This window comes from Pan troglodytes, chromosome 13 (genome assembly GCF_028858775.2).
Source record: "Pan troglodytes isolate AG18354 chromosome 13, NHGRI_mPanTro3-v2.0_pri, whole genome shotgun sequence".
Classification (NCBI taxonomy): Eukaryota; Metazoa; Chordata; class Mammalia; order Primates; family Hominidae; genus Pan; species Pan troglodytes.
This window is the reverse complement of record NC_072411.2, coordinates 114,100-186,188: the sequence shown is the minus strand read 5'-3', so window position 1 is coordinate 186,188 and position 72,089 is coordinate 114,100.

The window sequence follows — 72,089 nt, the reverse complement described above, 5'->3', positions numbered from 1 at the left end:
TGTAGATATTTCCATGTTTATACAGATAGCGGTGTAGATATTTCCATGTTTATACAGATAGCGGTGTAGATATTTCCATGTTTATACAGAAGGCGGTGTAGATATTTCCAAGTTTATAAAGATAGCGGTGTAGTTATTTCCATGTTTATACAGATAGCGGTGTACATATTTCCATGTTTCTTCAGATGGCTGTGTAGATATTTCCATGTGTATACAGATGGCAGTGTAGATATTTCCATGTTTATACAGATGGAGGTGTAGATATTTCCAAGTTTATACAGATGACTGTGTAGATATCTTCATGTTTTTACAGAGGGCGGTGTAGATATTTCCATGTTTATACAGATAACGGTGTCGCTATTTCTATGTTTATACAGATAGCAGTGTAGCTATTCCCATGTTTATAGAGATAGCTGGGTAGATATTTCCATGTTTATACAGATAGCGGTGTAGATATTTCCATGTTTATACAGATAGCGGTGTAGATATTTCCATGTTTATACAGAAGGCGGTGTAGATATTTCCAAGTTTATAAAGATAGCGGTGTAGTTATTTCCATGTTTATACAGATAGCGGTGTACATAATTCCATGTTTCTTCAGATGGCTGTGTAGATATTTCCATGTGTATACAGATTGCAGTGTAGATATTTCCATGTTTATACAGATGGAGGTGTAGATATTTCCAAGTTTATACAGATGACTGTGTAGATATCTTCATGTTTTTACAGAGGGCGGTGTAGATATTTCCATGTTTGTACAGATAACGGTGTCGCTATTTCTATGTTTATACAGTTAGCAGGGTAGCTATTTCCATGTTTATAGAGATAGCTGTGTAGATATTTCCATGTTTATACAGATTGCGGTGTAGATATTTCCATGTTTATACAGATAGCATTGTACATATTTCCATGTTTATACAGATAGCGGTGTAGATATTTCCATGTTTACAGAGATAGCGGTGTAGATATTTCCATCTTTGCACAGATTGCGCTGTAGACATTTCGATCTTTACACAGATAGCTGTGTAGATATTTGCAAGTTTACAAAGATATCTGTGTAGATTTCCATGTTTACACAGATAGCGTTGTAGATATTTCCATGTTTATACAGATAGCGGTGTAGATATTTCCATGTTTATACAGATATCGGTGTAGATATTTCCATGTTTATACTGATAGCGGTGGAGACATTTACATATTTATACAGATAGCGATGTAGATATTTCCATGTTTATAGAGATGGCGGTGTAGATATTTCCATGTTTATAGAGAATGCAATGTAGATATTTCTATGTTTATAGAGATAGTGGTGTAGATATTTCCATGTGTATAGAGATAGCGGTGTATGTATTTCCATGTGTATAGAGATGGCGGTGTAGGTATTTCCATGTTTATAGAGATAGTGGTGAGGATATTTCCGTATTTATACAGATAGCGTTGTAGGTATTTCCAGGTTTATAGTGATAGTGGTGAGGATATTTCCGTATTTATACTGATAGCGTTGTAGATATTTCCATATTTATACAGATAGCCGTTTTGGTATTTCCATGTTTATACAGATAGCGGTGTAGATATTTCCATGTTTATACAGATAGCGGTGTAGATATTTCCATGTTTACACAGATAGGTGTGTAGATATTTCCATGTTTACACAGATAGCGTTGTAGATATTTCCATCTTTATACAGATAGCGGTGTAGATATTTCAATGTTTATACAAATAACGGTGTTGGTATTTCCATGTTTATACAGATAGCGGTGTAGATATTTCCATGTTTATACAGAAGGCGGTGTAGATATTTCCCAGTTTATAAAGATAGCGGTGTAGTTATTTCCATGTTTATACAGATAGCGGTGTACATATTTCCATGTTTCTTCAGATGGCTGTGTAGATATTTCCATGTGTATACAGATGGCAGTGTAGATATTTCCATGTTTATACAGATGGAGGTGTAGATATTTCCAAGTTTATACAGATGACTGTGTAGATATCTTCATGTGTTTACAGAGGGCGGTGTAGATATTTCCATGTTTATACAGATAACGGTGTCGCTATTTCTATGTTTATACAGATAGCAGGGTAGCTATTTCCATGTTTATAGAGATAGCTGTGTAGATATTTCCATGTTTATACAGATTGCAGTGTAGATATTTCCATGTTTATACAGATAGCGTTGTACATATTTCCATGTTTATACAGATAGCGGTGTAGATATTTCAATGTTTATACTGATAGCGGTGGAACTATTTCCATGTTAATACAGATAGCGATGTAGATATTTCCATGTTTATAGTGATGGCGGTGTAGATATTTCCATGTTTATAGGGATTGCAGTGTAGATATTTTCATATTTATAGAGATAGCGTTGTACGTATTTCCATGTTTATAGAGATAGCGGAGTAGATATTTCCGTGGTTACACAGATGGCTGGGTAGGTATTTCCACGGGTATACAGATGGCACTGTAGGTATTTCCATGTTTATAGATATGGTGGTGTAGATATTTCCATGTTTATACAGATGACTCTGTAGATATTTGCATGTTTATACAGATGGTGGTGTAGATATTTCCATGTTTATAGAGATAACAGTGTAGATATTTCCATGTTTATAACGATAGCGAAGTAGATATTTCCATGTTGATACAGATAGCGGTGTAGATATTTCCATGTTTATGCAGATATCGGTGTAGATATTTCCATGTTTATACTGATAGCGGTGGAGATATTTCAACATTTATGCAGATAGCGATGTAGATATTTCCATGTTTATAGAGATGGCGGTGTAGATATTTTCATGTTTATAGAGATTGCATTGTAGATATTTCTATGTTTATAGAGATAGTGGTGTAGATATTTCCATGTGTATAGAGATGGCGGTGTAGGTATTTCCATGTGTATAGATATGGCGGTGTAGGTATTTCCATGTTTATAGAGATAGTGGTGAGGATATTTCCGTATTTATACAGATGGCGTTGTAGGTATTTCCAGGTTTATAGTGATAGTGGTGAGGATATTTCCGTATTTATACAGATAGCGTTGTAGATATTTCCATGTTTATACAGATAGCCGTTTTGGTACTTCCATGTTTATACAGATAGCGGTGTAGATATTTCCATGTTTATACAGATAGCGGTGTAGATATTTCCATGTTTACACAGATAGGTGTGTAGATATTTCCATGTTTACACAGATAGCGTTGTAGATATTTCCATCTTTATACAGATAGCGGTGTAGATATTTCAATGTTTATACAGATAACGGTGTTGGTATTTCCATGTTTATACAGATAGCGGTGTAGATATTTCCATGTTTATACAGATAGCGGTGTAGATATTTCCATGTTTATACAGAAGGCGGTGTAGATATTTCCAAGTTTACAAAGATAGCGGTGTAGTTATTTCCATGTTTATACAGATAGCGGTGTATATATTTCCATGTTTCTTCAGATGGCTGTGTAGATATTTCCATGTGTATACAGATGGCAGTGTAGATATTTCCATGTTTATACAGATAGAGGTGTAGATATTTCCAAGTTTATACAGATGACTGTGTAGATATCTTCATGTTTTTACAGAGGGCGGTGTAGATATTTCCATGTTTATACAGATAACGGTGTCGCTATTTCTATGTTTATACAGATAGCAGTGTAGCTATTCCCATGTTTATAGAGATAGCTGTGTAGATATTTCCATGTTTATACAGATAGCGGTGTAGATATTTCCATGTTTATACAGATAGCGGTGTAGATATTTCCATGTTTATACAGAAGGTGGTGTAGATATTTCCAAGTTTATAAAGATAGCGGTGTAGTTATTTCCATGTTTATACAGATAGCGGTGTACATATTTCCATGTTTCTTCAGATGGCTGTGTAGATATTTCCATGTGTATACAGATGGCAGTGTAGATATTTCCATGTTTATACAGATGGAGGTGTAGATATTTCCAAGTTTATACAGATGACTGTGTAGATATCTTCATGTTTTTACAGAGGGCAGTGTAGATATTTCCATGTTTATACAGATAACGGTGTCGCTATTTCTATGTTTATACAGATAGCAGTGTAGCTATTCCCATGTTTATAGAGATAGCTGTGTAGATATTTCCATGTTTATACAGATAGCGGTGTAGATATTTCCATGTTTATACAGATAGCGGTGCAGATATTTCCATGTTTATACAGAAGGCGGTGTAGATATTTCCAAGTTTATAAAGATAGCGGTGTAGTTATTTCCATGTTTATACAGATAGCGGTGTATATATTTCCATGTTTCTTCAGATGGCTGTGTAGATATTTCCATGTGTATACAGATGGCAGTGTAGATATTTCCATGTTTATACAGATGGAGGTGTAGATATTTCCAAGTTTATACAGATGACTGTGTAGATATCTTCATGTTTTTACAGAGGGCGCTGTAGATATTTCCATGTTTATACAGATAACGGTGTCGCTATTTCTATGTTTATACAGATAGCAGGGTAGCTATTTCCATGTTTATAGAGATAGCTGTGTAGATATTTCCATGTTTATACAGATTGCGGTGTAGATATTTCCATGTTTATGCAGATAGCGTTGTACATATTTCCATGTTTATACAGATAGCAGTGTAGATATTTCAATGTTTATACTGATAGCGGTGGAGCTATTTCCATGTTAATACAGATAGCGATGTAGATATTTCCATGTTTATAGTGATGGCGGTGTAGATATTTCCATGTTTATAGGGATTGCAGTGTAGATATTTTCATATTTATAGAGATAGCGTTGTACGTATTTCCATGTTTATAGAGATAGTGGAGTAGATATTTCCGTGGTTACACAGATGGCTGGGTAGGTATTTCCACGGGTATACAGATGGCACTGTAGGTATTTCCATGTTTATAGATATGGTGGTGTAGATATTTCCATGTTTATACAGATGACTCTGTAGATATTTGCATGTTTATACAGATGGTGGTGTAGATATTTCCATGTTTATAGAGATAACAGTGTAGATATTTCCATGTTTATAAAGATAGCGAAGTAGATATTTCCATGTTGATACAGATAGCGGTGTAGATATTTCCATGTTTACAGAGATAGCGGTGTAGATATTTCCATCTTTGCACAGATTGCGCTGTAGACATTTCGATCTTTACACAGATAGCTGTGTAGATATTTGCAAGTTTACACAGATATCTGTGTAGATACTTCCATGTTTACACAGATAGCGTTGTAGATATTTCCATGTTTATACAGATAGCGGTGTAGATCTTTCCATGTTTATGCAGATATCGGTGTAGATATTTCCATGTTTATACTGATAGCGGTGGAGATATTTCCATATTTATACAGATAGCGATGTAGATATTTCCATGTTTATAGAGATGGCGGTGTAGATATTTCCATGCTTATAGAGATTGCAATGTAGATATTTCTATGTTTATTGAGATAGTGGTGTAGATATTTCCATGTGTATAGAGATGGCGGTGTAGGTATTTCCATGTGTATAGATATGGCGGTGTAGGTATTTCCATGTTTATAGAGATAGTGGTGAGGATATTTCCGTATTTATACAGATGGCGTTGTAGGTATTTCCAGGTTTATAGTGATAGTGGTGAGGATATTTCCGTATTTATACAGATAGCGTTGTAGATATTTCCATGTTTATACAGATAGCCGTTTTGGTACTTCCATGTTTATACAGATAGCGGTGTAGATATTTCCATGTTTATACAGATAGCGGTGTAGATATTTCCATGTTTACACAGATAGGTGTGTAGATATTTCCATGTTTACACAGATAGCGTTGTAGATATTTCCATCTTTATACAGATAGCGGTGTAGATATTTCAATGTTTATACAGATAACGGTGTTGGTATTTCCATGTTTATACAGATAGCGGTGTAGATATTTCCATGTTTATACAGATAGCGGTGTAGATATTTCCATGTTTATACAGAAGGCGGTGTAGATATTTCCAAGTTTACAAAGATAGCGGTGTAGTTATTTCCATGTTTATACAGATAGCGGTGTACATATTTCCATGTTTCTTCAGATGGCTGTGTAGATATTTCCATGTGTATACAGATGGCAGTGTAGATATTTCCATGTTTATACAGATGGAGGTGTAGATATTTCCAAGTTTATACAGATGACTGTGTAGATATCTTCATGTTTTTACAGAGGGCGGTGTAGATATTTCCATGTTTATACAGATAACGGTGTCGCTATTTCTATGTTTATACAGATAGCAGTGTAGCTATTCCCATGTTTATAGAGATAGCTGTGTAGATATTTCCATGTTTATACAGATAGCGGTGTAGATATTTCCATGTTTATACAGATAGCGGTGTAGATATTTCCATGTTTATACAGAAGGCGGTGTAGATATTTCCAAGTTTATAAAGATAGCGGTGTAGTTATTTCCATGTTTATACAGATAGCGGTGTACATATTTCCATGTTTCTTCAGATGGCTGTGTAGATATTTCCATGTGTTTACAGATGGCAGTGTAGATATTTCCATGTTTATACAGATGGAGGTGTAGATATTTCCAAGTTTATACAGATGACTGTGTAGATATCTTCATGTTTTTACAGAGGGCAGTGTAGATATTTCCATGTTTATACAGATAACGGTGTCGCTATTTCTATGTTTATACAGATAGCAGTGTAGCTATTCCCATGTTTATAGAGATAGCTGTGTAGATATTTCCATGTTTATACAGATAGCGGTGTAGATATTTCCATGTTTATACAGATAGCGGTGCAGATATTTCCATGTTTATACAGAAGGCGGTGTAGATATTTCCAAGTTTATAAAGATAGCGGTGTAGTTATTTCCAGGTTTATACAGATAGCGGTGTACATATTTCCATGTTTCTTCAGATGGCTGTGTAGATATTTCCATGTGTATACAGATGGCAGTGTAGATATTTCCATGTTTATACAGATGGAGGTGTAGATATTTCCAAGTTTATACAGATGACTGTGTAGATATCTTCATGTTTTTACAGAGGGCGCTGTAGATATTTCCATGTTTATACAGATAACGGTGTCGCTATTTCTATGTTTATACAGATAGCAGGGTAGCTATTTCCATGTTTATAGAGATAGCTGTGTAGATATTTCCATGTTTATACAGATTGCGGTGTAGATATTTCCATGTTTATACAGATAGCGTTGTACATATTTCCATGTTTATACAGATAGCGGTGTAGATATTTCAGTGTTTATACTGATAGCGGTGGAGCTATTTCCATTTTAATACAGATAGCGATGTAGATATTTCCATGTTTATAGTGATGGCGGTGTAGATATTTCCATGTTTATAGAGATTGCAGTGTAGATATTTCCATATTTATAGAGATAGCGTTGTACGTATTTCCATGTTTATAGAGATAGCGGAGTAGATATTTCCGTGGTTACACAGATGGCTGGGTAGGTATTTCCACGGGTATACAGATGGCACTGTAGATATTTCCATGTTTATAGATATGGTGGTGTAGATATTTCCATGTTTATACAGATGACTCTGTAGATATTTGCATGTTTATACAGATGGTGGTGTAGATATTTCCATGTTTATAGAGATAACAGTGTAGATATTTCCATGTTTATAAAGATAGCGAAGTAGATATTTCCATGTTGATACAGATAGCGGTGTAGATATTTCCATGTTTACAGAGATATCGGTGTAGATATTTCCATCATTGCACAGATTGTGCTGTAGACATTTCGATCTTTACACAGATAGCTGTGTAGATATTTGCAAGTTTACACAGATATCTGTGTAGATACTTCCATGTTTACACAGATAGCGTTGTAGATATTTCCATGTTTATACAGATAGCGGTGTAGATATTTCCATGTTTATACAGATATCGGTGTAGATATTTCCATGTTTATACTGATAGCGGTGGAGATATTTCCATATTTATACAGATAGCGATGTAGATATTTCCATGTTTATAGAGATGGCGGTGTAGATATTTCCATGTTTATAGAGATGGCAATGTAGATATTTCTATGTTTATAGAGATAGTGGTGTAGATATTTCCATGTGTATAGAGATGGCGGTGTAGGTATTTCCATGTGTATAGAGATGGCGGTGTAGGTATTTCCATGTTTATAGAGATAGTGGTGAGGATATTTCCGTATTTATACAGATAGCGTTGTAGGTATTTCCAGGTTTATAGTGATAGTGGTGAGGATATTTCCGTATTTATACTGATAGCGTTGTAGATATTTCCATATTTATACAGATAGCCGTTTTGGTATTTCCATGTTTATACAGATAGCGGTGTAGATATTTCCATGTTTATACAGATAGCGGTGTAGATATTTCCATGTTTACACAGATAGGTGTGTAGATATTTCCATGTTTACACAGATAGCGTTGTAGATATTTCCATCTTTATACAGATAGCAGTGTAGATATTTCAATGTTTATACAAATAACGGTGTTGGTATTTCCATGTTTATACAGATAGCGGTGTAGATATTTCCATGTTTATACAGAAGGCGGTGTAGATATTTCCAAGTTTATAAAGATAGCGGTGTAGTTATTTCCATGTTTATACAGATAGCGGTGTACATATTTCCATGTTTCTTCAGATGGCTGTGTAGATATTTCCATGTGTATACAGATGGCAGTGTAGATATTTCCATGTTTATACAGATGGAGGTGTAGATATTTCCAAGTTTATACAGAAGACTGTGTAGATATCTTCATGTTTTTACAGAGGGCGGTGTAGATATTTCCATGTTTATACAGATAACGGTGTCGCTATTTCTATGTTTATACAGATAGCAGTGTAGCTATTCCCATGTTTATAGAGATAGCTGTGTAGATATTTCCATGTTTATACAGATAGCGGTGTAGATATTTCCATGTTTATACAGATAGCGGTGTAGATATTTCCATGTTTATACAGAAGGCGGTGTAGATATTTCCAAGTTTATAAAGATAGCGGTGTAGTTATTTCCATGTTTATACAGATAGCGGTGTACATAATTCCATGTTTCTTCAGATGGCTGTGTAGATATTTCCATGTGTATACAGATTGCAGTGTAGATATTTCCATGTTTATACAGATGGAGGTGTAGATATTTCCAAGTTTATACAGATGACTGTGTAGATATCTTCATGTTTTTACAGAGGGCGGTGTAGATATTTCCATGTTTGTACAGATAACGGTGTCGCTATTTCTATGTTTATACAGATAGCAGGGTAGCTATTTCCATGTTTATAGAGATAGCTGTGTAGATATTTCCATGTTTATACAGATTGCGGTGTAGATATTTCCATGTTTATACAGATAGCGTTGTACATATTTCCATGTTTATACAGATAGCGGTGTAGATATTTCAGTGTTTATACTGATAGCGGTGGAGCTATTTCCATGTTAATACAGATAGCGATGTAGATATTTCCATGTCTATAGTGATGGCGGTGTAGATATTTCCATGTTTATAGAGATTGCAGTGTACATATTTCCATATTTATAGAGATAGCGTTGTACGTATTTCCATGTTTATAGAGATAGCGGAGTAGATATTTCCGTTGTTACACAGATGGCTGGGTAGGCATTTCCACGGCTATACAGATGGCACTGTAGATATTTCCATGTTTATAGATATGGTGGTGTAGATATTTCCATGTTTATACAGATGACTCTGTAGATATTTGCATGTTTATACAGATGGTGGTGTAGATATTTCCATGTTTATAGAGATAACAGTGTAGATATTTCCATGTTTATAAAGATAGCGAAGTAGATATTTCCATGTTGATACAGATAGCGGTGTAGATATTTCCATGTTTACAGAGATAGCGGTGTAGATATTTCCATCATTGCACAGATTGCGCTGTAGACATTTCGATCTTTACACAGATAGCTGTGTAGATATTTGCAAGTTTACACAGATATCTGTGTAGATACTTCCATGTTTACACAGATAGCGTTGTAGATATTTCCATGTTTATACAGATAGCGGTGTAGATATTTCCATGTTTATACAGATATCGGTGTAGATATTTCCATGTTTATACTGATAGCGGTGGAGATATTTCCATATTTATACAGATAGCGATGTAGATATTTCCATGTTTATAGAGATGGCGGTGTAGATATTTCCATGTTTATAGAGATTGCAATGTAGATATTTCTATGTTTATAGAGATAGTGGTGTAGATATTTCCATGTGTATAGAGATGGCGGTGTAGGTATTTCCATGTGTATAGATATGGCGGTGTAGGTATTTCCATGTTTATAGAGATAGTGGTGAGGATATTTCCGTATTTATACAGATAGCGTTGTAGGTATTTCCAGGTTTATAGTGATAGTGGTGAGGATATTTCCGTATTTATACTGATAGCGTTGTAGATATTTCCATATTTATACAGATAGCCGTTTTGGTATTTCCATGTTTATACAGATAGCGGTGTAGATATTTCCATGTTTATACAGATAGCGGTGTAGATATTTCCATGTTTACACAGATAGGTGTGTAGATATTTCCATGTTTACACAGATAGCGTTGTAGATATTTCCATCTTTATACAGATAGCAGTGTAGATATTTCAATGTTTATACAAATAACAGTGTTGGTATTTCCATGTTTATACAGATAGCGGTGTAGATATTTCCATGTTTATACAGAAGGCGGTGTAGATATTTCCAAGTTTATAAAGATAGCGGTGTAGTTATTTCCATGGTTATACAGATAGCGGTGTACATATTTCCATGATTCTTCAGATGGCTGTGTAGATATTTCCATGTGTATACAGATGGCAGTGTAGATATTTCCATGTTTATACAGATGGAGGTGTAGATATTTCCAAGTTTATACAGATGACTGTGTAGATATCTTCATGTGTTTACAGAGGGCGGTGTAGATATTTCCATGTTTATACAGATAACGGTGCCGCTATTTCTATGTTTATACAGATAGCAGTGTAGCTAATCCCATGTTTATAGAGATAGCTGTGTAGATATTTCCATGTTTATACAGATAGCGGTGTAGATATTTCCATGTTTATACAGATAGCGGTGTAGATATTTCCATGTTTATACAGAAGGCGGTGTAGATATTTCCAAGTTTATAAAGATAGCGGTGTAGTTATTTCCATGTTTATACAGATAGCGGTGTACATATTTCCATGTTTCTTCAGATGGCTGTGTAGATATTTCCATGTGTATACAGATGGCAGTGTAGATATTTCCATGTTTATACAGATGGAGGTGTAGATATTTCCAAGTTTATACAGATGACTGTGTAGATATCTTCATGTTTTTACAGAGGGCGGTGTAGATATTTCCATGTTTATAGAGATAACGGTGTCGCTATTTCTATGTTTATACAGATAGCAGTGTAGCTATTCCCATGTTTATAGAGATAGCTGTGTAGATATTTCCATGTTTATACAGATAGCGTTGTACATATTTCCATGTTTATACAGATAGCGGTGTAGATATTTCCATGTTTATACAGAAGGCGGTGTAGATATTTCCAAGTTTATAAAGATAGCGGTGTAGTTATTTCCATGTTTATACAGATAGCGGTGTACATAATTCCATGTTTCTTCAGATGGCTGTGTAGATATTTCCATGTGTATACAGATTGCAGTGTAGATATTTCCATGTTTATACAGATGGAGGTGTAGATATTTCCAAGTTTATACAGATGACTGTGTAGATATCTTCATGTTTTTACAGAGGGCGGTGTAGATATTTCCATGTTTGTACAGATAACGGTGTCGCTATTTCTATGTTTATACAGATAGCAGGGTAGCTATTTCCATGTTTATAGAGATAGCTGTGTAGATATTTCCATGTTTATACAGATTGCGGTGTAGATATTTCCATGTTTATACAGATAGCGTTGTACATATTTCCATGTTTATACAGATAGCGGTGTAGATATTTCAGTGTTTATACTGATAGCGGTGGAGCTATTTCCATGTTAATACAGATAGCGATGTAGATATTTCCATGTTTATAGTGATGGCGGTGTAGATATTTCCATGTTTATAGAGATTGCAGTGTAGATATTTCCATATTTATAGAGATAGCGTTGTACGTATTTCCATGTTTATAGAGATAGCGGAGTAGATATTTCCGTGGTTACACAGATGGCTGGGTAGGTATTTCCACGGGTATACAGACGGCACTGTAGATATTTCCAAGTTTATAGATATGGTGGTGTAGATATTTCCATGTTTATACAGATGACTCTGTAGATATTTGCATGTTTATACAGATGGTGGTGTAGATATTTCCATGTTTATAGAGATAACAGTGTAGATATTTCCATGTTTATAAAGATAGCGAAGTAGATATTTCCATGTTGATACAGATAGCGGTGTAGATATTTCCATGTTTACAGAGATAGCGGTGTAGATATTTCCATCATTGCACAGATTGCGCTGTAGACATTTCGATCTTTACACAGATAGCTGTGTAGATATTTGCAAGTTCACACAGATATCTGTGTAGATACTTCCATGTTTACACAGATAGCGTTGTAGATATTTCCATGTTTATACAGATAGCGGTGTAGATATTTCCACGTTTATACAGACATCGGTGTAGATATTTCCATGTTTATACTGATAGCGGTGGAGATATTTCCATATTTATACAGATAGCGATGTAGATATTTCCATGTTTATAGAGATGGCGGTGTAGATATTGCCATGTTTATAGAGATTGCAATGTAGATATTTCTATGTTTATAGAGATAGTGGTGTAGATATTTCCATGTGTATAGAGATGGCGGTGTAGGTATTTCCATGTGTATAGAGATGGCGGTGTAGGTATTTCCATGTTTATAGAGATAGTGGTGAGGATATTTCCGTATTTATACAGATAGCGTTGTAGGTATTTCCAGGTTTATAGTGATAGTGGTGAGGATATTTCCGTATTTATACTGATAGCGTTGTAGATATTTCCATATTTATACAGATAGCCGTTTTGGTATTTCCATGTTTATACAGATAGCGGTGTAGATATTTCCATGTTTATACAGATAGCGGTGTAGATATTTCCATGTTTACACAGATAGGTGTGTAGATATTTCCATGTTTACACAGATAGCGTTGTAGATATTTCCATCTTTATACAGATAGCAGTGTAGATATTTCAATGTTTATACAAATAACGGTGTTGGTATTTCCATGTTTATACAGATAGCGGTGTAGATATTTCCATGTTTATACAGAAGGCGGTGTAGATATTTCCAAGTTTATAAAGATAGCGGTGTAGTTATTTCCATGGTTATACAGATAGCGGTGTACATATTTCCATGATTCTTCAGATGGCTGTGTAGATATTTCCATGTGTATACAGATGGCAGTGTAGATATTTCCATGTTTATACAGATGGAGGTGTAGATATTTCCAAGTTTATACAGATGACTGTGTAGATATCTTCATGTGTTTACAGAGGGCGGTGTAGATATTTCCATGTTTATACAGATAACGGTGCCGCTATTTCTATGTTTATACAGATAGCAGTGTAGCTAATCCCATGTTTATAGAGATAGCTGTGTAGATATTTCCATGTTTATACAGATAGCGGTGTAGATATTTCCATGTTTATACAGATAGCGGTGTAGATATTTCCATGTTTATACAGAAGGCGGTGTAGATATTTCCAAGTTTATAAAGATAGCGGTGTAGTTATTTCCATGTTTATACAGATAGCGGTGTACATATTTCCATGTTTCTTCAGATGGCTGTGTAGATATTTCCATGTGTATACAGATGGCAGTGTAGATATTTCCATGTTTATACAGATGGAGGTGTAGATATTTCCAAGTTTATACAGATGACTGTGTAGATATCTTCATGTTTTTACAGAGGGCGGTGTAGATATTTCCATGTTTATAGAGATAACGGTGTCGCTATTTCTGTGTTTATACAGATAGCAGTGTAGCTATTCCCATGTTTATAGAGATAGCTGTGTAGATATTTCCATGTTTATACAGATAGCGTTGTACATATTTCCATGTTTATACAGATAGCGGTGTAGATATTTCCATGTTTATACAGAAGGCGGTGTAGATATTTCCAAGTTTATAAAGATAGCGGTGTAGTTATTTCCATGTTTATACAGATAGCGGTGTACATAATTCCATGTTTCTTCAGATGGCTGTGTAGATATTTCCATGTGTATACAGATTGCAGTGTAGATATTTCCATGTTTATACAGATGGAGGTGTAGATATTTCCAAGTTTATACAGATGACTGTGTAGATATCTTCATGTTTTTACAGAGGGCGGTGTAGATATTTCCATGTTTGTACAGATAACGGTGTCGCTATTTCTATGTTTATACAGATAGCAGGGTAGCTATTTCCATGTTTATAGAGATAGCTGTGTAGATATTTCCATGTTTATACAGATTGCGGTGTAGATATTTCCATGTTTATACAGATAGCGTTGTACATATTTCCATGTTTATACAGATAGCGGTGTAGATATTTCAGTGTTTATACTGATAGCGGTGGAGCTATTTCCATGTTAATACAGATAGCGATGTAGATATTTCCATGTTTATAGTGATGGCGGTGTAGATATTTCCATGTTTATAGAGATTGCAGTGTACATATTTCCATATTTATAGAGATAGCGTTGTACGTATTTCCATGTTTATAGAGATAGCGGAGTAGATATTTCCGTGGTTACACAGATGGCTGGGTAGGTATTTCCACGGGTATACAGATGGCACTGTAGATATTTCCAAGTTTATAGATATGGTGGTGTAGATATTTCCATGTTTATACAGATGACTCTGTAGATATTTGCATGTTTATACAGATGGTGGTGTAGATATTTCCATGTTTATAGAGATAACAGTGTAGATATTTCCATGTTTATAAAGATAGCGAAGTAGATATTTCCATGTTGATACAGATAGCGGTGTAGATATTTCCATGTTTACAGAGATAGCGGTGTAGATATTTCCATCATTACACAGATTGCGCTGTAGACATTTCGATCTTTACACAGATAGCTGTGTAGATATTTGCAAGTTCACACAGATATCTGTGTAGATACTTCCATGTTTACACAGATAGCGTTGTAGATATTTCCATGTTTATACAGATAGCGGTGTAGATATTTCCACGTTTATACAGACATCGGTGTAGATATTTCCATGTTTATACTGATAGCGGTGGAGATATTTCCATATTTATACAGATAGCGATGTAGATATTTCCATGTTTATAGAGATGGCGGTGTAGATATTGCCATGTTTATAGAGATTGCAATGTAGATATTTCTATGTTTATAGAGATAGTGGTGTAGATATTTCCATGTGTATAGAGATGGCGGTGTAGGTATTTCCATGTGTATAGAGATGGCGGTGTAGGTATTTCCATGTTTATAGAGATAGTGGTGAGGATATTTCCGTATTTATACAGATAGCTTTGTAGGTATTTCCAGGTTTATAGTGATAGTGGTGAGGATATTTCCGTATTTATACTGATAGCGTTGTAGATATTTCCATATTTATACAGACAGCCGTTTTGGTATTTCCATGTTTATACAGATAGCGGTGTAGATATTTCCATGTTTATACAGATAGCGGTGTAGATATTTCCATGTTTACACAGATAGGTGTGTAGATATTTCCATGTTTACACAGATAGCGTTGTAGATATTTCCATCTTTATACAGATAGCAGTGTAGATATTTCAATGTTTATACAAATAACGGTGTTGGTATTTCCATGTTTATACAGATAGCGGTGTAGATATTTCCATGTTTATACAGAAGGCGGTGTAGATATTTCCAAGTTTATAAAGATAGCGGTGTAGTTATTTCCATGGTTATACAGATAGCGGTGTACATATTTCCATGATTCTTCAGATGGCTGTGTAGATATTTCCATGTGTATACAGATGGCAGTGTAGATATTTCCATGTTTATACAGATGGAGGTGTAGATATTTCCAAGTTTATACAGATGACTGTGTAGATATCTTCATGTGTTTACAGAGGGCGGTGTAGATATTTCCATGTTTATACAGATAACGGTGCCGCTATTTCTATGTTTATACAGATAGCAGTGTAGCTAATTCCATGTTTATAGAGATAGCTGTGTAGATATTTCCATGTTTATACAGATAACGGTGTAGATATTTCCATGTTTATACAGATAGCGTTGTACATATTTCCATGTTTATACAGATTGCGGTGTAGATATTTCAGTGTTTATACTGATAGCGGTGGAGCTATTTCCATGTTAATACAGATAGCGATGTAGATATTTCCATGTTTATAGTGATGGCGGTGTAGATATTTCCATGTTTATAGAGATTGAAGCGTAGATATTTCCATATTTATAGAGATAGCGTTGTACGTATTTCCATGTTTAGAGAGATAGCGGAGTAGATATTTCCGTGGTTACACAGATGGCTGGGTAGGTATTTCCACGGGTATACAGATGGCACTGTAGATATTTCCATGTTTATAGATATGGTGGTGTAGATATTTCCATGTTTATACAGATGACTCTGTAGATATTTGCATGTTTATACAGATGGTGGTGTAGATATTTCCATGTTTATAGAGATAACAGTGTAGATATTTCCATGTTTATAAAGATAGCGAAGTAGATATTTCCATGTTGATACAGATAGCGGTGTAGATATTTCCATGTTTACAGAGATAGCGGTGTAGATATTTCCATCTTTGAACAGATTGCGCTGTAGACATTTCGATCTTTACACAGATAGCTGTGTAGATATTTGCAAGTTTACACAGATATCTGTGTAGATACTTCCATGTTTACACAGATAGCGTTGTAGATATTTCCATGTTTATACAGATAGCGGTGTAGATATTTCCATGTTTATACAGATATCGGTGTAGATATTTCCATGTTTATACTGATAGCGGTGGAGATATTTCCATATTTATACAAATAGCGATGTAGATATTTCCATGTTTATAGAGATGGCGGTGTAGATATTTCCATGTTTATAGAGATTGCAATGTAGATATTTCTATGTTTATAGACATAGTGGTGTACATATTTCCATGTGTACAGAGATGGCGGTGTAGGTATTTCCATGTGTATAGATATGGCGGTGTAGGTATTTCCATGTTTATAGAGATAGTGGTGAGGATATTTCCCTATTTATACAGATAGCGTTGTAGGTATTTCCAGGTTTATAGTGATAGTGGTGAGGATATTTCCGTATTTATACAGATAGCGTTGTAGATATTTCCATGTTTATACAGATAGCCGTTTTGGTATTTCCATGTTTATAAAGATAGCGGTGTTGATATTTCCATGTTTATAGAGATAACAGTGTAGATATTTCCATGTTTATAAAGATAGCGAAGTAGATATTTCCATGTTGATACAGATAGCGATGTAGATATTTCCATGTTTACAGAGATATCGGTGTAGATATTTCCATCTTTGCACAGATTGCGCTGTAGAAATTTCGATCTTTACACAGATAGCTGTGTAGATATTTGCAAGTTTACACAGATATCTGTGTAGATACTTCCATGTTTACACAGATAGCGTTGTAGATATTTCCATGTTTATACAGATAGCGGTGTAGATATTTCCATGTTTATACAGATATCGGTGTAGATATTTCCATGTTTATACTGATAGCGGTGGAGATATTTCCATATTTATACAGATAGCGATGTAGATATTTCCATGTTTATAGAGATGGCGGTGTAGATATTTCCATGTTTATAGAGATTGCAATGTAGATATTTCTATGTTTATAGAGATAGTGGTGTAGATATTTCCATGTGTATAGAGATGGCGGTGTAGGTATTTCCATGTGTATAGATATGGCGGTGTAGGTATTTCCATGTTTATAGAGATAGTGGTGAGGATATTTCCGTAGTTATACAGATAGCGTTGTAGGTATTTCCAGGTTTATAGTGATAGTGGTGAGGATATTTCCGTATTTATACAGATAGCGTTGTAGATATTTCCATGTTTATACAGATAGCCGTTTTGGTATTTCCATGTTTATACAGATAGCGGTGTAGATATTTCCATGTTTATACAGATAGCGGTGTAGATATTTCCATGTTTACACAGATATGTCTGTAGATATTTCCATGTTTACACAGATAGCGTTGTAGATATTTCCATCTTTATACAGATAGCGGTGTAGATATTTCAATGTTTATACAGATAACGGTGTTGGTATTTCCATGTTTATACAGATAGCGGTGCAGATATTTCCATGTTTATACAGAAGGCGGTGTAGATATTTCCAATTTTATAAAGATAGCGGTGTAGTTATTTCCATGTTTATACAGATAGCGGTGTACATATTTCCATGTTTCTTCAGATGGCTGTGTAGATATTTCCATGTGTATACAGATGGCAGTGTAGATATTTCAATGTTTATACAGATGGAGGTGTAGATATTTCCAAGTTTATACAGATGACTGTGTAGATATCTTGATGTTTTTACAGAGGGCGGTGTAGTTATTTCCATGTTTATACAGATAACGGTGTCGCTATTTCTATGTTTATACAGATAGCAGTGTAGCTATTTCCATGTTTATAGAGATAGCTGTGTAGATATTTCCATGTTTATACAGATAGCGGTGTAGATATTTCCATGTTTATACAGATAGCGTTGTACATATTTCCATGTTTATACAGATAGCGGTGTAGATATTTCAGTGTTTATACTGATAGCGGTGGAGCTATTTCCATGTTAATACAGATAGCGATGTAGATATTTCCATGTTTATAGTGATGGCGGTGTAGATATTTCCATGTTTATAGAGATTGCAGCATAGATATTTCCATATTTATAGAGATAGCGTTGTACGTATTTCCATGTTTATAGAGATAGCGGAGTAGATATTTCCGTGGTTACACAGATGGCTGGGTAGGTATTTCCACGGGTATACAGATGGCACTGTAGATATTTCCATGTTTATAGATATGGTGGTGTAGATGTTTCCATGTTTATACAGATGACTCTGTAGATATTTGCATGTTTATACAGATGGTGGTGTAGATATTTCCATGTTTATAGAGATAACAGTGTAGATATTTCCATGTTTATAAAGATAGCGAAGTAGATATTTCCATGTTGATACAGATAGCGGTGTAGATATTTCCATGTTTACAGAGATAGCGGTGTAGATATTTCCATCTTTGCACAGATTGCGCTGTAGACATTTCGATCTTTACACAGATAGCTGTGTAGATATTTGCAAGTTTACACAGATATCTGTGTAGATACTTCCATGTTTACACAGATAGCATTGTAGTTATTTCCATGTTTATACAGATAGCGGTGTAGATAGTTCCATGTTTATACAGATATCGGTGTAGATATTTCCATGTTTATACTGATAGCGGTGGAGATATTTCCATATTTATACAGATAGCGATGTAGATATTTCCATGTTTATAGAGATGGCGGTGTAGATATTTCCATGTTTATAGAGATTGCAATGTAGATATTTCTATGTTTATAGAGATAGTGGTGTGGATATTTCCATGTGTATAGAGATGGCGGTGTAGGTATTTCCATGTGTATAGATATGGCGGTGTAGGTATTTCCATGTTTATAGAGATAGTGGTGAGGATATTTCCGTAGTTATACAGATAGCGTTGTAGGTATTTCCAGGTTTATAATGATAGTGGTGAGGATATTTCCGTATTTATACAGATAGCGGTGTAGATATTTCCATGTTTATACAGATAGCGGTGTAGATATTTCCATGTTTACACAGATAGGTGTGTAGATATTTCCATGTTTACACAGATAGGTGTGTAGATATTTCCATGTTTACACAGATAGCGTTGTAGATATTTCCATCTTTATACAGATAGCGGTGTAGATATTTCAATGTTTATACAGATAACGGTGTTGGTATTTCCATGTTCATACAGATAGCGGTGTAGATATTTCCATGTTTATAAAGAAGGCGGTGTAGATATTTCCAAGTTTATAAAGATAGCGGTGTAGTTATTTCCATGTTTATACAGATAGCGGTGTACATATTTCCATGTTTCTACAGATGGCTGTGTAGATATTTCCATGTGTATACAGATGGCAGTGTAGATATTTCCATGTTTATACAGATGGAGGTGTAGATATTTCCAAGTTTATACAGATGACTGTGTAGATATCTTCATGTTTTTACAGAGGGCGGTGTAGATATTTCCATGTGTATACAGATAACGGTGTCGCTATTTCTATGTTTATACAGATAGCAGTGTAGCTATTTCCATGTTTATAGAGATAGCTGTGTAGATATTTCCATGTTTATACAGATAGCGGTGTAGATATTTCCATGTTTATACAGATAGCGTTGTACATATTTCCATGTTTATACAGATAGCGGTGTAGATATTTCAGTGTTTATACTGATAACGGTGGAGCTATTTCCATGTTCATACAGATAGCGATGTAGATATTTCCATGTTTATAGTGATGGCGGTGTAGATATTTCCATGTTTGTAGAGATTGCAGTGTAGATATTTCCATATTTATAGAGATAGCGTTGTACGTATTTCCATGTTTATAGAGATAGCGGAGTAGATATTTCCGTGGTTACACAGATGGCTGGTTAGGTATTTCCACGGGTATACAGATGGCACTGTAGATATTTCCATGTTTATAGATATGCTGGTGTAGATATTTCCATGTTTATACAGATGACTCTGTAGATATTTGCATGTTTATACAGATGGTGGTGTAGATATTTCCATGTTCATCGAGATAACAGTGTAGATATTTCCATGTTTATAAAGATAGCGAAGTAGATATTTCCATGTTGATACAGATAGCGGTGTAGATATTTCCATGTTTACAGAGATAGCGGTGTAGATATTTCCATCTTTGCACAGATTGCGCTGTAGACATTTCGATCTTTACCCAGATAGCTGTGTAGATATTTGCAAGTTTACACAGATATCTGTGTAGATACTTCCATGTTTACACAGATAGCGTTGTAGATATTTCCATGTTTATACAGATAGCGGTGTAGATATTTCCATGTTTATACAGATATCGGTGTAGTTATTTCCATGTTTATACTGATAGCAGTGGAGATATTTCCATATTTATACAGATAGTGATGTAGATATTTCCATGTTTATAGAGATGGCGGTGTAGATATTTCCATGTTTATAGAGATTGCAATGTAGATATTTCTATGTTTATAGAGATAGTGGTGTAGATATTTCCATGTGTATAGAGATGGCGGTGTAGGTATTTCCATGTGTATAGATATGGCGGTGTAGGTATTTCCATGTTTATAGAGATAGTGGTGAGGGTATTTCCGTAGTTATACGGATAGCGTTGTAGGTATTTCCAGGTTTATAGTGATAGTGGTGAGGATATTTCCGTATTTATACAGATAGCGTTGTAGATATTTTCATGTTTATACTAATAGACGTTTTGGTATTTCCATGTTTATACAGATAGCGTTGTAGATATTTCCATGTTTATACAGATAGCGGTGTAGATATTTCCATGTTTACACAGATAGGTGTGTAGATATTTCCATGTTTACACAGATAGCGTTGTAGATATTTCCATCTTTATACAGATAGCGGTGTAGATATTTCCATGTTTATACAGATAACGGTGTTGGTATTTCCATGTTCATACAGATAGCGGTGTAGATATTTCCATGTTTATACAGAAGGCGGTGTAGATATTTCCAAGTTTATAAAGATAGCGGTGTAGTTATTTCCATGTTTATACAGATAGCGGTGTACATATTTCCATGTTTCTTCAGATGGCTGTGTAGATATTTCCATGTGTATACAGATGGCAGTGTAGATATTTCCATGTTTATACAGATGGAGGTGTAGATATTTCCAAGTTTATACAGATGACTGTGTAGATATCTTCATGTTTTTACAGAGGGCGGTGTAGATATTTCCATGTTTATACAGATAACGGTGTCGCTATTTCTATGTTTATACAGATAGCAGGGTAGCTATTTCCATGTTTATAGAGATAGCTGTGTAGATATTTCCATGTTTATACAGATTGCGGTGTAGATATTTCCATGTTTATACAGATAGCGTTGTACATATTTCCATGTTTATACAGATAGCGGTGTAGATATTTCAGTGTTTATACTGATAGCGGTGGAGCTATTTCCATGTTAATACAGATAGCGATGTAGATATTTCCATGTTTATAGTGATGGCGGTGTAGATATTTCCATGTTTATAGAGATTGCAGTGTAGATATTTCCATATTTATAGAGATAGCGTTGTACGTATTTCCATGTTTATAGAGATAGCGGAGTAGATATTTCCGTGGTTACACAGATGGCTGGGTAGGTATTTCCACGGGTATACAGATGGCACTGTAGATATTTCCATGTTTATAGATATGGTGGTGTAGGTATTTCCATGTTTATAAAGATGACTCTGTAGATATTTGCATGTTTATACAGATGGTGGTGTAGATATTTCCATGTTTATAGAGATAACAGTGTAGATATTTCCACATTTATAAGATAGCGAAGTAGATATTTCCATGTTGATACAGATAGCGGTGTAGATATTTCCATGTTTACAGAGATAGCGGTGTAGATATTTCCTTCTTTGCACAGATTGCGCTGTAGACATTTCGATCTTTACACAGATAGCTGTGTAGATATTTGCAAGTTTACACAGATATCTGTGTAGATACTTCCATGTTTACACAGATAGCGTTGTAGATATTTCCATGTTTATACAGATAGCGCTGTAGATATTTCCATGTTTATAGAGATATCGGTGTAGATATTTCCATGTTTATACTGATAGCGGTGGAGATATTTCCATATTTATACAGATAGCGATGTAGATATTTCCATGTTTATAGAGATGGCGGTGTAGATATTTCCATGTTTATAGAGATTGCAATGTAGATATTTCTATGTTTATAGAGATAGTGGTGTAGATATTTCCATGTGTATAGAGATGGTGGTGTAGGTATTTCCATGTGTATAGATATGGCGGTGTAGGTATTTCCATGTTTATAGAGATAGTGGTGAGGATATTTCCGTATTTATACAGATAGCGTTGTAGGTATTTCCAGGTTTATAGTGATAGTGGGGAGGATATTTCCGTATTTATACTGATAGCGTTGTAGATATTTCCATGTTTATACAGATAGCCGTTTTGGTATTTCCATTTTATACAGATAGCGGTGTAGATATTTCCATGTTTATACAGATAGCGGTGTGGATATTTCCATGTTTACACAGATAGGTGTGTAGATATTTCCATGTTTACACAGATAGCGTTGTTGATATTTCCATCTTTATACAGATAGCGGTGTAGATATTTCAATGTTTATACAGATAACGGTGTTGGTATTTCCATGTTTATACAGATAGCGGTGTAGATATTTCCATGTTTATACAGAAGGCGGTGTAGATATTTCCAAGTTTATAAAGATAGCGGTGTAGTTATTTCCATGTTCATACAGATAGCGGTGTACATATTTCCATGTTTCTTCAGATGGCTGTGTAGATATTTCCATGTGTATACAGATGGCAGTGTAGATATTTCCATGTTTATACAGATGGAGGTGTAGATATTTCCAAGTTTATACAGATGACTGTGTAGATATCTTCATGTTTTTACAGAGGGCGGTGTAGATATTTCCATGTTTATACAGATAACGGTGTCGCTATTTCTATGTTTATACAGATAGCAGTGTAGCTATTCCCATGTTTATTGAGATAGCTGTGTAGATATTTCCATGTTTATACAGATAGCGGTGTAGATACTTCCATGTTTATACAGATAGCGGTGTAGATATTTCCATGTTTATACAGAAGGCGGTGTAGATATTTCCAAGTTTATAAAGATAGCGGTGTAGTTATTTCCATGTTTTACAGATAGCGGTGTACATAATTCCATGTTTCTTCAGATGGCTGTGTAGATATTTCCATGTGTATACAGATGGCAGTGTAGATATTTCCATGTTTATACAGATGGAGGTGTAGATATTTCCAAGTTTATACAGATGACTGTGTAGATATCTTCATGTTTTTACAGAGGGCGGTGTAGATATTTCCATGTTTATACAGATAACGGTGTCGCTATTTCTATGTTTATACAGATAGCAGGGTAGCTATTTCCATGTTTATAGAGATAGCTGTGTAGATATTTCCATGTTTATACAGATTGCGGTGTAGATATTTCCATGTTTATACAGATAGCGTTGTACATATTTCCATGTTTATACAGATAGCGGTGTAGATATTTCAGTGTTTATACTGATAGCGGTGGAGCTATTTCCATGTTAATACAGCTAGCGATGTAGATATTTCCATGTTTATAGTGATGGCGGTGTAGATATTTCCATGTTTATAGAGATTGCAGTGTAGATATTTCCATATTTATAGAGATAGCGTTGTACGTATTTCCATGTTTATAGAGATAGCGGAGTAGATATTTCCGTGGTTACACAGATGGCTGGGTAGGTATTTCCACGGGTATACAGATGGCACTGTAGATATTTCCATGTTTATAGATATGGTGGTGTAGATATTTCCATGTTTATACAGATGACTCTGTAGATATTTGCATGTTTATACACATGGTGGTGTAGATATTTCCATGTTTATAGAGATAACAGTGTAGATATTTCCATGTTTATAAAGATAGCGAAGTAGATATTTCCATGTTGATACAGATAGCGGTGTAGATATTTCCATGTTTACAGAGATAGCGGTGTAGATATTTCCATCTTTGCACAGATTGCGCTGTAGACATTTCGATCTTTACACAGATAGCTGTGTAGATATTTGCAAGTTTACAAAGATATCTGTGTAGATTTCCATGTTTACACAGATAGCATTGTAGATATTTCCATGTTTATACAGATAGCGGTGTAGATATTTCCATGTTTATACAGATATCGGTGTAGATATTTCCATGTTTATACTGATAGCGGTGGAGACATTTCCATATTTATACAGATAGAGATGTAGATATTTCCATGTTTATAGAGATGGCGGTGTAGATATTTCCATGTTTATAGAGATTGCAATGTAGATATTTCTATGTTTATAGAGATAGTGGTGTAGATATTTCCACGTGTATAGAGATGGCGGTGTATGTATTTCCATGTGTATAGAGATGGCGGTGTAGGTATTTCCATGTTTATAGAGATAGTGGTGAGGATATTTCCGTATTTATACAGATAGCGTTGTAGGTATTTCCAGGTTTATAGTGATAGTGGGGAGGATATTTCCGTATTTATACTGATAACGTTGTAGATATTTCCATATTTATACAGATAGCCGTTTTGGTATTTCCATGTTAATACAGATAGCGGTGTAGATATTTCCATGTTTATACAGATAGCGGTGTAGATATTTCCATGTTTACACAGATAGGTGTGTAGATATTTCCATGTTTACACAGATAGCGTTGTAGATATTTCCATCTTTATACAGATAGCGGTGTAGATATTTCAATGTTTATACAAATAACGGTGTTGGTATTTCCATGTTTATACAGATAGCGGTGTAGATATTTCCATGTTTATACAGAAGGCGGTGTAGATATTTCCAAGTTTATAAAGATAGCGGTGTAGTTATTTCCATGTTTATACAGATAGCGGTGTACATATTTCCATGTTTCTTCAGATGGCTGTGTAGATATTTCCATGTGTATACAGATGGCAGTGTAGATATTTCCATGTTTATACAGATGGAGGTGTAGATATTTCCAAGTTTATACAGATGACTGTGTAGATATCTTCATGTGTTTACAGAGGGCGGTGTAGATATTTCCATGTTTATACAGATAACGGTGTCGCTATTTCTATGTTTATACAGATAGCAGTGTAGCTATTCCCATGTTTATAGAGATAGCTGTGTAGATATTTCCATGTTTATACAGATAGCGGTGTAGATACTTCCATGTTTATACAGATAGCGGTGTAGATATTTCCATGTTTATACAGAAGGCGGTGTAGATATTTCCAAGTTTATAAAGATAGCGGTGTAGTTATTTCCATGTTTTACAGATAGCGGTGTACATAATTCCATGTTTCTTCAGATGGCTGTGTAGATATTTCCATGTGTATACAGATGGCAGTGTAGATATTTCCATGTTTATACAGATGGAGGTGTAGATATTTCCAAGTTTATACAGATGACTGTGTAGATATCTTCATGTTTTTACAGAGGGCGGTGTAGATATTTCCATGTTTATACAGATAACGGTGTCGCTATTTCTATGTTTATACAGATAGCAGTGTAGCTATTTCCATGTTTATAGAGATAGCTGTGTAGATATTTCCATGTTTATACAGATAGCGGTGTAGATATTTCCATGTTTATACAGATAGCGTTGTACATATTTCCATGTTTATACAGATAGCGGTGTAGATATTTCAGTGTTTATACTGATAGCGGTGGAGCTATTTCCATGTTAATACAGATAGCGATGTAGATATTTCCATGTTTATAGTGATGGCGGTGTAGATATTTCCATGTTTATAGAGATTGCAGCATAGATATTTCCATATTTATAGAGATAGCGTTGTACGTATTTCCATGTTTATAGAGATAGCGGAGTAGATATTTCCGTGGTTACACAGATGGCTGGGTAGGTATTTCCACGGGTATACAGATGGCACTGTAGATATTTCCATGTTTATAGATATGGTGGTGTAGATGTTTCCATGTTTATACAGATGACTCTGTAGATATTTGCATGTTTATACAGATGGTGGTGTAGATATTTCCATGTTTATAGAGATAACAGTGTAGATATTTCCATGTTTATAAAGATAGCGAAGTAGATATTTCCATGTTGATACAGATAGCGGTGTAGATATTTCCATGTTTACAGAGATAGCGGTGTAGATATTTCCATCTTTGCACAGATTGCGCTGTAGACATTTCGATCTTTACACAGATAGCTGTGTAGATATTTGCAAGTTTACACAGATATCTGTGTAGATACTTCCATGTTTACACAGATAGCATTGTAGTTATTTCCATGTTTATACAGATAGCGGTGTAGATAGTTCCATGTTTATACAGATATCGGTGTAGATATTTCCATGTTTATACTGATAGCGGTGGAGATATTTCCATATTTATACAGATAGCGATGTAGATATTTCCATGTTTATAGAGATGGCGGTGTAGATATTTCCATGTTTATAGAGATTGCAATGTAGATATTTCTATGTTTATAGAGATAGTGGTGTGGATATTTCCATGTGTATAGAGATGGCGGTGTAGGTATTTCCATGTGTATAGATATGGCGGTGTAGGTATTTCCATGTTTATAGAGATAGTGGTGAGGATATTTCCGTAGTTATACAGATAGCGTTGTAGGTATTTCCAGGTTTATAATGATAGTGGTGAGGATATTTCCGTATTTATACAGATAGCGGTGTAGATATTTCCATGTTTATACAGATAGCGGTGTAGATATTTCCATGTTTACACAGATAGGTGTGTAGATATTTCCATGTTTACACAGATAGGTGTGTAGATATTTCCATGTTTACACAGATAGCGTTGTAGATATTTCCATCTTTATACAGATAGCGGTGTAGATATTTCAATGTTTATACAGATAACGGTGTTGGTATTTCCATGTTCATACAGATAGCGGTGTAGATATTTCCATGTTTATAAAGAAGGCGGTGTAGATATTTCCAAGTTTATAAAGATAGCGGTGTAGTTATTTCCATGTTTATACAGATAGCGGTGTACATATTTCCATGTTTCTACAGATGGCTGTGTAGATATTTCCATGTGTATACAGATGGCAGTGTAGATATTTCCATGTTTATACAGATGGAGGTGTAGATATTTCCAAGTTTATACAGATGACTGTGTAGATATCTTCATGTTTTTACAGAGGGCGGTGTAGATATTTCCATGTGTATACAGATAACGGTGTCGCTATTTCTATGTTTATACAGATAGCAGTGTAGCTATTTCCATGTTTATAGAGATAGCTGTGTAGATATTTCCATGTTTATACAGATAGCGGTGTAGATATTTCCATGTTTATACAGATAGCGTTGTACATATTTCCATGTTTATACAGATAGCGGTGTAGATATTTCAGTGTTTATACTGATAACGGTGGAGCTATTTCCATGTTCATACAGATAGCGATGTAGATATTTCCATGTTTATAGTGATGGCGGTGTAGATATTTCCATGTTTGTAGAGATTGCAGTGTAGATATTTCCATATTTATAGAGATAGCGTTGTACGTATTTCCATGTTTATAGAGATAGCGGAGTAGATATTTCCGTGGTTACACAGATGGCTGGTTAGGTATTTCCACGGGTATACAGATGGCACTGTAGATATTTCCATGTTTATAGATATGCTGGTGTAGATATTTCCATGTTTATACAGATGACTCTGTAGATATTTGCATGTTTATACAGATGGTGGTGTAGATATTTCCATGTTCATCGAGATAACAGTGTAGATATTTCCATGTTTATAAAGATAGCGAAGTAGATATTTCCATGTTGATACAGATAGCGGTGTAGATATTTCCATGTTTACAGAGATAGCGGTGTAGATATTTCCATCTTTGCACAGATTGCGCTGTAGACATTTCGATCTTTACCCAGATAGCTGTGTAGATATTTGCAAGTTTACACAGATATCTGTGTAGATACTTCCATGTTTACACAGATAGCGTTGTAGATATTTCCATGTTTATACAGATAGCGGTGTAGATATTTCCATGTTTATACAGATATCGGTGTAGTTATTTCCATGTTTATACTGATAGCAGTGGAGATATTTCCATATTTATACAGATAGTGATGTAGATATTTCCATGTTTATAGAGATGGCGGTGTAGATATTTCCATGTTTATAGAGATTGCAATGTAGATATTTCTATGTTTATAGAGATAGTGGTGTAGATATTTCCATGTGTATAGAGATGGCGGTGTAGGTATTTCCATGTGTATAGATATGGCGGTGTAGGTATTTCCATGTTTATAGAGATAGTGGTGAGGGTATTTCCGTAGTTATACGGATAGCGTTGTAGGTATTTCCAGGTTTATAGTGATAGTGGTGAGGATATTTCCGTATTTATACAGATAGCGTTGTAGATATTTTCATGTTTATACTAATAGACGTTTTGGTATTTCCATGTTTATACAGATAGCGTTGTAGATATTTCCATGTTTATACAGATAGCGGTGTAGATATTTCCATGTTTACACAGATAGGTGTGTAGATATTTCCATGTTTACACAGATAGCGTTGTAGATATTTCCATCTTTATACAGATAGCGGTGTAGATATTTCCATGTTTATACAGATAACGGTGTTGGTATTTCCATGTTCATACAGATAGCGGTGTAGATATTTCCATGTTTATACAGAAGGCGGTGTAGATATTTCCAAGTTTATAAAGATAGCGGTGTAGTTATTTCCATGTTTATACAGATAGCGGTGTACATATTTCCATGTTTCTTCAGATGGCTGTGTAGATATTTCCATGTGTATACAGATGGCAGTGTAGATATTTCCATGTTTATACAGATGGAGGTGTAGATATTTCCAAGTTTATACAGATGACTGTGTAGATATCTTCATGTTTTTACAGAGGGCGGTGTAGATATTTCCATGTTTATACAGATAACGGTGTCGCTATTTCTATGTTTATACAGATAGCAGGGTAGCTATTTCCATGTTTATAGAGATAGCTGTGTAGATATTTCCATGTTTATACAGATTGCGGTGTAGATATTTCCATGTTTATACAGATAGCGTTGTACATATTTCCATGTTTATACAGATAGCGGTGTAGATATTTCAGTGTTTATACTGATAGCGGTGGAGCTATTTCCATGTTAATACAGATAGCGATGTAGATATTTCCATGTTTATAGTGATGGCGGTGTAGATATTTCCATGTTTATAGAGATTGCAGTGTAGATATTTCCATATTTATAGAGATAGCGTTGTACGTATTTCCATGTTTATAGAGATAGCGGAGTAGATATTTCCGTGGTTACACAGATGGCTGGGTAGGTATTTCCACGGGTATACAGATGGCACTGTAGATATTTCCATGTTTATAGATATGGTGGTGTAGGTATTTCCATGTTTATAAAGATGACTCTGTAGATATTTGCATGTTTATACAGATGGTGGTGTAGATATTTCCATGTTTATAGAGATAACAGTGTAGATATTTCCACATTTATAAGATAGCGAAGTAGATATTTCCATGTTGATACAGATAGCGGTGTAGATATTTCCATGTTTACAGAGATAGCGGTGTAGATATTTCCTTCTTTGCACAGTTTGCGCTGTAGACATTTCGATCTTTACACAGATAGCTGTGTAGATATTTGCAAGTTTACACAGATATCTGTGTAGATACTTCCATGTTTACACAGATAGCGTTGTAGATATTTCCATGTTTATACAGATAGCGCTGTAGATATTTCCATGTTTATAGAGATATCGGTGTAGATATTTCCATGTTTATACTGATAGCGGTGGAGATATTTCCATATTTATACAGATAGCGATGTAGATATTTCCATGTTTATAGAGATGGCGGTGTAGATATTTCCATGTTTATAGAGATTGCAATGTAGATATTTCTATGTTTATAGAGATAGTGGTGTAGATATTTCCATGTGTATAGAGATGGTGGTGTAGGTATTTCCATGTGTATAGATATGGCGGTGTAGGTATTTCCATGTTTATAGAGATAGTGGTGAGGATATTTCCGTATTTATACAGATAGCGTTGTAGGTATTTCCAGGTTTATAGTGATAGTGGGGAGGATATTTCCGTATTTATACTGATAGCGTTGTAGATATTTCCATGTTTATACAGATAGCCGTTTTGGTATTTCCATTTTATACAGATAGCGGTGTAGATATTTCCATGTTTATACAGATAGCGGTGTGGATATTTCCATGTTTACACAGATAGGTGTGTAGATATTTCCATGTTTACACAGATAGCGTTGTTGATATTTCCATCTTTATACAGATAGCGGTGTAGATATTTCAATGTTTATACAGATAACGGTGTTGGTATTTCCATGTTTATACAGATAGCGGTGTAGATATTTCCATGTTTATACAGAAGGCGGTGTAGATATTTCCAAGTTTATAAAGATAGCGGTGTAGTTATTTCCATGTTCATACAGATAGCGGTGTACATATTTCCATGTTTCTTCAGATGGCTGTGTAGATATTTCCATGTGTATACAGATGGCAGTGTAGATATTTCCATGTTTATACAGATGGAGGTGTAGATATTTCCAAGTTTATACAGATGACTGTGTAGATATCTTCATGTTTTTACAGAGGGCGGTGTAGATATTTCCATGTTTATACAGATAACGGTGTCGCTATTTCTATGTTTATACAGATAGCAGTGTAGCTATTCCCATGTTTATTGAGATAGCTGTGTAGATATTTCCATGTTTATACAGATAGCGGTGTAGATACTTCCATGTTTATACAGATAGCGGTGTAGATATTTCCATGTTTATACAGAAGGCGGTGTAGATATTTCCAAGTTTATAAAGATAGCGGTGTAGTTATTTCCATGTTTTACAGATAGCGGTGTACATATTTCCATGTTTCTTCAGATGGCTGTGTAGATATTTCCATGTGTATACAGATGGCAGTGTAGATATTTCCATGTTTATACAGATGGAGGTGTAGATATTTCCAAGTTTATACAGATGACTGTGTAGATATCTTCATGTTTTTACAGAGGGCGGTGTAGATATTTCCATGTTTATACAGATAACGGTGTCGCTATTTCTATGTTTATACAGATAGCAGGGTAGCTATTTCCATGTTTATAGAGATAGCTGTGTAGATATTTCCATGTTTATACAGATTGCGGTGTAGATATTTCCATGTTTATACAGATAGCGTTGTACATATTTCCATGTTTATACAGATAGCGGTGTAGATATTTCAGTGTTTATACTGATAGCGGTGGAGCTATTTCCATGTTAATACAGCTAGCGATGTAGATATTTCCATGTTTATAGTGATGGCGGTGTAGATATTTCCATGTTTATAGAGATTGCAGTGTAGATATTTCCATATTTATAGAGATAGCGTTGTACGTATTTCCATGTTTATAGAGATAGCGGAGTAGATATTTCCGTGGTTACACAGATGGCTGGGTAGGTATTTCCACGGGTATACAGATGGCACTGTAGATATTTCCATGTTTATAGATATGGTGGTGTAGATATTTCCATGTTTATACAGATGACTCTGTAGATATTTGCATGTTTATACACATGGTGGTGTAGATATTTCCATGTTTATAGAGATAACAGTGTAGATATTTCCATGTTTATAAAGATAGCGAAGTAGATATTTCCATGTTGATACAGATAGCGGTGTAGATATTTCCATGTTTACAGAGATAGCGGTGTAGATATTTCCATCTTTGCACAGATTGCGCTGTAGACATTTCGATCTTTACACAGATAGCTGTGTAGATATTTGCAAGTTTACAAAGATATCTGTGTAGATTTCCATGTTTACACAGATAGCATTGTAGATATTTCCATGTTTATACAGATAGCGGTGTAGATATTTCCATGTTTATACAGATATCGGTGTAGATATTTCCATGTTTATACTGATAGCGGTGGAGACATTTCCATATTTATACAGATAGAGATGTAGATATTTCCATGTTTATAGAGATGGCGGTGTAGATATTTCCATGTTTATAGAGATTGCAATGTAGATATTTCTATGTTTATAGAGATAGTGGTGTAGATATTTCCACGTGTATAGAGATGGCGGTGTATGTATTTCCATGTGTATAGAGATGGCGGTGTAGGTATTTCCATGTTTATAGAGATAGTGGTGAGGATATTTCCGTATTTATACAGATAGCGTTGTAGGTATTTCCAGGTTTATAGTGATAGTGGGGAGGATATTTCCGTATTTATACTGATAACGTTGTAGATATTTCCATATTTATACAGATAGCCGTTTTGGTATTTCCATGTTAATACAGATAGCGGTGTAGATATTTCCATGTTTATACAGATAGCGGTGTAGATATTTCCATGTTTACACAGATAGGTGTGTAGATATTTCCATGTTTACACAGATAGCGTTGTAGATATTTCCATCTTTATACAGATAGCGGTGTAGATATTTCAATGTTTATACAAATAACGGTGTTGGTATTTCCATGTTTATACAGATAGCGGTGTAGATATTTCCATGTTTATACAGAAGGCGGTGTAGATATTTCCAAGTTTATAAAGATAGCGGTGTAGTTATTTCCATGTTTATACAGATAGCGGTGTACATATTTCCATGTTTCTTCAGATGGCTGTGTAGATATTTCCATGTGTATACAGATGGCAGTGTAGATATTTCCATGTTTATACAGATGGAGGTGTAGATATTTCCAAGTTTATACAGATGACTGTGTAGATATCTTCATGTGTTTACAGAGGGCGGTGTAGATATTTCCATGTTTATACAGATAACGGTGTCGCTATTTCTATGTTTATACAGATAGCAGTGTAGCTATTCCCATGTTTATAGAGATAGCTGTGTAGATATTTCCATGTTTATACAGATAGCGGTGTAGATACTTCCATGTTTATACAGATAGCGGTGTAGATATTTCCATGTTTATACAGAAGGCGGTGTAGATATTTCCAAGTTTATAAAGATAGCGGTGTAGTTATTTCCATGTTTTACAGATAGCGGTGTACATAATTCCATGTTTCTTCAGATGGCTGTGTAGATATTTCCATGTGTATACAGATGGCAGTGTAGATATTTCCATGTTTATACAGATGGAGGTGTAGATATTTCCAAGTTTATACAGATGACTGTGTAGATATCTTCATGTTTTTACAGAGGGCGGTGTAGATATTTCCATGTTTATACAGATAACGGTGTCGCTATTTCTATGTTTATACAGATAGCAGGGTAGCTATTTCCATGTTTATAGAGATAGCTGTGTAGATATTTCCATGTTTATACAGATTGCGGTGTAGATATTTCCATGTTTATACAGATAGCGTTGTACATATTTCCATGTTTATACAGATAGCGGTGTAGATATTTCAGTGTTTATACTGATAGCGGTGGAGCTATTTCCATGTTAATACAGCTAGCGATGTAGATATTTCCATGTTTATAGTGATGGCGGTGTAGATATTTCCATGTTTATAGAGATTGCAGTGTAGATATTTCCATATTTATAGAGATAGCGTTGTACGTATTTCCATGTTTATAGAGATAGCAGAGTAGATATTTCCGTGGTTACACAGATGGCTGGGTAGGTATTTCCACGGGTATACAGATGGCACTGTAGATATTTCCATGTTTATAGATATGGTGGTGTAGATATTTCCATGTTTATACAGATGACTCTGTAGATATTTGCATGTTTATACACATGGTGGTGTAGATATTTCCATGTTTATAAAGATAACAGTGTAGATATTTCCATGTTTATAAAGATAGCGAAGTAGATATTTCCATGTTGATACAGATAGCGGTGTAGATATTTCCATGTTTACAGAGATAGCGGTGTAGATATTTCCATCTTTGCACAGATTGCGCTGTAGACATTTCGATCTTTACACAGATAGCTGTGTAGATATTTGCAAGTTTACAAAGATATCTGTGTAGATTTCCATGTTTACACAGATAGCATTGTAGATATTTCCATGTTTATACAGATAGCGGTGTAGATATTTCCATGTTTATACAGATATCGGTGTAGATATTTCCATGTTTATACTGATAGCGGTGGAGACATTTCCATATTTATACAGATAGAGATGTAGATATTTCCATGTTTATAGAGATGGCGGTGTAGATATTTCCATGTTTATAGAGATTGCAATGTAGATATTTCTATGTTTATAGAGATAGTGGTGTAGATATTTCCACGTGTATAGAGATGGCGGTGTATGTATTTCCATGTGTATAGAGATGGCGGTGTAGGTATTTCCATGTTTATAGAGATAGTGGTGAGGATATTTCCGTATTTATACAGATAGCGTTGTAGGTATTTCCAGGTTTATAGTGATAGTGGGGAGGATATTTCCGTATTTATACTGATAACGTTGTAGATATTTCCATATTTATACAGATAGCCGTTTTGGTATTTCCATGTTTATACAGATAGCGGTGTAGATATTTCCATGTTTATACAGATAGCGGTGTAGATATTTCCATGTTTACACAGATAGGTGTGTAGATATTTCCATGTTTACACAGATAGCATTGTAGATATTTCCATCTTTATACAGATAGCGGTGTAGATATTTCAATGTTTATACAAATAACGGTGTTGGTATTTCCATGTTTATACAGATAGCGGTGTAGATATTTCCATGTTTATACAGAAGGCGGTGTAGATATTTCCAAGTTTATAAAGATAGCGGTGTAGTTATTTCCATGTTTATACAGATAGCGGTGTACATATTTCCATGTTTCTTCAGATGGCTGTGTAGATATTTCCATGTGTATACAGATGGCAGTGTAGATATTTCCATGTTTATACAGATGGAGGTGTAGATATTTCCAAGTTTATACAGATGACTGTGTAGATATCTTCATGTGTTTACAGAGGGCGGTGTAGATATTTCCATGTTTATACAGATAACGGTGTCGCTATTTCTATGTTTATACAGATAGCAGTGTAGCTATTCCCATGTTTATAGAGATAGCTGTGTAGATATTTCCATGTTTATACAGATAGTGGTGTAGATACTTCCATGTTTATACAGATAGCGGTGTAGATATTTCCATGTATATACAGAAGGCGGTGTAGATATTTCCAAGTTTATAAAGATAGCGGTGTAGTTATTTCCATGTTTTACAGATAGCGGTGTACATAATTCCATGTTTCTTCAGATGGCTGTGTAGATATTTCCATGTGTATACAGATGGCAGTGTAGATATGTCCATGTTTATACAGATGGAGGTGTAGATATTTCCAAGTTTATACAGATGACTGTGTAGATATCTTCATGTTTTTACAGAGGGCGGTGTAGATATTTCCATGTTTATACAGATAACGGTGTCGCTATTTCTATGTTTATACAGATAGCAGGGTAGCTATTTCCATGTTTATAGAGATAGCTGTGTAGATATTTCCATGTTTATACAGATTGCGGTGTAGATATTTCCATGTTTATACAGATAGCGTTGTACATATTTCCATGTTTATACAGATAGCGGTGTAGATATTTCAGTGTTTATACTGATAGCGGTGGAGCTATTTCCATGTTAATACAGCTAGCGATGTAGATATTTCCATGTTTATAGTGATGGCGGTGTAGATATTTCCATGTTTATAGAGATTGCAGTGTAGATATTTCCATATTTATAGAGATAGCGTTGTACGTATTTCCATGTTTATAGAGATAGCAGAGTAGATATTTCCGTGGTTACACAGATGGCTGGGTAGGTATTTCCACGGGTATACAGATGGCACTGTAGATATTTCCATGTTTATAGATATGGTGGTGTAGATATTTCCATGTTTATACTGATGACTCTGTAGATATTTGCATGTTTATACACATGGTGGTGTAGATATTTCCATGTTTATAGAGATAACAGTGTAGATATTTCCATGTTTATAAAGATAGCGAAGTAGATATTTCCATGTTGATACAGATAGCGGTGTAGATATTTCCATGTTTCTACAGATAGCGGTGTAGATATTTCCATGTTTATACAGATATCGGTGTAGATATTTCCATGTTTATACTGATAGCGGTGGAGACATTTCCATATTTATACAGATAGAGATGTAGATATTTCCATGTTTATAGAGATGGCGGTGTAGATATTTCCATGTTTATAGAGATTGCAATGTAGATATTTCTATGTTTATAGAGATAGTGGTGTAGATATTTCCACGTGTATAGAGATGGCGGTGTATGTATTTCCATGTGTATAGAGATGGCGGTGTAGGTATTTCCATGTTTATAGAGATAGTGGTGAGGATATTTCCGTATTTATACCGATAGCGTTGTAGGTATTTCCAGGTTTATAGTGATAGTGGGGAGGATATTTCCGTATTTATACTGATAACGTTGTAGATATTTCCATATTTATACAGATAGCCGTTTTGGTATTTCCATGTTTATACAGATAGCGGTGTAGATATTTCCATGTTTATACAGATAGCGGTGTAGATATTTCCATGTTTACACAGATAGGTGTGTAGATATTTCCATGTTTACACAGATAGCGTTGTAGATATTTCCATCTTTATACAGATAGCGGTGTAGATATTTCAATGTTTATACAAATAACGGTGTTGGTATTTCCATGTTTATACAGATAGCGGTGTAGATATTTCCATGTTTATACAGAAGGCGGTGTAGATATTTCCAAGTTTATAAAGATAGCGGTGTAGTTATTTCCATGTTTATACAGATAGCGGTGTACATATTTCCATGTTTCTTCAGATGGCTGTGTAGATATTTCCATGTGTATACAGATGGCTGTGTAGATATTTCCATGTTTATACAGATGGAGGTGTAGATATTTCCAAGTTTATACAGATGACTGTGTAGATATCTTCATGTGTTTACAGAGGGCGGTGTAGATATTTCCATGTTTATACAGATAACGGTGTCGCTATTTCTATGTTTATACAGATAGCAGTGTAGCTATTCCCATGTTTATAGAGATAGCTGTGTAGATATTTCCATGTTTATACAGATAGCGGTGTAGATATTTCCATGTTTATACAGATAGCGGTGTAGATATTTCCATGTTTATACAGAAGGCGGTGTAGATATTTCCAAGTTTATAAAGATAGCGGTGTAGTTATTTCCATGTTTATACAGATAGCGGTGTACATATTTCCATGTTTCTTCAGATGGCTGTGTAGATATTTCCATGTGTATACAGATGGCAGTGTAGATATTTCCATGTTTATACAGATGGAGGTGTAGATATTTCCAAGTTTATACAGATGACTGTGTAGATATCTTCATGTTTTTACAGAGGGCGCTGTAGATATTTCCATGTTTATACAGATAACGGTGTCGCTATTTCTATGTTTATACAGATAGCAGGGTAGCTATTTCCATGTTTATAGAGATAGCTGTGTAGATATTTCCATGTTTATACAGATTGCGGTGTAGATATTTCCATGTTTATGCAGATAGCGTTGTACATATTTCCATGTTTATACAGATAGCGGTGTAGATATTTCAATGTTTATACTGATAGCGGTGAAGCTATTTCCATGTTAATACAGATAGCGATGTAGATATTTCCATGTTTATAGTGATGGCGGTGTAGATATTTCCATGTTTATAGGGATTGCAGTGCAGATATTTTCATATTTATAGAGATAGCGTTGTACGTATTTCCATGTTTATAGAGATAGCGGAGTAGATATTTCCGTGGTTACACAGATGGCTGGGTAGGTATTTCCACCAGTATACAGATGGCACTGTAGGTATTTCCATGTTTATAGATATGGTGGTGTAGATATTTCCATGTTTATACAGATGACTCTGTAGATATTTCCATGATTATACAGATGGTGGTGTAGATATTTCCATGTTTATAGAGATAACAGTGTAGATATTTCCATGTTTATAAAGATAGCGAAGTAGATATTTCCATGTTGATACAGATAGCGGTGTAGATATTTCCATGTTTACAGAGATAGCGGTGTAGATATTTCCATCTTTGCACAGATTACGCTGTAGACATTTCGATCTTTACACAGATAGCTGTGTAGATATTTGCAAGTTTACACAGATATCTGTGTAGATACTTCCATGTTTACACAGATAGCGTTGTAGATATTTCCATGTTTATACAGATAGCGGTGTAGATATTTCCATGTTTATGCAGATATCGGTGTAGATATTTCCATGTTTATACTGATAGCGGTGGAGATATTTCCATATTTATGCAGATAGCGATGTAGATATTTCCATGTTTATAGAGATGGCGGTGTAGATATTTCCATGTTTATAGAGATTGCAAGGTAGATATTTCTATGTTTATAGAGATAGTGGTGTAGATATTTCCATGTGTATAGAGATGGCGGTGTAGGTATTTCCATGTGTATAGATATGGCGGTGTAGGTATTTCCATGTTTATAGAGATAGTGGTGAGGATATTTCCGTAGTTATACAGATAGCGTTGTAGGTATTTCCAGGTTTATAGTGATAGTGGTGAGGATATTTCCGTATTTATACAGATAGCGTTGTAGATATTTCCATGTTTATACAGATAGCCGTTTTGGTATTTCCATGTTTATACAGATAGCGGTGTAGATATTTCCATGTTTATACAGATAGCGGTGTAGATATTTCCATGTTTACACAGATAGGTGTGTAGATATTTCCATGTTTACACAGATAGCGTTGTAGATATTTCCATCTTTATACAGATAGCGGTGTAGATATTTCAATGTTTATACAGATAACGGTGTTGGTATTTCCATGTTTATACAGATAGCGGTGCAGATATTTCCATGTTTATACAGAAGGCGGTTTAGATATTTCCAATTTTATAAAGATAGCGGTGTAGTTATTTCCATGTTTATACAGATAGCGGTGTACATATTTCCATGTTTCTTCAGATGGCTGTGTAGATATTTCCATGTGTATACAGATGGCAGTGTAGATATTTCAATGTTTATACAGATGGAGGTGTAGATATTTCCAAGTTTATACAGATGACTGTGTAGATATCTTGATGTTTTTACAGAGGGCGGTGTAGTTATTTCCATGTTTAAACAGATAACGGTGTCGCTATTTCTATGTTTATACAGATAGCAGTGTAGCTATTTCCATGTTTATAGAGATAGCTGTGTTGATATTTCCATGTTTATACAGATAGCGGTGTAGATATTTCCATGTTTATACAGATAGCGTTGTACATATTTCCATGTTTATACAGATAGCGGTGTAGATATTTCAGTGTTTATACTGATAGCGGTGGAGCTATTTCCATGTTAATACAGATAGCGATGTAGATATTTCCATGTTTATAGTGATGGCGGTGTAGATATTTCCATGTTTATAGAGATTGCAGCATAGATATTTCCATATTTATAGAGATAGCGTTGTACGTATTTCCATGTTTATAGAGATAGCGGAGTAGATATTTCCGTGGTTACACAGATGGCTGGGTAGGTATTTCCACGGGTATACAGATGGCACTGTAGATATTTCCATGTTTATAGATATGGTGGTGTAGATGTTTCCATGTTTATACAGATGACTCTGTAGATATTTGCATGTTTATACAGATGGTGGTGTAGATATTTCCATGTTTATAGAGATAACAGTGTAGATATTTCCATGTTTATAAAGATAGCGAAGTAGATATTTCCATGTTGATACAGATAGCGGTGTAGATATTTCCATGTTTACAGAGATAGCGGTGTAGATATTTCCATCTTTGCACAGATTGCGCTGTAGACATTTCGATCTTTACACAGATAGCTGTGTAGATATTTGCAAGTTTACACAGATATCTGTGTAGATACTTCCATGTTTACACAGATAGCATTGTAGTTATTTCCATGTTTATACAGATAGCGGTGTAGATAGTTCCATGTTTATACAGATATCGGTGTAGATATTTCCATGTTTATACTGATAGCGGTGGAGATATTTCCATATTTATACAGATAGCGATGTAGATATTTCCATGTTTATAGAGATGGCGGTGTAGATATTTCCATGTTTATAGAGATTGCAATGTAGATATTTCTATGTTTATAGAGATAGTGGTGTGGATATTTCCATGTGTATAGAGATGGCGGTGTAGGTATTTCCATGTGTATAGATATGGCGGTGTAGGTATTTCCATGTTTATAGAGATAGTGGTGACGATATTTCCGTAGTTATACAGATAGCGTTGTAGGTATTTCCAGGTTTATAATGATAGTGGTGAGGATATTTCCGTATTTATACAGATAGCGGTGTAGATATTTCCATGTTTATACAGATAGCGGTGTAGATATTTCCATGTTTACACAGATAGGTGTGTAGATATTTCCATGTTTACACAGATAGGTGTGTAGATATTTCCATGTTTACACAGATAGCGTTGTAGATATTTCCATCTTTATACAGATAGCGGTGTAGATATTTCAATGTTTATACAGATAACGGTGTTGGTATTTCCATGTTTATACAGATAGCGGTGTACATATTTCCATGTTTCTTCAGATGGCTGTGTAGATATTTCCATGTGTATACAGATGGCAGTGTAGATATTTCCATGTTTATACAGATGGAGGTGTAGATATTTCCAAGTTTATACAGATGACTGTGTAGATATCTTCATGTTTTTACAGAGGGCGGTGTAGATATTTCCATGTGTATACAGATAACGGTGTCGCTATTTCTATGTTTATACAGATAGCAGTGTAGCTATTTCCATGTTTATAGAGATAGCTGTGTAGATATTTCCATGTTTATACAGATAGCGGTGTAGATATTTCCATGTTTATACAGATAGCGTTGTACATATTTCCATGTTTATACAGATAGCGGTGTAGATATTTCAGTGTTTATACTGATAACGGTGGAGCTATTTCCATGTTCATACAGATAGCGATGTAGATATTTCCATGTTTATAGTGATGGCGGTGTAGATATTTCCATGTTTGTAGAGATTGCAGTGTAGATATTTCCATATTTATAGAGATAGCGTTGTACGTATTTCCATGTTTATAGAGATAGCGGAGTAGATATTTCCGTGGTTACACAGATGGCTGGTTAGGTATTTCCACGGGTATACAGATGGCACTATAGATATTTCCATGTTTATAGATATGCTGGTGTAGATATTTCCATGTTTATACAGATGACTCTGTAGATATTTGCATGTTTATACAGATGGTGGTGTAGATATTTCCATGTTTATCGAGATAACAGTGTAGATATTTCCATGTTTATAAAGATAGCGAAGTACATATTTCCATGTTGATACAGATAGCGGTGTAGATATTTCCATGTTTACAGAGATCGTGGTGTAGATATTTCCATCTTTGCACAGATTGCGCTGTAGACATTTCGATCTTTACACAGATAGCTGTGTAGATATTTGCAAGTTTACACAGATATCTGTGTAGATACTTCCATGTTTACACAGATAGCGTTGTAGATATTTCCATGTTTATACAGATAGCGGTGTAGATATTTCCATGTTTATACAGATATCGGTGTAGATATTTCCATGTTTATACTGATAGCGGTGGAGATATTTCCATATTTATACAGATAGCGATGTAGATATTTCCATGTTTATAGAGATGGCGGTGTAGATATTTCCATGTTTATAGAGATTGCAATGTAGATATTTCTATGTTTATAGAGATAGTGGTGTAGATATTTCCATGTGTATAGAGATGGCGGTGTAGGTATTTCCATGTGTATAGATATGGCGGTGTAGGTATTTCCATGTTTATAGAGACAGTGGTGAGGATATTTCCGTAGTTATACAGATAGCGTTGTAGGTATTTCCAGGTTTATAGTGATAGTGGTGAGGATATTTCCGTATTTATACAGATAGCGTTGTAGATATTTCCATGTTTATACAGATAGCCGTTTTGGTATTTCCATGTTTATACAGATAGCGGTGTAGATATTTCCATGTTTATACAGATAGCGGTGTAGATATTTCCATGTTTACACAGATAGGTGTGTAGATATTTCCATGTTTACACAGATAGCGTTGTAGATATTTCCATCTTTATACAGATAGCGGTGTAGATATTTCCATGTTTATACAGATAACGGTGTTGGTATTTCCATGTTCATACAGATAGCGGTGTAGATATTTCCATGTTTATACAGAAGGCGGTGTAGATATTTCCAAGTTTATAAAGATAGCGGTGTAGTTATTTCCATGTTTATACAGATAGCGGTGTACATATTTCCATGTTTCTTCAGATGGCTGTGTAGATATTTCCATGTGTATACAGATGGCAGTGTAGATATTTCCATGTTTATACAGATGGAGGTGTAGATATTTCCAAGTTTATACAGATGACTGTGTAGATATCTTCATGTTTTTACAGAGGGCGGTGTAGATATTTCCATGTTTATACAGATAACGGTGTCGCTATTTCTATGTTTATACAGATAGCAGGGTAGCTATTTCCATGTTTATAGAGATAGCTGTGTAGATATTTCCATGTTTATACAGATTGCGGTGTAGATATTTCCATGTTTATACAGATAGCGTTGTACATATTTCCATGTTTATACAGATAGCGGTGTAGATATTTCAGTGTTTATACTGATAGCGGTGGAGCTATTTCCATGTTAATACAGATAGCGATGTAGATATTTCCATGTTTATAGTGATGGCGGTGTAGATATTTCCATGTTTATAGAGATTGCAGTGTAGATATTTCCATATTTATAGAGATAGCGTTGTACGTATTTCCATGTTTATAGAGATAGCGGAGTAGATATTTCCGTGGTTACACAGATGGCTGGGTAGGTATTTCCACGGGTATACAGATGGCACTGTAGATATTTCCATGTTTATAGATATGGTGGTGTAGGTATTTCCATGTTTATAAAGATGACTCTGTAGATATTTGCATGTTTATACAGATGGTGGTGTAGATATTTCCATGTTTATAGAGATAACAGTGTAGATATTTCCACATTTATAAGATAGCGAAGTAGATATTTCCATGTTGATACAGATAGCGGTGTAGATATTTCCATGTTTACAGAGATAGCGGTGTAGATATTTCCTTCTTTGCACAGATTGCGCTGTAGACATTTCGATCTTTACACAGATAGCTGTGTAGATATTTGCAAGTTTACACAGATATCTGTGTAGATACTTCCATGTTTACACAGATAGCGTTGTAGATATTTCCATGTTTATACAGATAGCGCTGTAGATATTTCCATGTTTATAGAGATATCGGTGTAGATATTTCCATGTTTATACTGATAGCGGTGGAGATATTTCCATATTTATACAGATAGCGATGTAGATATTTCCATGTTTATAGAGATGGCGGTGTAGATATTTCCATGTTTATAGAGATTGCAATGTAGATATTTCTATGTTTATAGAGATAGTGGTGTAGATATTTCCATGTGTATAGAGATGGTGGTGTAGGTATTTCCATGTGTATAGATATGGCGGTGTAGGTATTTCCATGTTTATAGAGATAGTGGTGAGGATATTTCCGTATTTATACAGATAGCGTTGTAGGTATTTCCAGGTTTATAGTGATAGTGGGGAGGATATTTCCGTATTTATACTGATAGCGTTGTAGATATTTCCATGTTTATACAGATAGCCGTTTTGGTATTTCCATTTTATACAGATAGCGGTGTAGATATTTCCATGTTTATACAGATAGCGGTGTGGATATTTCCATGTTTACACAGATAGGTGTGTAGATATTTCCATGTTTACACAGATAGCGTTGTTGATATTTCCATCTTTATACAGATAGCGGTGTAGATATTTCAATGTTTATACAGATAACGGTGTTGGTATTTCCATGTTTATACAGATAGCGGTGTAGATATTTCCATGTTTATACAGAAGGCGGTGTAGATATTTCCAAGTTTATAAAGATAGCGGTGTAGTTATTTCCATGTTCATACAGATAGCGGTGTACATATTTCCATGTTTCTTCAGATGGCTGTGTAGATATTTCCATGTGTATACAGATGGCAGTGTAGATATTTCCATGTTTATACAGATGGAGGTGTAGATATTTCCAAGTTTATACAGATGACTGTGTAGATATCTTCATGTTTTTACAGAGGGCGGTGTAGATATTTCCATGTTTATACAGATAACGGTGTCGCTATTTCTATGTTTATACAGATAGCAGTGTAGCTATTCCCATGTTTATTGAGATAGCTGTGTAGATATTTCCATGTTTATACAGATAGCGGTGTAGATACTTCCATGTTTATACAGATAGCGGTGTAGATATTTCCATGTTTATACAGAAGGCGGTGTAGATATTTCCAAGTTTATAAAGATAGCGGTGTAGTTATTTCCATGTTTTACAGATAGCGGTGTACATAATTCCATGTTTCTTCAGATGGCTGTGTAGATATTTCCATGTGTATACAGATGGCAGTGTAGATATTTCCATGTTTATACAGATGGAGGTGTAGATATTTCCAAGTTTATACAGATGACTGTGTAGATATCTTCATGTTTTTACAGAGGGCGGTGTAGATATTTCCATGTTTATACAGATAACGGTGTCGCTATTTCTATGTTTATACAGATAGCTGGGTAGCTATTTCCATGTTTATAGAGATAGCTGTGTAGATATTTCCATGTTTATACAGATTGCGGTGTAGATATTTCCATGTTTATACAGATAGCGTTGTACATATTTCCATGTTTATACAGATAGCGGTGTAGATATTTCAGTGTTTATACTGATAGCGGTGGAGCTATTTCCATGTTAATACAGCTAGCGATGTAGATATTTCCATGTTTATAGTGATGGCGGTGTAGATATTTCCATGTTTATAGAGATTGCAGTGTAGATATTTCCATATTTATAGAGATAGCGTTGTACGTATTTCCATGTTTATAGAGATAGCGGAGTAGATATTTCCGTGGTTACACAGATGGCTGGGTAGGTATTTCCACGGGTATACAGATGGCACTGTAGATATTTCCATGTTTATAGATATGGTGGTGTAGATATTTCCATGTTTATACAGATGACTCTGTAGATATTTGCATGTTTATACACATGGTGGTGTAGATATTTCCATGTTTATAGAGATAACAGTGTAGATATTTCCATGTTTATAAAGATAGCGAAGTAGATATTTCCATGTTGATACAGATAGCGGTGTAGATATTTCCATGTTTACAGAGATAGCGGTGTAGATATTTCCATCTTTGCACAGATTGCGCTGTAGACATTTCGATCTTTACACAGATAGCTGTGTAGATATTTGCAAGTTTACACAGATATCTGTGTAGATTTCCATGTTTACACAGATAGCATTGTAGATATTTCCATGTTTATACAGATAGCGGTGTAGATATTTCCATGTTTATACAGATATCGGTGTAGATATTTCCATGTTTATACTGATAGCGGTGGAGACATTTCCATATTTATACAGATAGAGATGTAGATATTTCCATGTTTATAGAGATGGCGGTGTAGATATTTCCATGTTTATAGAGATTGCAATGTAGATATTTCTATGTTTATAGAGATAGTGGTGTAGATATTTCCACGTGTATAGAGATGGCGGTGTATGTATTTCCATGTGTATAGAGATGGCGGTGTAGGTATTTCCATGTTTATAGAGATAGTGGTGAGGATATTTCCGTATTTATACAGATAGCGTTGTAGGTATTTCCAGGTTTATAGTGATAGTGGGGAGGATATTTCCGTATTTATACTGATAACGTTGTAGATATTTCCATATTTATACAGAGAGCCGTTTTGGTATTTCCATGTTTATACAGATAGCGGTGTAGATATTTCCATGTTTATACAGATAGCGGTGTAGATATTTCCATGTTTACACAGATAGGTGTGTAGATATTTCCATGTTTACACAGATAGCGTTGTAGATATTTCCATCTTTATACAGATAGCGGTGTAGATATTTCAATGTTTATACAAATAACGGTGTTGGTATTTCCATGTTTATACAGATAGCGGTGTAGATATTTCCATGTTTATACAGAAGGCGGTGTAGATATTTCCAAGTTTATAAAGATAGCGGTGTAGTTATTTCCATGTTTATACAGATAGCGGTGTACATATTTCCATGTTTCTTCAGATGGCTGTGTAGATATTTCCATGTGTATACAGATGGCAGTGTAGATATTTCCATGTTTATACAGATGGAGGTGTAGATATTTCCAAGTTTATACAGATGACTGTGTAGATATCTTCATGTGTTTACAGAGGGCGGTGTAGATATTTCCATGTTTATACAGATAACGGTGTCGCTATTTCTATGTTTATACAGATAGCAGTGTAGCTATTCCCATGTTTATAGAGATAGCTGTGTAGATATTTCCATGTTTATACAGATAGCGGTGTAGATACTTCCATGTTTATACAGATAGCGGTGTAGATATTTCCATGTTTATACAGAAGGCGGTGTAGATATTTCCAAGTTTATAAAGATAGCGGTGTAGTTATTTCCATGTTTTACAGATAGCGGTGTACATAATTCCATGTTTCTTCAGATGGCTGTGTAGATATTTCCATGTGTATACAGATGGCAGTGTAGTTATTTCCATGTTTATACAGATGGAGGTGTAGATATTTCCAAGTTTATACAGATGACTGTGTAGATATCTTCATGTTTTTACAGAGGGCGGTGTAGATATTTCCATGTTTATACAGATAACGGTGTCGCTATTTCTATGTTTATACAGATAGCAGGGTAGCTATTTCCATGTTTATAGAGATAGCTGTGTAGATATTTCCATGTTTATACAGATTGCGGTGTAGATATTTCCATGTTTATACAGATAGCGTTGTACATATTTCCATGTTTATACAGATAGCGGTGTAGATATTTCAGTGTTTATACTGATAGCGGTGGAGCTATTTCCATGTTAATACAGCTAGCGATGTAGATATTTCCATGTTTATAGTGATGGCGGTGTAGATATTTCCATGTTTATAGAGATTGCAGTGTAGATATTTCCATATTTATAGAGATAGCGTTGTACGTATTTCCATGTTTATAGAGATAGCAGAGTAGATATTTCCGTGGTTACACAGATGGCTGGGTAGGTATTTCCACGGGTATACAGATGGCACTGTAGATATTTCCATGTTTATAGATATGGTGGTGTAGATATTTCCATGTTTATACAGATGACTCTGTAGATATTTGCATGTTTATACACATGGTGGTGTAGATATTTCCATGTTTATAAAGATAACAGTGTAGATATTTCCATGTTTATAAAGATAGCGAAGTAGATATTTCCATGTTGATACAGATAGCGGTGTAGATATTTCCATGTTTACAGAGATAGCGGTGTAGATATTTCCATCTTTGCACAGATTGCGCTGTAGACATTTCGATCTTTACACAGATAGCTGTGTAGATATTTGCAAGTTTACAAAGATATCTGTGTAGATTTCCATGTTTACACAGATAGCATTGTAGATATTTCCATGTTTATACAGATAGCGGTGTAGATATTTCCATGTTTATACAGATATCGGTGTAGATATTTCCATGTTTATACTGATAGCGGTGGAGACATTTCCATATTTATACAGATAGAGATGTAGATATTTCCATGTTTATAGAGATGGCGGTGTAGATATTTCCATGTTTATAGAGATTGCAATGTAGATATTTCTATGTTTATAGAGATAGTGGTGTAGATATTTCCACGTGTATAGAGATGGCGGTGTATGTATTTCCATGTGTATAGAGATGGCGGTGTAGGTATTTCCATGTTTATAGAGATAGTGGTGAGGATATTTCCGTATTTATACAGATAGCGTTGTAGGTATTTCCAGGTTTATAGTGATAGTGGGGAGGATATTTCCGTATTTATACTGATAACGTTGTAGATATTTCCATATTTATACAGATAGCCGTTTTGGTATTTCCATGTTTATACAGATAGCGGTGTAGATATTTCCATGTTTATACAGATAGCGGTGTAGATATTTCCATGTTTACACAGATAGGTGTGTAGATATTTCCATGTTTACACAGATAGCATTGTAGATATTTCCATCTTTATACAGATAGCGGTGTAGATATTTCAATGTTTATACAAATAATGGTGTTGGTATTTCCATGTTTATACAGATAGCGGTGTAGATATTTCCATGTTTATACAGAAGGCGGTGTAGATATTTCCAAGTTTATAAAGATAGCGGTGTAGTTATTTCCATGTTTATACAGATAGCGGTGTACATATTTCCATGTTTCTTCAGATGGCTGTGTAGATATTTCCATGTGTATACAGATGGCAGTGTAGATATTTCCATGTTTATACAGATGGAGGTGTAGATATTTCCAAGTTTATACAGATGACTGTGTAGATATCTTCATGTGTTTACAGAGGGCGGTGTAGATATTTCCATGTTTATACAGATAACGGTGTCGCTATTTCTATGTTTATACAGATAGCAGTGTAGCTATTCCCATGTTTATAGAGATAGCTGTGTAGATATTTCCATGTTTATACAGATAGCGGTGTAGATACTTCCATGTTTATACAGATAGCGGTGTAGATATTTCCATGTTTATACAGAAGGCGGTGTAGATATTTCCAAGTTTATAAAGATAGCGGTGTAGTTATTTCCATGTTTTACAGATAGCGGTGTACATAATTCCATGTTTCTTCAGATGGCTGTGTAGATATTTCCATGTGTATACAGATGGCAGTGTAGATATGTCCATGTTTATACAGATGGAGGTGTAGATATTTCCAAGTTTATACAGATGACTGTGTAGATATCTTCATGTTTTTACAGAGGGCGGTGTAGATATTTCCATGTTTATACAGATAACAGTGTCGCTATTTCTATGTTTATACAGATAGCAGGGTAGCTATTTCCATGTTTATAGAGATAGCTGTGTAGATATTTCCATGTTTATACAGATTGCGGTGTAGATATTTCCATGTTTATACAGATAGCGTTGTACATATTTCCATGTTTATACAGATAGCGGTGTAGATATTTCAGTGTTTATACTGATAGCGGTGGAGCTATTTCCATGTTAATACAGCTAGCGATGTAGATATTTCCATGTTTATAGTGATGGCGGTGTAGATATTTCCATGTTTATAGAGATTGCAGTGTAGATATTTCCATATTTATAGAGATAGCGTTGTACGTATTTCCATGTTTATAGAGATAGCAGAGTAGATATTTCCGTGGTTACACAGATGGCTGGGTAGGTATTTCCACGGGTATACAGATGGCACTGTAGATATTTCCATGTTTATAGATATGGTGGTGTAGATATTTCCATGTTTATACAGATGACTCTGTAGATATTTGCATGTTTATACACATGGTGGTGTAGATATTTCCATGTTTAAAAAGATAACAGTGTAGATATTTCCATGTTTATAAAGATAGCGAAGTAGATATTTCCATGTTGATACAGATAGCGGTGTAGATATTTCCATGTTTACAGAGATAGCGGTGTAGATATTTCCATCTTTGCACAGATTGCGCTGTAGACATTTCGATCTTTACACAGATAGCTGTGTAGATATTTGCAAGTTTACAAAGATATCTGTGTAGATTTCCATGTTTACACAGATAGCATTGTAGATATTTCCATGTTTATACAGATAGCGGTGTAGATATTTCCATGTTTATACAGATATCGGTGTAGATATTTCCATGTTTATACTGATAGCGGTGGAGACATTTCCATATTTATACAGATAGAGATGTAGATATTTCCATGTTTATAGAGATGGCGGTGTAGATATTTCCATGTTTATAGAGATTGCAATGTAGATATTTCTATGTTTATAGAGATAGTGGTGTAGATATTTCCACGTGTATAGAGATGGCGGTGTATGTATTTCCATGTGTATAGAGATGGCGGTGTAGGTATTTCCATGTTTATAGAGATAGTGGTGAGGATATTTCCGTATTTATACAGATAGCGTTGTAGGTATTTCCAGGTTTATAGTGATAGTGGGGAGGATATTTCCGTATTTATACTGATAACGTTGTAGATATTTCCATATTTATACAGATAGCCGTTTTGGTATTTCCATGTTTATACAGATAGCGGTGTAGATATTTCCATGTTTATACAGATAGCGGTGTAGATATTTCCATGTTTACACAGATAGGTGTGTAGATATTTCCATGTTTACACAGATAGCGTTGTAGATATTTCCATCTTTATACAGATAGCGGTGTAGATATTTCAATGTTTATACAAATAACGGTGTTGGTATTTCCATGTTTATACAGATAGCGGTGTAGATATTTCCATGTTTATACAGAAGGCGGTGTAGATATTTCCAAGTTTATAAAGATAGCGGTGTAGTTATTTCCATGTTTATACAGATAGCGGTGTACATATTTCCATGTTTCTTCAGATGGCTGTGTAGATATTTCCATGTGTATACAGATGGCAGTGTAGATATTTCCATGTTTATACAGATGGAGGTGTAGATATTTCCAAGTTTATACAGATGACTGTGTAGATATCTTCATGTGTTTACAGAGGGCGGTGTAGATATTTCCATGTTTATACAGATAACGGTGTCGCTATTTCTATGTTTATACAGATAGCAGTGTAGCTATTCCCATGTTTATAGAGATAGCTGTGTAGATATTTCCATGTTTATACAGATAGCGGTGTAGATACTTCCATGTTTATACAGATAGCGGTGTAGATATTTCCATGTTTATACAGAAGGCGGTGTAGATATTTCCAAGTTTATAAAGATAGCGGTGTAGTTATTTCCATGTTTTACAGATAGCGGTGTACATAATTCCATGTTTCTTCAGATGGCTGTGTAGATATTTCCATGTGTATACAGATGGCAGTGTAGATATTTCCATGTTTATACAGATGGAGGTGTAGATATTTCCAAGTTTATACAGATGACTGTGTAGATATCTTCATGTTTTTACAGAGGGCGGTGTAGATATTTCCATGTTTATACAGATAACGGTGTCGCTATTTCTATGTTTATACAGATAGCAGGGTAGCTATTTCCATGTTTATAGAGATAGCTGTGTAGATATTTCCATGTTTATACAGATTGCGGTGTAGATATTTCCATGTTTATACAGATAGCGTTGTACATATTTCCATGTTTATACAGATAGCGGTGTAGATATTTCAGTGTTTATACTGATAGCGGTGGAGCTATTTCCATATTAATACAGCTAGCGATGTAGATATTTCCATGTTTATAGTGATGGCGGTGTAGATATTTCCATGTTTATAGAGATTGCAGTGTAGATATTTCCATATTTATAGAGATAGCGTTGTACGTATTTCCATGTTTATAGAGATAGCAGAGTAGATATTTCCGTGGTTACACAGATGGCTGGGTAGGTATTTCCACGGGTATACAGATGGCACTGTAGATATTTCCATGTTTATAGATATGGTGGTGTAGATATTTCCATGTTTATACTGATGACTCTGTAGATATTTGCATGTTTATACACATGGTGGTGTAGATATTTCCATGTTTATAGAGATAACAGTGTAGATATTTCCATGTTTATAAAGATAGCGAAGTAGATATTTCCATGTTGATACAGATAGCGGTGTAGATATTTCCATGTTTCTACAGATAGCGGTGTAGATATTTCCATGTTTATACAGATATCGGTGTAGATATTTCCATGTTTATACTGATAGCGGTGGAGACATTTCCATATTTATACAGATAGAGATGTAGATATTTCCATGTTTATAGAGATGGCGGTGTAGATATTTCCATGTTTATAGAGATTGCAATGTAGATATTTCTATGTTTATAGAGATAGTGGTGTAGATATTTCCACGTGTATAGAGATGGCGGTGTATGTATTTCCATGTGTATAGAGATGGCGGTGTAGGTATTTCCATGTTTATAGAGATAGTGGTGAGGATATTTCCGTATTTATACAGATAGCGTTGTAGGTATTTCCAGGTTTATAGTGATAGTGGGGAGGATATTTCCGTATTTATACTGATAACGTTGTAGATATTTCCATATTTATACAGATAGCCGTTTTGGTATTTCCATGTTTATACAGATAGCGGTGTAGATATTTCCATGTTTATACAGATAGCGGTGTAGATATTTCCATGTTTACACAGATAGGTGTGTAGATATTTCCATGTTTACACAGATAGCGTTGTAGATATTTCCATCTTTATACAGATAGCGGTGTAGATATTTCAATGTTTATACAAATAACGGTGTTGGTATTTCCATGTTTATACAGATAGCGGTGTAGATATTTCCATGTTTATACAGAAGGCGGTGTAGATATTTCCAAGTTTATAAAGATAGCGGTGTAGTTATTTCCATGTTTATACAGATAGCGGTGTACATATTTCCATGTTTCTTCAGATGGCTGTGTAGATATTTCCATGTGTATACAGATGGCAGTGTAGATATTTCCATGTTTATACAGATGGAGGTGTAGATATTTCCAAGTTTATACAGATGACTGTGTAGATATCTTCATGTTTTTACAGAGGGCGGTGTAGATATTTCCATGTTTATACAGATAACGGTGTCGCTATTTCTATGTTTATACAGATAGCAGTGTAGCTATTCCCATGTTTATAGAGATAGCTGTGTAGATATTTCCATGTTTATACAGATAGCGGTGTAGATATTTCCATGTTTATACAGATAGCGGTGCAGATATTTCCATGTTTATACAGAAGGCGGTGTAGATATTTCCAAGTTTATAAAGATAGCGGTGTAGTTATTTCCATGTTTATACAGATAGCGGTGTACATATTTCCATGTTTCTTCAGATGGCTGTGTAGATATTTCCATGTGTATACAGATGGCAGTGTAGATATTTCCATGTTTATACAGATGGAGGTGTAGATATTTCCAAGTTTATACAGATGACTGTGTAGATATCTTCATGTTTTTACAGAGGGCGCTGTAGATATTTCCATGTTTATACAGATAACGGTGTCGCTATTTCTATGTTTATACAGATAGCAGGGTAGCTATTTCCATGTTTATAGAGATAGCTGTGTAGATATTTCCATGTTTATACAGATTGCGGTGTAGATATTTCCATGTTTATGCAGATAGCGTTGTACATATTTCCATGTTTATACAGATAGCAGTGTAGATATTTCAATGTTTATGCTGATAGCGGTGGAGCTATTTCCATGTTAATACAGATAGCCATGAAGATATTTCCATGTTTATAGTGATGGCGGTGTAGATATTTCCATGTTTATAGGGATTGCAGTGTAGATATTTTCATATTTATAGAGATAGCGTTGTACGTATTTCCATGTTTATAGAGATAGTGGAGTAGATATTTCCGTGGTTACACAGATGGCTGGGTAGGTATTTCCACGGGTATACAGATGGCACTGTAGGTATTTCCATGTTTATAGATATGGTGGTGTAAATATTTCCATGTTTATACAGATGACTCTGTAGATATTTGCATGTTTATACAGATGGTGGTGTAGATATTTCCATGTTTATAGAGATAACAGTGTAGATATTTCCATGTTTATAAAGATAGCGAAGTAGATATTTCCATGTTGATACAGATAGCGGTGTAGATGTTTCCATGTTTACAGAGATAGCGGTGTAGATATTTCCATCTTTGCACAGATTGCGCTGTAGACATTTCGATCTTTACACAGATAGCTGTGTAGATATTTGCAAGTTTACACAGATATCTGTGTAGATACTTCCATGTTTACACAGATAGCGTTGTAGATATTTCCATGTTTATACAGATAGCGGTGTAGATATTTCCATGTTTATGCAGATATCGGTGTAGATATTTCCATGTTTATACTGATAGCGGTGGAGATATTTCCATATTTATACAGATAGCGATGTAGATATTTCCATGTTTATAGAGATGGCGGTGTAGATATTTCCATGCTTATAGAGATTGCAATGTAGATATTTCTATGTTTATTGAGATAGTGGTGTAGATATTTCCATGTGTATAGAGATGGCGGTGTAGGTATTTCCATGTGTATAGATATGGCGGTGTAGGTATTTCCATGTTTATAGAGATAGTGGTGAGGATATTTCCGTATTTATACAGATAGCGTTGTAGGTATTTCCAGGTTTATAGTGATAGTGGTGAGGATATTTCCGTATTTATACTGATAGCGTTGTAGATATTTCCATGTTTATACAGATAGCCGTTTTGGTATTTCCATGTTTATACAGATAGCGGTGTAGATATTTCCATGTTTATACAGATAGCGGTGTAGATATTTCCATGTTTACACAGATAGGTGTGTAGATATTTCCATGTTTACACAGATAGCGTTGTAGATATTTCCATCTTTATACAGATAGCGGTGTAGATATTTCAATGTTTATACAGATAACGGTGTTGGTATTTCCATGTTTATACAGATAGCGGTGTAGATATTTCCATGTTTATACAGATAGCGGTGTAGATATTTCCATGTTTATACAGAAGGCGGTGTAGATATTTCCAAGTTTATAAAGATAGCGGTGTAGTTATTTCCATGTTTATACAGATAGCGGTGTACATATTTCCATGTTTCTTCAGATGGCTGTGTAGATATTTCCATGTGTATACAGATGGCAGTGTAGATATTTCCATGTTTATACAGATGGAGGTGTAGATATTTCCAAGTTTATACAGATGACTGTGTAGATATCTTCATGTTTTTACAGAGGGCGGTGTAGATATTTCCATGTTTATACAGATAACGGTGTCGCTATTTCTATGTTTATATAGATAGCAGTGTAGCTATTCCCATGATTATAGAGATAGCTGTGTAGATATTTCCATGTTTATACAGATAGCGGTGTAGATATTTCCATGTTTATACAGATAGCGGTGTAGATATTTCCATGTTTATACAGAAGGCGGTGTAGATATTTCCAAGTTTATAAAGATAGCGGTGTAGTTATTTCCATGTTTATACAGATAGCGGTGTACATATTTCCATGTTTCTTCAGATGGCTGTGTAGATATTTCCATGTGTATACAGATGGCAGTGTAGATATTTCCATGTTTATACAGATGGAGGTGTAGATATTTCCAAGTTTATACAGATGACTGTGTAGATATCTTCATGTTTTTACAGAGGGCGGTGTAGATATTTCCATGTTTATACAGATAACGGTGTCGCTATTTCTATGTTTATACAGATAGCAGTGTAGCTATTCCCATGTTTATAGAGATAGCTGGGTAGATATTTCCATGTTTATACAGATAGCGGTTTAGATATTTCCATGTTTATACAGATAGCGGTGTAGATATTTCCATGTTTATACAGAAGGCGGTGTAGATATTTCCAAGTTTATAAAGATAGCGGTGTAGTTATTTCCATGTTTATACAGATAGCGGTGTACATAATTCCATGTTTCTTCAGATGGCTGTGTAGATATTTCCATGTGTATACAGATTGCAGTGTAGATATTTCCATGTTTATACAGATGGAGGTGTAGATATTTCCAAGTTTATACAGATGACTGTGTAGATATCTTCATGTTTTTACAGAGGGCGGTGTAGATATTTCCATGTTTGTACAGATAACGGTGTCGCTATTTCTATGTTTATACAGTTAGCAGGGTAGCTATTTCCATGTTTATAGAGATAGCTGTGTAGATATTTCCATGTTTATACAGATTGCGGTGTAGATATTTCCATGTTTATACAGATAGCATTGTACATATTTCCATGTTTATACAGATAGCGGTGTAGATATTTCCATGTTTACAGAGATAGCGGTGTAGATATTTCCATCTTTGCACAGATTGCGCTGTAGACATTTCGATCTTTACACAGATAGCTGTGTAGATATTTGCAAGTTTACAAAGATATCTGTGTAGATTTCCATGTTTACACAGATAGCGTTGTAGATATTTCCATGTTTATACAGATAGCGGTGTAGATATTTCCATGTTTATACAGATATCGGTGTAGATATTTCCATGTTTTTACTGATAGCGGTGGAGACATTTACATATTTATACAGATAGCGATGTAGATATTTCCATGTTTATAGAGATGGCGGTGTAGATATTTCCATGTTTATAGAGAATGCAATGTAGATATTTCTATGTTTATAGAGATAGTGGTGTAGATATTTCCATGTGTATAGAGATAGCGGTGTATGTATTTCCATGTGTATAGAGATGGCGGTGTAGGTATTTCCATGTTTATAGAGATAGTGGTGAGGATATTTCCGTATTTATACAGATAGCGTTGTAGGTATTTCCAGGTTTATAGTGATAGTGGTGAGGATATTTCCGTATTTATACTGATAGCGTTGTAGATATTTCCATATTTATACAGATAGCCGTTTTGGTATTTCCATGTTTATACAGATAGCGGTGTAGATATTTCCATGTTTATACAGATAGCGGTGTAGATATTTCCATGTTTACACAGATAGGTGTGTAGATATTTCCATGTTTACACAGATAGCGTTGTAGATATTTCCATCTTTATACAGATAGCGGTGTAGATATTTCAATGTTTATACAAATAACGGTGTTGGTATTTCCATGTTTATACAGATAGCGGTGTAGATATTTCCATGTTTATACAGAAGGCGGTGTAGATATTTCCCAGTTTATAAAGATAGCGGTGTAGTTATTTCCATGTTTATACAGATAGCGGTGTACATATTTCCATGTTTCTTCAGATGGCTCTGTAGATATTTCCATGTGTATACAGATGGCAGTGTAGATATTTCCATGTTTATACAGATGGAGGTGTAGATATTTCCAAGTTTATACAGATGACTGTGTAGATATCTTCATGTGTTTACAGAGGGCGGTGTAGATATTTCCATGTTTATACAGATAACGGTGTCGCTATTTCTATGTTTATACAGATAGCAGGGTAGCTATTTCCATGTTTATAGAGATAGCTGTGTAGATATTTCCATGTTTATACAGATTGCAGTGTAGATATTTCCATGTTTATACAGATAGCGTTGTACATATTTCCATGTTTATACAGATAGCGGTGTAGATATTTCAATGTTTATACTGATAGCGGTGGAACTATTTCCATGTTAATACAGATAGCGATGTAGATATTTCCATGTTTATAGTGATGGCGGTGTAGATATTTCCATGTTTATAGGGATTGCAGTGTAGATATTTTCATATTTATAGAGATAGCGTTGAACGTATTTCCATGTTTATAGAGATAGCGGAGTAGATATTTCCGTGGTTACACAGATGGCTGGGTAGGTATTTCCACGGGTATACAGATGGCACTGTAGGTATTTCCATGTTTATAGATATGGTGGTGTAGATATTTCCATGTTTATACAGATGACTCTGTAGATATTTGCATGTTTATACAGATGGTGGTGTAGATATTTCCATGTTTATAGAGATAACAGTGTAGATATTTCCATGTTTATAACGATAGCGAAGTAGATATTTCCATGTTGATACAGATAGCGGTGTAGATATTTCCATGTTTATGCAGATATCGGTGTAGATATTTCCATGTTTATACTGATAGCAGTGGAGATATTTCAACATTTATGCAGATAGCGATGTAGATATTTCCATGTTTATAGAGATGGCGGTGTAGATATTTTCATGTTTATAGAGATTGCAATGTAGATATTTCTATGTTTATAGAGATAGTGGTGTAGATATTTCCATGTGTATAGAGATGGCGGTGTAGGTATTTCCATGTGTATAGATATGGCGGTGTAGGTATTTCCATGTTTATAGAGATAGTGGTGAGGATATTTCCGTATTTATACAGATGGCGTTGTAGGTATTTCCAGGTTTATAGTGATAGTGGTGAGGATATTTCCGTATTTATACAGATAGCGTTGTAGATATTTCCATGTTTATACAGATAGCCGTTTTGGTACTTCCATGTTTATACAGATAGCGGTGTAGATATTTCCATGTTTATACAGATAGCGGTGTAGATATTTCCATGTTTACACAGATAGGTGTGTAGATATTTCCATGTTTACACAGATAGCGTTGTAGATATTTCCATCTTTATACAGATAGCGGTGTAGATATTTCAATGTTTATACAGATAACGGTGTTGGTATTTCCATGTTTATACAGATAGCGGTGTAGATATTTCCATGTTTATACAGATAGCGGTGTAGATATTTCCATGTTTATACAGAAGGCGGTGTAGATATTTCCAAGTTTACAAAGATAGCGGTGTAGTTATTTCCATGTTTATACAGATAGCGGTGTATATATTTCCATGTTTCTTCAGATGGCTGTGTAGATATTTCCATGTGTATACAGATGGCAGTGTAGATATTTCCATGTTTATACAGATAGAGGTGTAGATATTTCCAAGTTTATACAGATGACTGTGTAGATATCTTCATGTTTTTACAGAGGGCGGTGTAGATATTTCCATGTTTATACAGATAACGGTGTCGCTATTTCTATGTTTATACAGATAGCACTGTAGCTATTCCCATGTTTATAGAGATAGCTGTGTAGATATTTCCATGTTTATACAGATAGCGGTGTAGATATTTCCATGTTTATACAGATAGCGGTGTAGATATTTCCATGTTTATACAGAAGGTGGTGTAGATATTTCCAAGTTTATAAAGATAGCGGTGTAGTTATTTCCATGTTTATACAGATAGCGGTGTACATATTTCCATGTTTCTTCAGATGGCTGTGTAGATATTTCCATGTGTATACAGATGGCAGTGTAGATATTTCCATGTTTATACAGATGGAGGTGTAGATATTTCCAAGTTTATACAGATGACTGTGTAGATATCTTCATGTTTTTACAGAGGGCAGTGTAGATATTTCCATGTTTATACAGATAACGGTGTCGCTATTTCTATGTTTATACAGATAGCAGTGTAGCTATTCCCATGTTTATAGAGATAGCTGTGTAGATATTTCCATGTTTATACAGATAGCGGTGTAGATATTTCCATGTTTATACAGATAGCGGTGCAGATATTTCCATGTTTATACAGAAGGCGGTGTAGATATTTCCAAGTTTATAAAGATAGCGGTGTAGTTATTTCCATGTTTATACACATAGCGGTGTATATATTTCCATGTTTCTTCAGATGGCTGTGTAGATATTTCCATGTGTATACAGATGGCAGTGTAGATATTTCCATGTTTATACAGATGGAGGTGTAGATATTTCCAAGTTTATACAGATGACTGTGTAGATATCTTCATGTTTTTACAGAGGGCGCTGTAGATATTTCCATGTTTATACAGATAACGGTGTCGCTATTTCTATGTTTATACAGATAGCAGGGTAGCTATTTCCATGTTTATAGAGATAGCTGTGTAGATATTTCCATGTTTATACAGATTGCGGTGTAGATATTTCCATGTTTATGCAGATAGCGTTGTACATATTTCCATGTTTATACAGATAGCAGTGTAGATATTTCAATGTTTATACTGATAGCGGTGGAGCTATTTCCATGTTAATACAGATAGCGATGTAGATATTTCCATGTTTATAGTGATGGCGGTGTAGATATTTCCATGTTTATAGGGATTGCAGTGTAGATATTTTCATATTTATAGAGATAGCGTTGTACGTATTTCCATGTTTATAGAGATAGTGGAGTAGATATTTCCGTGGTTACACAGATGGCTGGGTAGGTATTTCCACGGGTATACAGATGGCACTGTAGGTATTTCCATGTTTATAGATATGGTGGTGTAGATATTTCCATGTTTATACAGATGACTCTGTAGATATTTGCATGTTTATACAGATGGTGGTGTAGATATTTCCATGTTTATAGAGATAACAGTGTAGATATTTCCATGTTTATAAAGATAGCGAAGTAGATATTTCCATGTTGATACAGATAGCGGTGTAGATATTTCCATGTTTACAGAGATAGCGGTGTAGATATTTCCATCTTTGCACAGATTGCGCTGTAGACATTTCGATCTTTACACAGATAGCTGTGTAGATATTTGCAAGTTTACACAGATATCTGTGTAGATACTTCCATGTTTACACAGATAGCGTTGTAGATATTTCCATGTTTATACAGATAGCGGTGTAGATCTTTCCATGTTTATGCAGATATCGGTGTAGATATTTCCATGTTTATACTGATAGCGGTGGAGATATTTCCATATTTATACAGATAGCGATGTAGATATTTCCATGTTTATAGAGATGGCGGTGTAGATATTTCCATGCTTATAGAGATTGCAATGTAGATATTTCTATGTTTATTGAGATAGTGGTGTAGATATTTCCATGTGTATAGAGATGGCGGTGTAGGTATTTCCATGTGTATAGATATGGCGGTGTAGGTATTTCCATGTTTATAGAGATAGTGGTGAGGATATTTCCGTATTTATACAGATGGCGTTGTAGGTATTTCCAGGTTTATAGTGATAGTGGTGAGGATATTTCCGTATTTATACAGATAGCGTTGTAGATATTTCCATGTTTATACAGATAGCCGTTTTGGTACTTCCATGATTATACAGATAGCGGTGTAGATATTTCCATGTTTATACAGATAGCGGTGTAGATATTTCCATGTTTACACAGATAGGTGTGTAGATATTTCCATGTTTACACAGATAGCGTTGTAGATATTTCCATCTTTATACAGATAGCGGTGTAGATATTTCAATGTTTATACAGATAACGGTGTTGGTATTTCCATGTTTATACAGATAGCGGTGTAGATATTTCCATGTTTATACAGATAGCGGTGTAGATATTTCCATGTTTATACAGAAGGCGGTGTAGATATTTCCAAGTTTACAAAGATAGCGGTGTAGTTATTTCCATGTTTATACAGATAGCGGTGTACATATTTCCATGTTTCTTCAGATGGCTGTGTAGATATTTCCATGTGTATACAGATGGCAGTGTAGATATTTCCATGTTTATACAGATGGAGGTGTAGATATTTCCAAGTTTATACAGATGACTGTGTAGATATCTTCATGTTTTTACAGAGGGCGGTGTAGATATTTCCATGTTTATACAGATAACGGTGTCGCTATTTCTATGTTTATACAGATAGCAGTGTAGCTATTCCCATGTTTATAGAGATAGCTGTGTAGATATTTCCATGTTTATACAGATAGCGGTGTAGATATTTCCATGTTTATACAGATAGCGGTGTAGATATTTCCATGTTTATACAGAAGGCGGTGTAGATATTTCCAAGTTTATAAAGATAGCGGTGTAGTTATTTCCATGTTTATACAGATAGCGGTGTACATATTTCCATGTTTCTTCAGATGGCTGTGTAGATATTTCCATGTGTTTACAGATGGCAGTGTAGATATTTCCATGTTTATACAGATGGAGGTGTAGATATTTCCAAGTTTATACAGATGACTGTGTAGATATCTTCATGTTTTTACAGAGGGCAGTGTAGATATTTCCATGTTTATACAGATAACGGTGTCGCTATTTCTATGTTTATACAGATAGCAGTGTAGCTATTCCCATGTTTATAGAGATAGCTGTGTAGATATTTCCATGTTTATACAGATAGCGGTGTAGATATTTCCATGTTTATACAGATAGCGGTGCAGATATTTCCATGTTTATACAGAAGGCGGTGTAGATATTTCCAAGTTTATAAAGATAGCGGTGTAGTTATTTCCATGTTTACACAGATAGCGGTGTACATATTTCCATGTTTCTTCAGATGGCTGTGTAGATATTTCCATGTGTATACAGATGGCAGTGTAGATATTTCCATGTTTATACAGATGGAGGTGTAGATATTTCCAAGTTTATACAGATGACTGTGTAGATATCTTCATGTATTTACAGAGGGCGCTGTAGATATTTCCATGTTTATACAGATAACGGTGTCGCTATTTCTATGTTTATACAGATAGCAGGGTAGCTATTTCCATGTTTATAGAGATAGCTGTGTAGATATTTCCATGTTTATACAGATTGCGGTGTAGATATTTCCATGTTTATACAGATAGCGTTGTACATATTTCCATGTTTATACAGATAGCGGTGTAGATATTTCAGTGTTTATACTGATAGCGGTGGAGCTATTTCCATTTTAATACAGATAGCGATGTAGATATTTCCATGTTTATAGTGATGGCGGTGTAGATATTTCCATGTTTATAGAGATTGCAGTGTAGATATTTCCATATTTATAGAGATAGCGTTGTACGTATTTCCATGTTTATAGAGATAGCGGAGTAGATATTTCCGTGGTTACACAGATGGCTGGGTAGGTATTTCCACGGGTATACAGATGGCACTGTAGATATTTCCATGTTTATAGATATGGTGGTGTAGATATTTCCATGTTTATACAGATGACTCTGTAGATATTTGCATGTTTATACAGATGGTGGTGTAGATATTTCCATGTTTATAGAGATAACAGTGTAGATATTTCCATGTTTATAAAGATAGCGAAGTAGATATTTCCATGTTGATACAGATAGCGGTGTAGATATTTCCATGTTTACAGAGATATCGGTGTAGATATTTCCATCATTGCACAGATTGTGCTGTAGACATTTCGATCTTTACACAGATAGCTGTGTAGATATTTGCAAGTTTACACAGATATCTGTGTAGATACTTCCATGTTTACACAGATAGCGTTGTAGATATTTCCATGTTTATACAGATAGCGGTGTAGATATTTCCATGTTTATACAGATATCGGTGTAGATATTTCCATGTTTATACTGATAGCGGTGGAGATATTTCCATATTTATACAGATAGCGATGTAGATATTTCCATGTTTATAGAGATGGCGGTGTAGATATTTCCATGTTTATAGAGATTGCAATGTAGATATTTCTATGTTTATAGAGATAGTGGTGTAGATATTTCCATGTGTATAGAGATGGCGGTGTAGGTATTTCCATGTGTATAGAGATGGCGGTGTAGGTATTTCCATGTTTATAGAGATAGTGGTGAGGATATTTCCGTATTTATACAGATAGCGTTGTAGGTATTTCCAGGTTTATAGTGATAGTGGTGAGGATATTTCCGTATTTATACTGATAGCGTTGTAGATATTTCCATATTTATACAGATAGCCGTTTTGGTATTTCCATGTTTATACAGATAGCGGTGTAGATATTTCCATGTTTATACAGATAGCGGTGTAGATATTTCCATGTTTACACAGATAGGTGTGTAGATATTTCCATGTTTACACAGATAGCGTTGTAGATATTTCCATCTTTATACAGATAGCAGTGTAGATATTTCAATGTTTATACAAATAACGGTGTTGGTATTTCCATGTTTATACAGATAGCGGTGTAGATATTTCCATGTTTATACAGAAGGCGGTGTAGATATTTCCAAGTTTATAAAGATAGCGGTGTAGTTATTTCCATGTTTATACAGATAGCGGTGTACATATTTCCATGTTTCTTCAGATGGCTGTGTAGATATTTCCATGTGTATACAGATGGCAGTGTAGATATTTCCATGTTTATACAGATGGAGGTGTAGATATTTCCAAGTTTATACAGAAGACTGTGTAGATATCTTCATGTTTTTACAGAGGGCGGTGTAGATATTTCCATGTTTATACAGATAACGGTGTCGCTATTTCTATGTTTATACAGATAGCAGTGTAGCTATTCCCATGTTTATAGAGATAGCTGTGTAGATATTTCCATGTTTATACAGATAGCGGTGTAGATATTTCCATGTTTATACAGATAGCGGTGTAGATATTTCCATGTTTATACAGAAGGCGGTGTAGATATTTCCAAGTTTATAAAGATAGCGGTGTAGTTATTTCCATGTTTATACAGATAGCGGTGTACATAATTCCATGTTTCTTCAGATGGCTGTGTAGATATTTCCATGTGTATACAGATTGCAGTGTAGATATTTCCATGTTTATACAGATGGAGGTGTAGATATTTCCAAGTTTATACAGATGACTGTGTAGATATCTTCATGTTTTTACAGAGGGCGGTGTAGATATTTCCATGTTTGTACAGATGACGGTGTCGCTATTTCTATGTTTATACAGATAGCAGGGTAGCTATTTCCATGTTTATAGAGATAGCTGTGTAGATATTTCCATGTTTATACAGATTGCGGTGTAGATATTTCCATGTTTATACAGATAGCGTTGTACATATTTCCATGTTTATACAGATAGCGGTGTAGATATTTCAGTGTTTATACTGATAGCGGTGGAGCTATTTCCATGTTAATACAGATAGCGATGTAGATATTTCCATGTCTATAGTGATGGCGGTGTAGATATTTCCATGTTTATAGAGATTGCAGTGTACATATTTCCATATTTATAGAGATAGCGTTGTACGTATTTCCATGTTTATAGAGATAGCGGAGTAGATATTTCCGTTGTTACACAGATGGCTGGGTAGGTATTTCCACGGCTATACAGATGGCACTGTAGATATTTCCATGTTTATAGATATGGTGGTGTAGATATTTCCATGTTTATACAGATGACTCTGTAGATATTTGCATGTTTATACAGATGGTGGTGTAGATATTTCCATGTTTATAGAGATAACAGTGTAGATATTTCCATGTTTATAAAGATAGCGAAGTAGATATTTCCATGTTGATACAGATAGCGGTGTAGATATTTCCATGTTTACAGAGATAGCGGTGTAGATATTTCCATCATTGCACAGATTGCGCTGTAGACATTTCGATCTTTACACAGATAGCTGTGTAGATATTTGCAAGTTTACACAGATATCTGTGTAGATACTTCCATGTTTACACAGATAGCGTTGTAGATATTTCCATGTTTATACAGATAGCGGTGTAGATATTTCCATGTTTATACAGATATCGGTGTAGATATTTCCATGTTTATACTGATAGCGGTGGAGATATTTCCATATTTATACAGATAGCGATGTAGATATTTCCATGTTTATAGAGATGGCGGTGTAGATATTTCCATGTTTATAGAGATTGCAATGTAGATATTTCTATGTTTATAAAGATAGTGGTGTAGATATTTCCATGTGTATAGAGATGGCGGTGTAGGTATTTCCATGTGTATAGAGATGGCGGTGTAGGTATTTCCATGTTTATAGAGATAGTGGTGAGGATATTTCCGTATTTATACAGATAGCGTTGTAGGTATTTCCAGGTTTATAGTGATAGTGGTGAGGATATTTCCGTATTTATACTGATAGCGTTGTAGATATTTCCATATTTATACAGATAGCCGTTTTGGTATTTCCATGTTTATACAGATAGCGGTGTAGATATTTCCATGTTTATACAGATAGCGGTGTAGATATTTCCATGTTTCTTCAGATGGCTGTGTAGATATTTCCATGTGTATACAGATGGCAGTGTAGATATTTCCATGTTTATACAGATGGAGGTGTAGTTATTTCCAAGTTTATACAGATGACTGTGTAGATATCTTCATGTTTTTACAGAGGGCGGTGTAGAGATTTCCATGTTTATACAGATAACGGTGTCGCTATTTCTATGTTTATACAGATAGCAGTGTAGCTATTCCCATGTTTATAGAGATAGCTGTGTAGATATTTCCATGTTTATACAGATAGCGGTGTAGATATTTCCATGTTTATACAGATAGCGGTGTAGATATTTCCATGTTTATACAGAAGGCGGTGTAGATATTTCCAAGTTTATAAAGATAGCGGTGTAGTTATTTCCATGTTTATACAGATAGCGGTGTACATAATTCCATGTTTCTTCAGATGGCTGTGTAGATATTTCCATGTGTATACAGATTGCAGTGTAGATATTTCCATGTTTATACAGATGGAGGTGTAGATATTTCCAAGTTTATACAGATGACTGTGTAGATATCTTCATGTTTTTACAGAGGGCGGTGTAGATATTTCCATGTTTGTACAGATAACGGTGTCGCTATTTCTATGTTTATACAGTTAGCAGGGTAGCTATTTCCATGTTTATAGAGATAGCTGTGTAGATATTTCCATGTTTATACAGATTGCGGTGTAGATATTTCCATGTTTATACAGATAGCGTTGTACATATTTCCATGTTTATACAGATAGCGGTGTAGATATTTCAGTGTTTATACTGATAGCGGTGGAGCTATTTCCATTTTAATACAGATAGCGATGTAGATATTTCCATGTTTATAGTGATGGCGGTGTAGATATTTCCATGTTTATAGAGATTGCAGTGTAGATATTTCCATATTTATAGAGATAGCGTTGTACGTATTTCCATGTTTATAGAGATAGCGGAGTAGATATTTCCGTGGTTACACAGATGGCTGGGTAGGTATTTCCACGGGTATACAGATGGCACTGTAGATATTTCCATGTTTATAGATATGGTGGTGTAGATATTTCCATGTTTATACAGATGACTCTGTAGATATTTGCATGTTTATACAGATGGTGGTGTAGATATTTCCATGTTTATAGAGATAACAGTGTAGATATTTCCATGTTTATAAAGATAGCGAAGTAGATATTTCCATGTTGATACAGATAGCGGTGTAGATATTTCCATGTTTACAGAGATAGCGGTGTAGATATTTCCATCATTGCACAGATTGCGCTGTAGACATTTCAATCTTTACACAGATAGCTGTGTAGATATTTGCAAGTTTACACAGATATCTGTGTAGATACTTCCATGTTTACACAGATAGCGTTGTAGATATTTCCATGTTTATACAGATAGCGGTGTAGATATTTCCATGTTTATACAGATATCGGTGTAGATATTTCCATGTTTATACTGATAGCGGTGGAGATATTTCCATATTTATACAGATAGCGATGTAGATATTTCCATGTTTATAGAGATGGCGGTGTAGATATTTCCATGTTTATAGAGATTGCAATGTAGATATTTCTATGTTTATAGAGATAGTGGTGTAGATATTTCCATGTGTATAGAGATGGCGGTGTAGGTATTTCCATGTGTATAGAGATGGCGGTGTAGGTATTTCCATGTTTATAGAGATAGTGGTGAGGATATTTCCGTATTTATACAGATAGCGTTGTAGGTATTTCCAGGTTTATAGTGATAGTGGTGAGGATATTTCCGTATTTATACTGATAGCGTTGTAGATATTTCCATATTTATACAGATAGCCGTTTTGGTATTTCCATGTTTATACAGATAGCGGTGTAGATATTTCCATGTTTATACAGATAGCGGTGTAGATATTTCCATGTTTACACAGATAGGTGTGTAGATATTTCCATGTTTACACAGATAGCGTTGTAGATATTTCCATCTTTATACAGATAGCAGTGTAGATATTTCAATGTTTATACAAATAACGGTGTTGGTATTTCCATGTTTATACAGATAGCGGTGTAGATATTTCCATGTTTATACAGAAGGCGGTGTAGATATTTCCAAGTTTATAAAGATAGCGGTGTAGTTATTTCCATGTTTATACAGATAGCGGTGTACATATTTCCATGTTTCTTCAGATGGCTGTGTAGATATTTCCATGTGTATACAGATGGCAGTGTAGATATTTCCATGTTTATACAGATGGAGGTGTAGATATTTCCAAGTTTATACAGATGACTGTGTAGATATCTTCATGTTTTTACAGAGGGCGGTGTAGATATTTCCATGTTTATACAGATAACGGTGTCGCTATTTCTATGTTTATACAGATAGCAGTGTAGCTATTCCCATGTTTATAGAGATAGCTGTGTAGATATTTCCATGTTTATACAGATAGCGGTGTAGATATTTCCGTGTTTATACAGATAGCGGTGTAGATATTTCCATGTTTATACAGAAGGCGGTGTAGATATTTCCAAGTTTATAAAGATAGCGGTGTAGTTATTTCCATGTTTATACAGATAGCGGTGTACATAATTCCATGTTTCTTCAGATGGCTGTGTAGATATTTCCATGTGTATACAGATTGCAGTGTAGATATTTCCATGTTTATACAGATGGAGGTGTAGATATTTCCAAGTTTATACAGATGACTGTGTAGATATCTTCATGTTTTTACAGAGGGCGGTGTAGATATTTCCATGTTTGTACAGATAACGGTGTCGCTATTTCTATGTTTATACAGATAGCAGGGTAGCTATTTCCATGTTTATAGAGATAGCTGTGTAGATATTTCCATGTTTATACAGATTGCGGTGTAGATATTTCCATGTTTATACAGATAGCGTTGTACATATTTCCATGTTTATACAGATAGCGGTGTAGATATTTCAGTGTTTATACTGATAGCGGTGGAGCAATTTCCATGTTAATACAGATAGCGATGTAGATATTTCCATGTCTATAGTGATGGCGGTGTAGATATTTCCATGTTTATAGAGATTGCAGTGTACATATTACCATATTTATAGAGATAGCGTTGTACGTATTTCCATGTTTATAGAGATAGCGGAGTAGATATTTCCGTGGTTACACAGATGGCTGGGTAGGTATTTCCACGGGTATACAGATGGCACTGTAGATATTTCCATGTTTATAGATATGGTGGTGTAGATATTTCCATGTTTATACAGATGACTCTGTAGATATTTGCATGTTTATACAGATGGTGGTGTAGATATTTCCATGTTTATAGAGATAACAGTGTAGATATTTCCATGTTTATAAAGATAGCGAAGTAGATATTTCCATGTTGATACAGATAGCGGTGTAGATATTTCCATGTTTACAGAGATAGCGGTGTAGATATTTCCATCATTGCACAGATTGCGCTGTAGACATTTCGATCTTTACACAGATAGCTGTGTAGATATTTGCAAGTTTACACAGATATCTGTGTAGATACTTCCATGTTTACACAGATAGCGTTGTAGATATTTCCATGTTTATACAGATAGCGGTGTAGATATTTCCATGTTTATACAGATATCGGTGTAGATATTTCCATGTTTATACTGATAGCGGTGGAGATATTTCCATATTTATACAGATAGCGATGTAGATATTTCCATGTTTATAGAGATGGCGGTGTAGATATTTCCATGTTTATAGAGATTGCAATGTAGATATTTCTATGTTTATAGAGATAGTGGTGTAGATATTTCCATGTGTATAGAGATGGCGGTGTAGGTATTTCCATGTGTATAGAGATGGCGGTGTAGGTATTTCCATGTTTATAGAGATAGTGGTGAGGATATTTCCGTATTTATACAGATAGCCTTGTAGGTATTTCCAGGTTTATAGTGATAGTGGTGAGGATATTTCCGTATTTATACTGATAGCGTTGTAGATATTTCCATATTTATACAGATAGCCGTTTTGGTATTTCCATGTTTATACAGATAGCGGTGTAGATATTTCCATGTTTATACAGATAGCGGTGTAGATATTTCCATGTTTACACAGATAGGTGTGTAGATATTTCCATGTTTACACAGATAGCGTTGTAGATATTTCCATCTTTATACAGATAGCAGTGTAGATATTTCAATGTTTATACAAATAACGGTGTTGGTATTTCCATGTTTATACAGATAGCGGTGTAGATATTTCCATGTTTATACAGAAGGCGGTGTAGATATTTCCAAGTTTATAAAGATAGCGGTGTAGTTATTTCCATGTTTATACAGATAGCGGTGTACATATTTCCATGATTCTTCAGATGGCTGTGTAGATATTTCCATGTGTATACAGATGGCAGTGTAGATATTTCCATGTTTATACAGATGGAGGTGTAGATATTTCCAAGTTTATACAGATGACTGTGTAGATATCTTCATGTGTTTACAGAGGGCGGTGTAGATATTTCCATGTTTATACAGATAACGGTGCCGCTATTTCTATGTTTATACAGATAGCAGTGTAGCTAATCCCATGTTTATAGAGATAGCTGTGTAGATATTTCCATGTTTATACAGATAGCGGTGTAGATATTTCCATGTTTATACAGATAGCGGTGTAGATATTTCCATGTTTATACAGAAGGCGGTGTAGATATTTCCAAGTTTATAAAGATAGCGGTGTAGTTATTTCCATGTTTATACAGATAGCGGTGTACATATTTCCATGTTTCTTCAGATGGCTGTGTAGATATTTCCATGTGTATACAGATGGCAGTGTAGATATTTCCATGTTTATACAGATGGAGGTGTAGATATTTCCAAGTTTATACAGATGACTGTGTAGATATCTTCATGTTTTTACAGAGGGCGGTGTAGATATTTCCATGTTTATAGAGATAACGGTGTCGCTATTTCTATGTTTATACAGATAGCAGTGTAGCTATTCCCATGTTTATAGAGATAGCTGTGTAGATATTTCCATGTTTATACAGATAGCGTTGTACATATTTCCATGTTTATACAGATAGCGGTGTAGATATTTCCATGTTTATACAGAAGGCGGTGTAGATATTTCCAAGTTTATAAAGATAGCGGTGTAGTTATTTCCATGTTTATACAGATAGCGGTGTACATAATTCCATGTTTCTTCAGATGGCTGTGTAGATATTTCCATGTGTATACAGATTGCAGTGTAGATATTTCCATGTTTATACAGATGGAGGTGTAGATATTTCCAAGTTTATACAGATGACTGTGTAGATATCTTCATGTTTTTACAGAGGGCGGTGTAGATATTTCCATGTTTGTACAGATAACGGTGTCGCTATTTCTATGTTTATACAGATAGCAGGGTAGCTATTTCCATGTTTATAGAGATAGCTGTGTAGATATTTCCATGTTTATACAGATTGCGGTGTAGATATTTCCATGTTTATACAGATAGCGTTGTACATATTTCCATGTTTATACAGATAGCGGTGTAGATATTTCAGTGTTTATACTGATAGCGGTGGAGCTATTTCCATGTTAATACAGATAGCGATGTAGATATTTCCATGTTTATAGTGATGGCGGTGTAGATATTTCCATGTTTATAGAGATTGCAGTGTACATATTTCCATATTTATAGAGATAGCGTTGTACGTATTTCCATGTTTATAGAGATAGCGGAGTAGATATTTCCGTGGTTACACAGATGGCTGGGTAGGTATTTCCACGGGTATACAGATGGCACTGTAGATATTTCCAAGTTTATAGATATGGTGGTGTAGATATTTCCATGTTTATACAGATGACTCTGTAGATATTTGCATGTTTATACAGATGGTGGTGTAGATATTTCCATGTTTATAGAGATAACAGTGTAGATATTTCCATGTTTATAAAGATAGCGAAGTAGATATTTCCATGTTGATACAGATAGCGGTGTAGATATTTCCATGTTTACAGAGATAGCGGTGTAGATATTTCCATCATTGCACAGATTGCGCTGTAGACATTTCGATCTTTACACAGATAGCTGTGTAGATATTTGCAAGTTTACACAGATATCTGTGTAGATACTTCCATGTTTACACAGATAGCGTTGTAGATATTTCCATGTTTATACAGATAGCGGTGTAGATATTTCCACGTTTATACAGACATCGGTGTAGATATTTCCATGTTTATACT